Here is a 69,393-nt window from a genome sequence, read left to right as displayed (position 1 = left end):
TATGATTTACATCCTGGTTTTAGGATGGTTGCTATGTTATTGATCTGTTAGATTTTATCCTGGTTTTAGGGTGGTTGCTATGTTAGTAATCTGTTAGATTGATATCCTGGTTATAAGATGGTCGCTATGTTAGAGATCAGTTAGATCAGTATCCTGGTTATAGGATGGTTGCTATGTTATTGATCGGTTAGATCGGTATCCTGGTTATAGGATGGTTGCCATGATAGTGATCTGTTAGATCTGTATAACTATCTGTTATTGCATGCTAGCGTATGATATTTATGTGCACATGTTTTGTTGGTTGGGGGATTGGGTTGAGGCAGGTCCTGCTGTGTGCTGTAGGCCAAGATACACAGGGCGAACCGGATAGACTACAGGCCCGGGCAGGGCAAACCAGTCATGCCAAAGGCCCGGATAGGATGTAGGCCCTACGAGGCGGTCCAGGCGTGTCGAAGGCTCGGAGAGCGGTCCAGATAGGCTGAAGGCCTGCGAAGCGGTCCAGTCAGGCTGAAGGCTCATTATGCATGTTGTTTGCTTATATGTTTATATGATATGGTTATATCTGAATGGCGTTGGTATTTTGGGGGTAACTCACTAAGCCTTCGAGCTTACATTTATCGATTATTGTTTCAGGTATTTCTGATGATCGCGGGAAGGCGAAGGCGTGATCGTGCACCTCCTCATATTTTCATGATTGATTATGGGGACACTCTGATGTTTAAACTATTTTGAAAACCAACTGTAATAACTTAATGGTTTTAAATGTTTTAAAAAGTTTTAAATTGGCTTGAATTTTATGGGTGTTACAAGAATGAAGGAATTCTCAATTCCAAAAGGATGTCAATGCTTACACAACCATAAATGAGTCATGACCTATAAGCTAGAGATGATTTCTACCATCATAAAGCTCTTGTTTTATATCAATTCAATGATCATTTACTTAATCAACAAAAAGACTAACAATTACTCAACAAATACCAAGCTCATGAACAAAAGTATTGAACAATCATATGAATGAAGAACTATAAATCATAAAAATGACCTAAATAACAAACAAACTTGAATCCTTCAAAACTCACAAATATTTAGGGGTTTTTAGCCCAAGTCAACCAAAATAAAGTACCTAGCCACTCATGGCAACAAGACAATGATCATCAATGTGTTTTAACATCAAGGATTTAACAAATACTAGAATAATGAGATGATAAATGCTTCTTACTCTCCAAAATCATCTGAAGCTGCTCCAATGGCGGTATTTTGAATTTTGGGGCTGAAAGACCTAAACCTCAAGGTAAATGATGGGCCAAATGAACACAATGCCCCCGAGAAGGCAGTTGCACGGGTACTTATGCAGAGCTACGCGGGTGGAGACCTCACCCACGCATATGGTACTGAATTCTTATTGGTTGATTCAATCACTACTCCACTCCACTACACTACATTAGATTCCCTTGGTCCCCTTCACACCTTACATGATTCAAATATGGACCAATCATCTTTTAGCACCCAAATGGATAGTCCAAACCCATCTTCAAGAATCCATGACCCATCCAAGTCTTCAACACATCAAGCCCAAACACTCCACAATGGATCCGATAAAGCCCAATAGCTCCTTAAAAGTCCACAAAGCCTAGCAACTTAGCAACAAGATAATTTGTAACCGCAACGAGACTCCACAAACCTACAAAACACCATATGCAAAAGAGAAAACACCCGATACAATCCAAGATAAAAAAAAAGATAAAATATGCATTGCAAACACAACAAAAAAACTAAAAATGCTAAAATAAACTACATAAAAGAAGTAAATAAAATAAACTATCAATGATATATAATAAACTCTACTAGTTTTAGTAGCTAATTTGCAAACATGAAAATTTTGCATCGACCTATTCGGATAATCTATATAAATAGTTTGTTAATTTGCTTGCCACCTTTGTCATTCACTTATGATATATATAGAAGTCTAAAGAGAGTGTTACTCTATTATTAAAACTATAACAATAATAATAATAATCCAAATTTAATATACCGTCTAATAAACCACTTCAGTCGAAGAAAGAGCGCAACCACTGTTGCAAAGATCTTCAAATAATACTAATGGTAGACCTTTAGTAAAAATATCAACTATTTATAGCAAGATAGGATGTGCAAAGCAGAAAAATGACCTCTGACAACTAGTTTACATACAAAATGTCTATATATTTCAATATGCTTCCTCAGTTAAACCAAACATGATTACCAAATATATAGATGGAATTGAGTTGCCATTGTATACAGTGTTCTTTTAGGAGTGGGAAGAGAGAGCTCAAGTAAAAGATTGTGAAACCAACATGTTTCAGACACAACATTGACAACATTGACAACCAGTGATATATTGGTTCGACATTAGATCAACAAATCATTGCTTGGCTATTAGGGGACTCTGATATGAGATTGTCACCAATGAAATCACAACATTCAAATGTTGAGCGTTTTCTATCGAGACACAAAGTCCTATGAACACCGGTGTAAGTAGTAAGTCAGGAAGAAAGGGACCTCATAGTGATGACATAGTTAAAAGTGCCCATAAATGTAACATGTGATACGTTTGAGAGCTATCATGTGGATGCCTTGGGGCATGCATTTGGAGGCAAATTTGTTGAACTGCATGAGAAATGTCGGGGCAAATAAATATGAGATATTGTAAGACGCCAATGATACGATAGAGAGTGATATCACCGGTTTTTCAACCAAATGTCACATTTTATCCCCTTGTATCATATGTGATTCTAATTTGAAATGCTCTTTTAAACTTTTAGTCGGATTTCATACAAATGAAACATTTTCTCGAAATTTTAGATTTGTTTTTCCAGATTCTAAACATCTTGGAATTTTAGAGTATATTAGTATTTTTTTTTTCAAATTTATCAGAATATTTATTTTTATTGTGACGTAAAGTTAGCTAGTTCCAAATAAGTCTTAGACGGGGACATTTTGGTTATTTTACAAATTTTGTATGGTATTTTTGTGAATATTCGTTATTGATATGAGTCGGCAAAGAGGGTTGGGCCCATGAGGTGGATGCAAGTCCGCCAAGCGTTTGTCCAAACTCCAAACGGAGGGATGGTGGAGTAGGTATCAACAGCTAATAATATATACAATAATAATTAATAATACAAAACAACTAAACAAGAAATATATATTTTCAAAACCACCATCAATTTTCTTTAGGAGATAACTGATTAACTGGTTAATTAATGGATGTGATGCTTGTCAAAAAACGATATTTTGGCATCAGTTTTTGAGAATACGAAGGATAAATAAAATAGTTTTCAGCATGTAAGATCATATTCGTTGTTAAAAAAAACTATATTTTCAAACATTTGGTCGAGCTCAACCGGAAAATTGCCTTGAACGATCAGAATATGTAACGAATCTTTGAGTCGAACATCAGCTTAATGACCAATAAAATATACATTCATTCTCAAATAATTGAAAAGGATATTTTGAGAAAAGCAAGCAAGGTCCAGGTGACTACATTTAAATGTTTACCTTTTATTTAATCAGCTTTTGTGGAACAAATCACGTGGTGCAAGTGGCCACCCCCCACTCCGGCTTCGCTGCAATCGGAGCCATTGCCGGATTTTCCTATAAAGTGATCAACGTCCGTACGACTCTTATCCCTTCGACGGTGACAGGGGCAGTTGAAGATGTTGGATCCATTGGACCCGACCCATACCACTTAAATACAACCACTAAATGATATATACGTACAGTAAATGATTCAAAAACGTAAAATTAATATTTAAATGACAATGTCTTTTTTTTTTTTTTTTTTTTTTTTATATTTGATTATTATCAATAAAACATATTAACCTTTTTATTTTTATCGTATATTTTTGACAGTAAAATAAAAAATTGTGATCATCAAACCGTATATATATATATATATATATATATATATATATATATATATATATATATATATATATATATATATATATATATATAGTTGTGAAGATTAAAAGTTGATTAGTTTTTTTGGCATTTGTTAAAAATGACAAAAATTAATGTCATATATTTTTGTGAATTTTTTGTCCCACGAAATGTGTGTTGGATTTGAGTGACCAGTCAACTAAAATTGAAATAACCAAAAAAATAAATTGTTTTAATCTATATTCCGTATATCGAATTTATACTGTTATTTGTGTGTGTGTGTTTTTTTGAACTTCAAAGTAATATTTAAATAAGCTACCAGGAACAACAAATGTAATTACAATGCTAAGCATGTATTAAAAGCAACAATAAGATTGCAATACCAAAATATCCCGTTTATAAGACTTTCTTTTTCTTCTAATAATTTACCCAAAAAACTATCCGATTTGAACCTCATTTGCAAGTATGGAGTGATGTTTTATTTGTCTATTTGGATCTTATTGACTTTTAAAGTTGATTTTGATAATGCATTTGACTCGTTAAAATATGGATTATTGGACTCGGTGTTGGAGCAAATAGAATTTAGCAATAAATGGAAGGGTTGGCTCAAGGGTTTTCTTTCTTCCGGGAGAGCCTTTATTTTAGTCAATGGCTCCACGACAAATGAATTCGACATTAGAAGAGTGTTAGGCATTGGGACCCTTTATCTTTTTTTCTTTATTCTCGCCATGGAAGGGCTTAGTCTCACCATGTGTGAGCGTCATCTTTTTCAAGGTATATCTCTCCCCCAATAGTGGTTTTCTCTTGTCTCATCTTATGTATGCGGATGATATCACTTTTATTGGTGAATTGTCCAAGGTGAATTTTGTCAATCCAAATAGAATCTTGAAGTGCTTTTACTTAACTTATGTTTTGAAAAAGGTGATGTTAAGATTGAGCATCTTGCTAGTATTTTGTGTTGAAAGCCCGTTAAATTTCATTTTCATTTATCTTGTTGGGAAGCCTTCCCCTTAGTTACTGTTACACATGTTTTCAGGATTGATCAGCTAAAGACTTAAGGATTTTCAGAATAAGCTTTTGGGGAAAACCGTTAAGTCGCGGTGCGGGTGAGAAGGAAATCATGATGGGGTCGGGCTCAAAACCCTAGATATCAGGTCTTGAACCCCATATATTGAAGCTAACTTTTCGGGATCCCTCTCATTTCCAACCTCATTCATCCACAGAGAAACCCTAATCCTTGTGTGTTATTGGTGTGTATTCTTGGTGGTTTGAGCCTTGAGGAGTATTTGGAAGAAGTAGGTGGTGAGCTTATGGGTTGGAGTGTTGATTTCCTCATCAGATCTTGCATCTTCTAAAAGGAGTTTGGAGATGTATACAGTTCTTACCTTTATCTATTTTAGTGGTTTATTCATGCTTTGAAGCCTTTGGTTGGTCTTATGAGGAAGGTTCTTGGAGTTTGAGCAACTCCAGAACCTTAGACTAAATTCTAAGTAATTTTTGGACCTTTTGATATGATAAAGTTGGTTGCTTGATACTCATTTGCGGCCATGCATGAACCTTTGATCATTTTAGTTATTTAAAAGTTAGGGTTTTAGATCTAAGGAGGATTGGACTTGAGAAATGGATAAATTTGGAAACTTTATTCATACAAAGCTCTGGAAGAATTAGGAATGAGCTTTTAAGCTCTAGACATTAAGGATTAAGAGCTTAATAGATTAATCTGTTTAGAAGTTTGGATTAAGAGCTTAATAGATTAATTTGTTTAGACGTGACTCGCGATGCAGTTCCTTGGAAGTCACGGTGCGGGTCGCGATGGCCAACCAACTATTTTGGCATCTAGTGATCGCAACATGGTTTAAAAGTTGGCCGCGACGCGGGGGTCGTTGACCATTGACCGTTGATGTTTTGACCAATTTGACTTTTGGTTAAATTAGAGGTTTTGAGCTGTAGACGGGGGTTTAGCCTATGTTTGGTTTAGGTGGTTCATGTAATTGATATTGCAAGACTCTTAGAGGTTGGAATTGAACTCTTTGATTCAGATGAGTATTCTCATTATACTATATAGGACACTAGGTGTCGTTGTATGCTAGATTGTCTTTGTAACTTTTGCATGAAAGACTATGGTGGTACCATAACACTAGTATGAAAGACTATGATGATACCATAACACCTATACGAAATACTATGGTGGTACCATAACATTTGTATGAAAGACTATGGTGGTACCATAATAGGAAAAACTATAGTGGTTCTGCAGGAACATGAGTGAGTGTAAGATTATGATGGTATCTTAACATTCACTTATGTATGTGGTATTTTACGGAACTCACTAAGATTCGTGCTTACAGTTTAAGATTAAATGTTTCGGGTTGCTCCAGAAGCAATGGGAATGGTGCAACTTGATTGCACTACATCCACGGTCATGATTTGGAGACCTCCGCATTTTTTAATTTTACAATATTTTATTACTCTGATGTTTTGGATAATGGTTTGTCAACTTAAAGAAATGAGTACTTATGTGTGTTTAGAAACAATTATTGGGATGTCTACCTTATTTTAAAAATGAAAATTTTGGATTAAATTTGGGAAGTTACAGTTACTTTTCGTTTTTTAAAGATCCAAAGAAGATTAATGATGTTTTGGAAGGGATTAGGTGGCAATTTTTTTGGAATAGGAAAGGTAACAATAGGAAAATTCATTAGGTGGCTTGGAATACGATGACTTTAACAAAGCAAAAAGAGGGTCTTAGAACCTTAAATTTGGCTTGGTGGCGTCTTAAAATGGAGAGTTATTGTCTTTGGTCTAATTGCATCAAAGAATGGCATAATATTACTTGTATTAATGGTAAGATCATTGCCAAGGCTAGCCTTTCGGGTACTTGGCTAAAATTGCTAAATCAAATATGGATTTGGAGGATTGAAATATTAATTTGGGCGTGCTCATTGAGAGAAAGATAGGGGCTGGAAATGATGCTTACTTTTGGAAGGATAAATAACATGAAGGTTTGGTTTTAAAAGATGTATTTCCTGAATCGTATAAATTTGAGTCCAATAAATTTGCAAGGTGATTGATATGTTGTCCAACAGTGTTTCGGATGGTAACATGGTTGGTTTTAGCGTTGGACACGACAACCTAGAAGGCGGAAGGAGTCTGATTCATTGTCATACCTTAATAGCAAATCATGGACATTTCTTTTAGCTTTAAAAGATGTATTTCTTGAATTGTATAAAATTGAGTCCAATAAAATTTGCAAGGTGATTGATAGGTTGTCCAATAGTGTTTCGGATGGTAAGATAGTTGGTTTTTGGCACTAAAGATGGAATGAGTCTAATACATTGCCATACCTGAATAACAAATCATGGACATTTCTTTGAGCTTTGCTCTTATGGGTGTAGAGTGACAATAGCAATAATTACTTCTCGATTCGGTCTTTGAGGTGGTTTGTGGCGGAAAGTTAACTATTGAGTGCTTTAAATGGGTGACCTTGAAAGTTACTTGTTTTGTTTGGCATTTGATGCCTTATAGAATTTTGGTTGCATTTAATCTTGCTTTGAGAGGGGTGCCATTAGGCTCTTCTTCGTTTCTTTTTTTGTTTGAAGGCCAAGGAAGATATGGAGCATGTGTTTTTCAAGTGTCAAATTCTTATAACCGTAAGGCTTGCTTAGTAGGCCTCCTACGTATTGTCCTTTAGTCTCAATCGTTGACTCCATGAGGGCTGACAAAAGGATATAAAAATTGTTGCTTGCCTTGACTTATTCAGTGTTATGGTCATCGTGGAAAGCTATGAATGAGTAAATGAATATATATCCCATATGAAAACCATAACACCATCTTGAAGTAGAGCATTTGGATGAAAGCAATCATTCCACTGAGATACTTGTTAGTCAATTTAACATAAATTTTAAAAGGCTAATTTTATATGTACATCTCCAATTGTTTCATGTACCCCTGAATGAGTAAGTGAGTATATATATCCCATATTTAACAATTTATGTGAGTAGATCTCCATGATATTCTCCACATCAAATCAACACCAAATATAATTTCAATGGGAAAATGACTTACCAGGATAATCATATTTGTCGCTTTGTTCACATTTAGGCAATTTATTTATTTTTGTACATATTTGACTATTTAACTTATTATATGTGTTCACATATTACCATTGTCACCGGCAAGAACATGTGACAATGGTAACATTTGAATACATTAATAAGTTAAATGGTTAAATGTATACAAAAAAAAGTTGCATAAATGTGAACAAAACGAAAAGTTAATTCATCTGATAAGTCATTTTCTCCACTTTTAATAGCGATTTTATTTTTCATATTTGTTTGTTTTTTTTTTTCAAACGTTATTTTTAAAATATCAATAATTTCCTAAATATTAATTAAATATTTATAAATTCTAAACTTTACTTTTTAATTAATAAATATGTTTTTGTTTTGTGAAATATTTTATATAGTCTCTATAATTTTTTTATTTTGTTTTTAAGCATATACAATATTTTTAAATAAATAGTATCTAACAATAAAATTAAAAAAAACTAAATATGTAACAATAAGTATGAAGAGTCTTTTAAAAAAATAAAAAGAAAATATTACTTAGCAAATAAAAAAACAAAAAAAAATCTATATAATGTAAATGTTTTAAAATTATTACAACTTTTTAATACATTTTAATTAGAATTTTATAAACTTTTTATTTTTTTAATATAACGTTTTAAACTAGTATTTAACGAAAGTATTTTAAAATATTATAAAAAAAATATTAAATTGTCATACAAAATCTATGAAACACTTTAAAAATGTTATAAAAGAAAGTTTAGAAATAACTGTATGAAAGTTATAAAAAAACTGTATGAAAATGTAAAAAAAAAAAATTAAAACTTGTAAGAAAAATTTTAAAAATTAAAAAAAAAATATTTAATTTAAAAACACTTGTATTAAAATTATATGTAAGTATAAAAAAGTTAAAAAAAATTATAAGCAAAGTTTAAAACATTGTATTATAAAAACCTATAGGAAAAAATATCATAAAAATGTTGTAAGAAATTATAAAAAGTATTAAGAAATATGTAAAAAAAATTGTTCATATTTAGACAATTTTTTTTTACACATTTGACCATCTAACTTGTTAAATTGTCAAATGTATACAAAAAAAATTGCTTAAACGTGAACAATACGAAAAAATATAATACATAATTATTCCTATTTGTTTTGTTCATTACTTAATAATCCTATAAAATCTTTCTCTTTGTCTTTTGAATTAATATATATATATATATATATATATATATATATATATATATATATATATATATTATGAATTTCATTTTGCACAGGAAACTATTCTAGGAGAGTTCGAATCCGTTCCGTTCGGATATTGATCGGTCTTGGTTTTGGTTCGACTGTAATTATCTCGCAAGTCATTTTCCCTAATTTCAAATAACTTTCTGAAAATGGGAAGATCCGTTTTCGACTGGTTCGAATAAAACGTAGAAACGATATTAATTAAAAATATTGACCCAAACTGCGATAATCTAATTTAATTGTTTGATTTTATTGGTCCCACCGAGTTTTTGACACCCTTCGTCACACACCTTGCAGCACATGGCAGCTTAATTGGGCTCCTCCATTACTCCACCATTATTAATATCCCACGTTCCCTCTCCATCTCGTCTACACGTCTTCCTTTCATTTACACTGCCCCATTTCCATCTCCAATTACTCGTAACCACATCCGCCGGATTCCTAATCGCCGGCGACAATGACGTCGTACGGCACAATTCCGTCGTCATCCGACGGAGGTTCTTCAAAAGTCGAGTTCCTATCCCGCGCAAAAGAACGCATACAAACAGGCCTCGGCGTATCACGGCCATGGAAACAGATGTTCGATCTACATTCGATCAACATACCTCACGGCTTCGCTGACGCAATTTCACGGATCAAAACGAACTTCGGTTACTTTCGTATGAATTACGCGTTGATTGTGCTCGTAATTTTGTTCTTAAGCTTGTTGTGGAATCCGATCTCGTTGATCGTTTTCGTTGTGTCGATGGCGGCCTGGTTGTTCCTCTACTTCCTCCGTGACGAGCCTCTTGTGATCTTTCACTACACGATTGATGATCGTGTGGTACTGGCGGTTTTATCAGTTGTCATGGTGGTTTTGTTGCTGTTGACCGGCGCCACGATGAACATAATCTTGTCCGTTTTGATCGGACTGGCGGTTGTGGTGGTTCACGCAGCTCTCAGGAAGACGGATGATTTGTGCTTAGATGAAGACGGCGTCGAGGCAGGCGGATTTTTGGCGGCTTCTTCGCCATAGAAGATAGTTTCGAAGAAGTGGTTTGCATAATATCTGGGTTTGTTAATTTGCAGTTTTAGTGATGATATTGAGATCTTGATTTATGCGTCGCAAATGTGAATGTGATGTCACTCATTTCTGTATCCTGCGTTTTTAAATTTGATTCATTTTTAGGATGTGTTTGGTTATTAATTTTGATCAAATGCAAATGGAAGAAAAGGACGCTGTATTTTTATTATATTTTAAGATATCCATTTATGCAGTTTTAGTGATGATATTGGAAGATTTATCAAATAATGATTTTCCAATAAAAGTTGGAAATATGATTACAAATTGCAAATTTAATATGATAATGGAAAGAAATAAGTAATGATACGTATAAAATTTTAATGTTCTTTTAGGACGATGGATTGGATTAATAATGAAATAGAATATACAAGGTAATGCATTGAGCAAGTGAATGAAAATATATTGTTTTGTTTTTGTGCATAATTGGAAAGGTAAATAAAATTTAATTTTATAAATAAATAAAAAGTTATTTATAAAAATAAATTTTGTTTAGAAAACAACTTTAGATATGTTTAAATAACTGAACAGTAATACACAAAAAGTTGTAGTCTAATGGTATCATTAATTGGTAAAATGTGACATTTAATCATAGGTTGTTGGTTGAAGACCCTTATGGATGAAAGATGTAGTTTAAGAGTTGAATAAAATGTGCGTTTGTCGTTCTAAAAAAAATAAAAATAATTGAAATGTAATGATAAATTTTCATTAATAGTCAATTTTATGGGTGAAACCAATGCACCCGAATGACTAGGTAGGAATTGGCATTTGCATGATATGCAGAACATCACATGTAAAAAAACATTATAATTATATATTTTGAATTCTAAAATTATTTATATTTTGTTTATGGCAAAGTCTTATTGCATCTCGTTTAAGCTAATATGACTTACCAGACTATAACGTGGCTGAAGCTTCAATAATTTTCATAAGTCATAGGTTGTCGAAATGGTCGAATGGAAGAGCTTCTTTGATGAAAAACTTCACAAATACTTCTCATACTACATTGTTATCGTAAATAACAAAGCATCGGCTGATCTGCTTTTTGTCGAATCGAAATTGTCTTGTTTTACCACTTGCAAGCATTCTCCACGTGATGTTTTAATGTTACGTTTAGTGTTGAGTTTTCAGAACAAGAACGAACGAACTTCCATCACATTTGCATTCATATAATTTTTTGAGGTTACAATGGTAGTAACAATGAGGCACAAGCACAAGCCTGTGAGCATGGTTCTAAAAAGCACGCCATGGCGCGCCTCAAAGCGTGTCATGGCGCTAGGCGTGGTGTAGCCGTTACGAAAACGTCCAAGGCGGGTTTGTTAAGTGTAGCGCCCTAATAACGTGTTAAGGCGCGCCTTATCGCGTTATGACGTGAGTTTTTTTCAAGGCGCAGTTTTTTTTTTGGTTTTTTCTGATCGGGCATAAAACAATTGAGTTTTTGTTATCTTTTTTATATTAAATATTAATATAACACTTCTAAAAACTTAATATATTTGATACAATTCAATAATTGTATGATTTATCATTTTTAATGTATATAAAATAGTGTAGGTGTGGGTATGTGGTGTGTATGGGTGTTGGTTCAACGTAAACTTATAGGCATGAGTGTAAACATTGGCATATAGTAAACATATAAGGGTAGGGGTAGGGTGGGGTGTAATGGTGGTGTGGGTTGTTAGGGTGGGCGTCAACATCGACGTGGGTGTATGGATTTGGACGTAGGATGACGTGGTTGGGGTGAGTAGGTGGGGTGGGTGGGTACATGCGTGTAGGTGTAGGGTGGATATGATATGGGAGAGATGATGACAATTTTTTTTTGATTTGGCGAATCATGACTAAAATAACGAGGATGTGAAATGATATTTTTCTCTTTTTAATAAAATATAAAGAATTAAATCTAATTCGTTTCCTTTACCCAAAAAATGATCGATTCATTAAAACACGTAATTTAACAACAACAACAACAACAACAATAATGTTACCACAGACTCATACAAATAGGATAAGAGTGATGCAGGATGGTTGGCCGCTATAACATCTAAGTCTCAATTATGTTTTTCCATTCTTTGATTGGGGGTTTTATAGTGCAAATAAAAGTAGAAGGATCGAGTAAAGCAGGAAGCTATTAATCGTATTTTCTGAAAAACTGAGGAATATGTTGAGTTATATTGAGGACGTAGAGCACCTCTTAAGAAGGCGTCATGGCTCCTCCGGCCCATGGGCTAAACAAGTTTTTAGGGTTTTGAGGCTATTTAAGGTGCATTAATTCCAAGGGCTTGTCATTTCTCAACCTCTATTAACCCTATATCGAACTTGAAGAGACCATAGCCTCCCTTTCATGGTTTTGAGCTCCTCATTTCTCCTCTCATCCATATTATTGTGATTTTATGGCTTTTGAGTGAAGTGTTCTTGAAAGATTTGGCATTGAAGCTTGGTAACTAAAGAAATCATCCCTCATTCATCTTTTGGACCTTGATATGTCGTTGTTGTGATATGTTCTCCGGACTTAACGTCGCCTCTTGTTGTCCCAAAGGAGTTAAGCCTGAGAATCACATCACAGAGAAAAAGGTCGTCAGTCGTCGTCCAGGATGGGCTCTCAGAACGGAGCTCCGACGGTCAAGTTAATGTCTAGTTGAGAGAGTATGGGTTTAGTAGAAGAGTGAATGAGAGGTCCCCCTTCTCCTGAAGGAGAAGGGTTCTATTTATAACTATTATGGTGGGGACAAGATTCTGACGATACCTTTTGGTCCCTGCTGGACCGACAAGACGTGCAGGCGTCTCATTGGTGGATCATGCTCCACTAGTGGTTAGCTGTCGTTGGTGCTGAACTCTCAGTAGGCGTGGCCCTGAGTATTAGACCGGTCGCTCTGAGAGATGGCTGGTACTGTTTTGTCTCTGGGTGGGCTTCAATACTTGGGTGCCAAGGAATAATCATGGGATCGCGAGGGCGCGTTCAATTCTCTTGCTAGGTGTACGTCGATCCTTGACTGCCATGTTTATCAGACGTGGTCCCCATTAAGTTTGACGTATTCTTAGTGGGATACGTTAACAAGTCCCCTAGGCTAGTAGACGTCAATGTTTGCTTGGGATACCTGTGTTATTCTAGCTTAGACCTGGACACGTATTTGGTGTGGGATGGTCCCGACAGCTGCTAACATGGCAGGGCTGCCCTGTGTAGGCAGTTTTTACTGTGGAAACCATTCCATTCTCCCGCTTCACATTTTGAACTTCCCCCTATTTAGGAGCGGTTGGATTCTCCTGTATCTTTCACGCTTCTCCGTATCTTTAGCTTTTCTCCCTTGTCCATTTTCTTCTGTTGTGTTCTTATCCTTTGTTTGTTATGGAGTCCGCTCGATCATGGAATGACCCAACGCTAGTGGAGTTCGAGTCTCTTCAGTTTTGTTTTGGATTTATGCCCGATCACGAAGTGCAGTTTCCGAAGGAAAGGGCTATCTTTTACCAGCCGCCGACAGTGAATGTTGGGATACCTATTTCGATTTTCGTGGCTGGGTTCCGTCTTCCGATCTTGGATTTTTTCGATGAAGTTATGAGGGAGTATGGTTTCTCCATCCACGATCTTACGCCTAATGTTGTTAATAAAATTATCGGTTTTGAGTTAGCGTGCCCAACCTTGGGTGTGCGTCCCCATTTTCGAGCCTTCTAGGCCTTTTTCAACTCTTCCACCTAATCTGGCATCCATACTTTTTCTCAGCGTCGCAATATGCACGTGTTCATTGTTAACCAAAAGCCCCCTCGGAAGAATTTGCAATACTGGTGGTTGTGGGTTAACAACGACCTGGTTAGTCCTGGTGTAATGCCCGCAGATTCGGACTAGTTAATTTAGAGACAATAAGTGTAAAAATTGACTTTTTGATAGAAGATTATTTAGAATAAATAATCTTAACCAATTTATAGTATATGTCACAAGGGTTCCGTACATATAAATAACGCCGAAATCTGAGTTATAACAAAGAAGTTATGACATGTCGAAGTTTTATGGCAAAATCGACACAACACCGGGAATCGTAAAAAGTGAGTTTGCGATAAAATACTTTTTAGCCTTAGCGATCTAAACGAAATTCGGAGTATACGTTAAACCGAGAGCGTGCATAAAAAGAACGTCCAAATCTGACTTCGTATGAGGAAGTTATGATTTTTCCAAGACTTAGCATAGCAGTGCACAACCTGAAATTCGAATTTTAGGTCGATCGATTTTTAGCCGACACAATCTAAATGAGAATTGAAGATCTCGTTAATAAGAGCTCAACGATACATAGACAGACGAAAACGGACTTTACCTGTCCAGACCTCTTAAAGTATAACTTTAAAAATAAAGTCAAAATTAGCCGTCGGAGTCTAAATGAAAGTTGTAGATTACATCTCCACCTACGCGTGCATATAAAGAATGTCAAAAACAGAGCTCGTATGCAAAAATTACGGAATTTAGAAGTCAGAATAGGCTGAATGCGAGAGTACATGTGTACGCCCCGCGTGGATAACCCTACGCCCAGCAGTCTCGCATGCGCGGTCCAAAAGCCTCCACGTCGCCCATCCGAAGTTTGACACGTGCCCCTCGTACGCGGAGCGTAGCCCTCGTACGCGCAACGTATCTCCGAGGAACGCCCAACGTAAGGCTGAAGCTCAGCCTATAAATAGCATGCGAGGGTTGCCACAGATCTTCACACCTTAACCCTTCTCTCTCTCTCTCTCTAACTTCTCTCTAAACCTCTCCCAGGCCTTAGTACTTCCCAAGTGCTAAGAGGCAAGTCCCGGAGTGCCAGAAGGCTCCGAGAAGAAGAGCTTTCGGCTCGAAAGTTTTGCCCCCGCAGAGCCCGGTTCCTAGCCAAACCTCCCGGTAAATGAGTTATGCTTACCCTACTTTATGTATAGCTTATGTTTAAGTTAATATCGTTATTATGAACTTATAAACAATAAATATATTATAAAATATAATATACAAAGTGTTATTATAATATCTTTTAACTACTCGCGGTACGGGGAATCTGGTTTGAAGGGCCGCATAGGGTTGTTGGATTTCAGAAGTGTTATAATGCCAAAATGGTCCTGCCCTCCGGTGTTTCATGTTTGGCCCCTGTCTATACACAGTGGTTGAAAAGTATTGTTTAAAACTTATAAAACAATATCGATCGTAAATATTCGCAATAAATATTAGACTAAACTCTAGCGGTAATGATACTAGGTTTTGCCAAAGGAAAATAGAATTGTTAGAAGCGAAGCGCTACCCGAGTTTGGAATCATCACTTTAACAAATGAGTGCACATTCCCTTTCATGAACATGATTTTAATACAAGTATGGATTAAAGTATTAAATATATGTTTGTGTGTGGAATATTTGTTATTGCCTGAAATACGTGTTAAGAATATATATGATAATATATGATGATTTAGGATACAGAACAAACCTAAATTAATTGAGATGAATATTGGGTAGTATCTACTTATGAGTGCGGATGAAATATACACGGAGAGTCGAAATTTAAGATTTGTCATTGATCCGAGAGAATGGATTAGACATAGTCATTTGTCTTTAGTCCGAGAGTATGGAGACGACATAGTTATTTGTCATTAATCTGGGAGCATGGATTAGACATAGTCAATTGTCCCTAGTCTGAGAGTATGGAATGGGCATAGTTATTGATCCGAGAGCATGGATTAGACATACCGAATCCAGGAGTATGGATTAGGTAAAGAGGTTAATTTTAGACCCGAGAGTATAGATCCTGTCGTTGTGAGGATCGACGAGGTGGGGTAAAATTGCTTATATGAGGTGAAATTGTATATATTGTGAGTTCTAAAACATGTATATGATATAACATTGTGGGATTGAAATCCCTATGTACTCACCAGGTTTCCCAACCTGACTCACTCAGTTTATTTGTATCACATGTATCGATACGAAGACACATTACACTGAAAGAGTAAAGGAGATATAAATCACTAGTGTAAATGAATGTAAGACATGTTTATGCTTATGTTTCTGTATTGACAATGACATCTCAATGTTTTAATATAAAATACATTTCTTTAGAAATTCTTTGATAATATATTTATCATGTTTTTCTGGGAACAAATTCCGCATTATTGTTCTTCAAAAAAGGATACTCTGATTTTTTAAATAAGCATAAATAAAATTTTTGAAATGACCGTGAATTTGGGGATGTCACAGTTGGTATCAGAGCATTAGTTTAAGCAAACTAGGAATAAGGATTTATTTCTAAACTTAAACTTAGAATGCTAAGCGATGATCGTGATGAGCATGTCTAATATATTTTAGGAAGTACACCTGAATAGACACAAGCACTAGCTTAATTAGGGATGATGCCTAAAATGCTTTTATGTGCTAAATGATTTGTGATGCTTTATGATGCCATTATTTGATTGGATCTATGGTCTGTTGCCGACTGGATCTGGAAACTTTATGTGTTCAGATTTCTAAACGTTTAATTACGGTATTAGAACTGGCATGTAACTTTTCGGAGTGATAAGGAGATTTATACGTCTCGTAAATAAAGCTTTCCCTATCTAAATTCTCGTCACTGCACACCGAATGTATTATTTGGTGTATAGATCGACATGGTGAGAACTCGAAGCGGATTGGAAAGAGGTAACACATAGCTTGAGCCACAAGTGATTGAGCGTGCACCAGAAGTAACAGTTGCACTCGAGCCAATCACGATGGCAGGAGTACAAGCGATGATGCAAATGATGTTGGATCGTCATATGGAAGAGACAAGATGTTTACTTCAACAAAGTAAGGACGAACCTACTGTGCCATTACACCAGACACCTACTCTTGAGGCAGCCATCTCGGTTGAAGTTGGCAAGAAGAGGAAATTTGAGGGATCTTCATGGTCCAACAAGAGCAACATGTTCTCAAAGTCTGGAGGAGGAGGAGGAGGTAAAGAAAAATGGTGTGAGAAGTGCAAAAAGAAACAATCTGGAAAATATGGCAGGAAGGTGATTTGTTTCAAGTGTGGGAAAACTGGGCATTACGCCAATGAGTGTACATCTAACAAGAGGGTGTGTTACGGATGTAAGGGAGAAGGGCATATTTCTAGGGACTGCCCAAAGAAAAATGAAGCAGCAAGAGTGAATGCGCCTCCAAAACCAAAGGCGAGAGCATCTCAGATGATACTTGACAAAGCAGATGATAATGTAAGGAATCAGGAGTGAGGACTTTGTATCCGAAGATCAAGATATAAAGTAGCCATGCGGATAGTATCATGTGGTGTAGCCTATCATAAGCATAGTATATGTTGAACTTGAACATCTATGTAATCGTTTCAAGAAATAATATAAAGTTTGGTTATGTTATCTGATGTGTTAAATGACTATGTGAAATTCTTGTATGGTGACTTGGAAAACTACGAGACAATACTTGGGATGAGTATGAGTAGGTGTGATAGGTAGTAGAGGCCTATACTACCGGAAGCATATGACTCGCACTTGGATCAGGGAAAGTCACAAGGTTACCAAGACGCTAGTAATTGATTCCGTTTTGTTCATGTCTGTCGTTACCATTGTTTCAATAATTACTAAGAAGATGATTGTTATTATGACCCTAGTGGTCATATCAAATCGAGTCTGACTAATATGAGTATGTTACCTGGTTCAGAGAATTAAGATCGATGTAACATCTGACTTATGCCAGAAGAACGAAATGAAAGATAATCAAAGCGATCAGTAGAAGTATCGCGATCATTGTTAAAGTAAGAAGCTTGTAGCTAGAAGTTTTGCATGATAGAATGTGATTATATCACATTAGAACATGAAGGAAGGTATATTCCATTATGGAATTTGACTCTAAAAGACCTGAGTCTAAGCGTTGCATCATACGATGAGAGGTCATTAGAACATGACCCATTGGTCTATTATGGTAATCGAATGAAAGAACTTATCTTAAGTCTGTTAAGAAGAAGAAGGATTCTCCAATAAGGATTGATTTTGTAACTCAAAGGTTACGATTGAAAGTCCAACGCGAGATAGAGAGCGAGTGTAAGATTGAGCACCGCCTGCAGTCAAGAAGTCCAAGAGTTAGATACTCATTCGAAGGAACATAGAAGTTACGGTTATTACCTAGGATGAAGAGATAACGTATGGAGTCATTATACAAGCCATGTTTCGTTGATGATTCCGGGATGTAATCATCCTAAGGGGAGATAATTGTAACGCCCGCATATTCGGGCTAGTCAATTTAGAGACAATAAGCGTCAAAATGACTTTTTGATAGAAGAATATTTAGAATAAATCATCTTAACTAAGTTATAGTATATGTCACAAAGGTTTCGTACATATGAAGAACGCTGAAATCCGAGTTATAATGAAGAAGTTATGACATGTCGAAGTTTTACGGCAAAACCGGCACGACACCGGGAATCGTAAAAAGTGAGTTTGCGATAAAATACTTTTTAGCCTTAGCGATATAAACGAAAGTCGTAGTATACGCTAAACCGTGAGCATGCATAAAAAGAACGTCCAAATCTGAATTCGTGTGAGTAAGTTATGATTTTTCCAAGACTTAGCATAGCAGTGCACAGCCCGAAATTCGAATTTCAGATCGACCGATTTTTAGCCGACACAATCTAAATGAGAATTGAAGATCTCGTTAATAAGATCTCAAATATATAAAGACAGATGAAAACGGACGTCAGATGACAAAGTTATGAATTTTTAACGGACTTTACTTGTCCATATCTGTTAAAATATAACTTCAAAAATAAATTCAAAATTAGCCGACAGAGTCTAATGAAAGTTGTAGATTACGTCTCCACCTACGCATGGAAATAAAGAACGTCAAAAACGGAGCTCGTATGCGAAAAATACGGAATTTAGAAGTCGGAATAGGCTGAATGTGAGAGTACATGTGTACACCCCACGTAGATAACCCTACGCCCCGAGGTCTCGCATGCGCTGTCCAGAAGCCTCCACGTTGCCCCATCCGAAGTTTGACACGTTCCTCTCGTGCGCGGAGCGTAGCCCTCGTATGCGCAGCGTACCGGGTACGCGCAACGTACCTCCGAGGAACGCCCAGTGTAAGGCCGAAGCTCAGCCTATAAATAGCATGCGAGGGCTGCCACAAATCTTCACACCTTAACCCTTCTCTTTCTCTCTAACTTCTCTCTAAACCTCTCCCAACCCTTAGTACTTCCCAAGTGCTAAGAGGTGAGTCCCGGAACGCCAGAAGGCTCCGAGAAGAAGAGCTTTTGGCTCTGAATTTCTGCCTCCACAAAGCCCGGTTCCTAGCCAAACCTCCCGGTAAGCGAGTTATGCTTACCCTACTTTAACTATAGCTTATGTTTAAGTTCAATATCATTATTATGAACTTATAAACAATAAATATATTATAAAATTATGATATACAAAGTGTTATTATAATATCTTTAAACTACTCGCGGTACGGGGAATCTGGTTTGAAAGGTCGCATAGGGTTGTTGGATTTCAGAAGTGCTATAATGCCAAAATGGTCCTGCCCTCCGGTGTTTCATGTCTGGCCGCTGTTTGTACATAGTGGTTGAAAAGTATTGTTTAACACCTATAAAACACTATCGCTCGTAAAAAGTCGCAATAAATATTAGACTAAAATCTAGCGGTAATGATACTAGGTTTTGCCGAAGGAAAATAGAATTGTTAGAAGCGAAGCGCTGCCCGAGTTTGGAATTATCACTTTAACAAGTGAGTGCATAGTCCTTTTCATGAACATGATTTTAATACAAGTATTGATTAAAGTATTAAATATATGTTTGTGTGTGAAATATTTGTTATTGCCTGAAATACGTGTTGAGAGCATATTTGATAATATATGATGATTTAGGATACAGAACAAACCTAAATTAATTGAGATGAATATCAGGTGGTATCTACTTATGAGTGCGGGTGAGATATACATGGGGAGTCGAACTTTAAGATTTGTCACTGATCCGAGAGCATGGATTAGACATAGTCATTTGTCTTTAGTCCGAGAGTATGGAGAGGACATAGTTATTTATCATTAATCCGGGAGCATGGATTAGATATAGTCAATTGTCCCTAGTCCAAGAGTATGGAATGGGCATAGTTATTGATCTGAGAGCATGGATTAGACATACCAAATCCGGGAGTATGGATTAGGTAAAGATGTTAATTTTAGATCCGAGAGTATAGATCGTATCGTTATGAGGATCGACGGGGTGGGGTAAAATTGATTATATGAGGTGAAATTATATATATTATGAGTTCTAAAACATATATATATATATATATAATATATATATAATATATATATATATATATATATATATATATATATATATATATATATGATATTACATTGTGGGATTGAAATCCCTATGTACTCACCAGGTTTCCCAACCTGACCCACTCAGTTTATTTGTATCACAAGTATTGATACGAAGACACATTACACTGAGAGAGTAAAGGAGATATAACTCACTAGTGTAAATGAATATAAGGCATGTTTATGCTTATGTTTCTGTATTAACGATGACATCTCAATGTTTTATATAAAATATATTTCTTTGGAAATGCTTTGATAATATATTTATCATGTTTTTCTGGGAACAAATTCCGCATTTTTGTTCTTCAAAAAGGATACTTTGATTTTTAAATAAGCATAAATAAAATTTTTAAAATGACCGTGAATTTGGGGATGTCACACATGGTTATCCTCGCGTGCCGATCTCTTTGGAGCGGTCCCCTCGACTGTCGGGTGCCAGTTTGTCCACCGCTCAAGCGTTGAAGAGGATTTCTTTCAACAGGGAGGAATGGCCAAACTGCATATTGGCAGAGACAGGGATGAGTGCTGCTTGGCAGGCCCGAGGAATAATGCCCCGATTTTATGAGGCAAAGGATGGTAAGTATCACTTCCTTCCTCCCCCCCCCCTCTTTTTTTTGTTGCGTGATTCTTTTGATTATGAGAGCAATTGGTTTGTGTTGTTCCTCTGATCGTAGGTTTCGAAGAGATTTTGTCCCTTAAGAGGGTGTTGTGTGGTTAGTTCAAGGGCGAGCTGCAGTACCACGAAGTGCCTTTGGTGGATGCTCTTTCGGCTCCTGCTCGTGGCTCTCGGGTGGAAGAATCTGTCGTCACGTTCGCCGCCGGGGGAGGGACGTGCGCTCCTTCTTTTAGCCATAGTCTATTGTTTCCTTCTGATGGGCTACCTGTAGCTAGGGAGCCACCCGTCAGTAGGGGTGAGTGATCTCTAAACGGCTGGCTGCACTGGTGGAGTCTACCCTTTCGGATGGCAGTGGTGTCGATTTGATTGGTAAACGACTATATAAGCGACGCCACATTGATTCTTTGCTTGTGGAGTCTCCCTTGGTGATTGATATTATTGACGAGGATGTCCCTCAGCCGACAGAGGGGTGAGACCGGGAACAACGGGGTTGCCCCGTCCGCCGGGAGGGGAAGTGGATCCATCCTCTGAAGTTGGTTCATCGCTATCGGGTTCCTCTGGAATGTATCTTCCTGGCTGGAACCTTTCCCATGGGTCTCATTTGTCGGATCAGGATGACACCACGAGTGGTGTCGACATGTGTTTCCTCCGGCTACATTGGAGTCACTTGACCTTTTGTCTTATTCCCATATGGCGAACGAGCTTCAATACGCTGTAGCTCAGGTCGCTCCTTACTTAGTGGTTGCAGCTGGTCATCTTTGCTATATTGGGGCTGATTTGGCGGAGTCGGCTGCTGTCGAGGCTGAGCGCGACGAGCTAAGGGAGATGACATCATTCTTGGAAGAGGAGAGGCGTAAATTCGATGAGCGTTACGCCGTGTTATCGGGGGAGAAGTCTGCCGCCGAGGACCAGGTGTCGTTCCTGGACGGGGAGGTGGATCACTTGTCTCAGCAGGCGCAGAGCTTTAAGGTGGAAAGGCGTGCTTTGGATGAGCGTATGAAAAAAAAAGGTGGGGAGCTAGAGGCTGAGGTGTTGAAGAGGAAAGCTTTGGAAGAAGATCTGGCTTAGGTCCTTCATAAGGGTGTGGTTCGTGTGGTGGACCGTGTTGTTGAAAGCGGCGAGTTTGCCCTTGGGGTTCGGCGTGTGAAGGTCGCGTGTATGGCCGCCGGTATGGAGAGTGGCAAGGAGATGGTGCAGAAGCAGGTGGACACCGGTAAGTATGATCCGTTGGAGCCGAGTTTTGTGATGCAGTCTGCAGATGCCATGCATGCATTTGTGAAGGCCTTCGTCGAGACGGATTTCGCCTCATATCTTCGCTTGGGCGAACTGGATCTTGCCGGACTTCGCCAGTTGTGTTGTGACTTTGACTCTGATGATCATTCTATGTCATCCTCTGCCCGTGATATTTGAACTTTCTCATCTTCTGGCTAGCGTTATTTTGTTGTTGTTTAGTTTATGGCCCTATGTGGCCTTGAAATCCAGGCATGTCTAGTGGATAATTTACCAATTTAAACTTTGGTTGCATTGGTTATTTCTGGCTTATTGTGCTTTTTCCTGTCGTCCCGGGCGGTTCACAGTAAAGGTTAATGTTGGCCTTTGTGGTGCACGTGCTCTTCGTTTTTTTTTTGGCTTTGTACTGGGAGTGCCTTAAGTATGGCTCCCATTTGAATCGTGGGTTTTCCTTCGTAGGGTCGAGGCATCGACCTGCCTTTGTACATAAACTTTTAGTCGGTCCACTTTGCAAGGTTTTGCTTTAAGTCCTAGGCCTAGGAGGGTCGCACTCCAGCCTCATTCGTCTAAGTTAGGCCGAGATTGTCACCTCGAGGCCCAGGGACTTAGGTATTATGTATTTCGAGAGAAAGGTTATGATCATTTGAAGCATGTATTTAGTTGCAGTTAGGAGCCGTAACTCTTTCGATTTTACTGACATATTTTTAGGGAAAGGTTATGAGCCTTTGAAACCTATGGTCGTGTTCTTGCAACAGTTTCTCTCGAACGACATGGATGATTAGTAATTGTTGTCATTCGGTAAATGTGCGTGACCTTTATGTTGACGGAAAACTATAAAAACCTGTGAACTCACCACCATTATGTTGACATTGTCAAAATACATGTATTCTCAGGAAGATGAGTGTGGATGATAGTCGTGCCAAGGAGGAGGTCTTCAAGGAAGCTTGCTGGAGTTTACTTTCGTCTGTTTGTTATTTCTAGATACGTCCAAAACGTGTGTTTGATCTATTAAACAATGTAATCCCAAATAAATTATAATAAATAAAAATATCGTTTGTTTTATACTTCTGTGTTATGTATATATATATATATATATATATATATATATATATATATATATATATGCCTCGATCCAATATCCCTACGTTGCACAACCCGACGTTTCCACCGCCGGACGGGGGTGTGCCATTTATCCATTTAGACATCCTTTAGATCCATATCTGAGAGTTGTAAGCATGGACTTAATGAATTAAGTCGAAAAAATATCCTGAGTTTCGGAAAGACGCGGCGTGTCTATTGAGGGTGTCGAGGAGCTTTTGAGTTTTCTAGACGCGTCTCATTTTTTAGCTGAATCCTGACTATTTTGTGTTATCTTGGATGCGGGGCGCCCTGATTAGGTGCTAGCCACCATTGACTTTTGACAAATGGGTTTTTTCGACCTTTGGACCAAGTTTGACTTTGGGTCAAACTTTAGGGGTTGACTTTAGACTGAGGTTTGACCTCTTTTTAGAGTCTAGGTGATTCGTGAGATCGACCTTATAGGTTTATGACTTTATGTGAGCAATCTGGATTTATTCATCTCTGATTCATGTGAGTTTTTTCACTATATTATTTACGACATAGTTGTTATGACACGATTGCATGTTTAGCTAGACTAATAGAGTCTTGTATGTTGCTTGTATGTTTGCATGTGTGGTTGAAAAAGACCTGTTGTCTTGAAACATACCATTTCGGTTGAAATAGACTTGTTGGGTTGAAACATACTCGTTTCAGTTGAAACATACATGTTAGGTTGAAACATGCATGTTAGGTTGAAACAAATATGTTGGGTTGAAACATACCCGTTTCGGTTGAAACAGACATGTAGGGTTGAAACATACTCGTTGGGTTAAAACATACATGTTAGGTTGAAACATACTTGTTACTGTTATGTATGGTTAGTTGTCTTGTATGTGATATTCTGGGAAACTCACTAAGCTTTGACTTACAGTTGATGACTAAATGTTTTTAGGTACTTCTTCGGATTGTAGGAAGGCGAAAACGTAACTGTACACACACATCAACAATTTATGATTTGAGATTTTGCAACGATTTATTTATTACTCTGATTTTGAATTTCAGTTTATGAACAGATGGTTTTATCTTGATTACAACTTTGAGATTCCACAATGTTTTATTTATAACTCTAATTGTGCTTACCAACCAATTTTATCTTGATTACAGCAGCCCCCCACCGTAAGGATGAGAGACAACTTTTATAGGAAACCTCAGGCAAAAATGAGATAAAATGTAAATACAAATAAATAAATGAAAGTAAAAAATTTCATAATCACCCTCACATTAAAGTTTTCTTTGCATAAAGTGTCACCCTATGATAAGTTGTAATGTGGTATATGTGTGAAAGAAGAAACCAACAAACGAAAAATAAATATACACATAAAGATAGGGAAGGCCCACGATGTAGATAATGAATAAACTACTCATGTATTAGAAGCAGATATATGAAATAAGTTGAAAATAGATATTAGATAAGAAAAATGAAAAAGGAACGGTGAAAAGGTAAAATTGGTAAATTGGTGAGATGGTGATAGGTGCATAAAGATCGCTAATGAGTTGTTTTAACCACAGAAGTTCGGCAGTGGTGTAGGCTAAAGATCGATACTCCGCTTCGGTGCTTGATCGGGCAACAACTTTTGGCTTTCGGGAAGTCCAACTAATCAGATTTGATCCATGAAAGATTGCAAATCCATACTGAGAACGACTATCATCAGGATCAGAATTCCACCCAGAATCCGAGAAAGCATGTAAACTTTTAGCTTTGGTGGGTTTGAAGTGTAGACCATGATTTAGTGTTCCTTTGAGATACCTCAAAATCCGTTTGACCGCTTGCCAATGACGAGTTGTTGGTGAATGCATGAATTGACACACCCGATTAACGGAATAAGCAATGTCTGGTCTTGTAATCGTGACATATTGAAGAGATCCCATAATTTGGCGATACAACTTTGGATCCGAAAATAGATCACCATCTTTGACGAGTCTTGTATATGGGTCTGCTGGAGTGGTCATATGTGATGCTTGGGGCATGTTGCTTCTATTAAGAATGTCAGCTATGTAAGCTTGTTGAGATAGAGTGAGGCCAGTGTTGGATCTTTGGATTTGAAGCCCAAGGAAAAAATTTAGATTGCCCAGATCTTTGAGAGAGAATGTATGATGTAATGCAGTAATGAACTTTTGAAGATGAGCCTCATCAGAACTTGTCACAATTAGATCATCAACATACTAGAACATAGATAGTGACTATAGATGTCATGTGAACAAACAATGATGTGTTAGATTGGCAAGCTCGAAAACCATTTGAGACAAGATATGTTTTTAATTTTGTGAACCAGGCTCTTGGGGACTGTTTGAGTCCATACAGTGCTTTATGCAGTTGACATACATGATGAAGTCGAGTTTTGTCTTCAAACCCTTTTGTTTGCTTCATATAAACTTCTTCCGACAGATCACCATTAAGAAATGCATTATAGATATCCAATTGTCGGATAGACTAGCCTTTTGAGAGAGCAATGGATAGAACCAATCGAATTGTGGCTGGTTTGATTACAGGACTAAATGTATCAAAATAGTCAACTCCTTCTTCTTGAGTGAACCCTTGAGCAACCAGTCGAGCTTTATGTCTTTCAATTGTACCATCGGCTCGTTTCTTCAACCTGTAAATCCACTTACAACCAACAATATTAGTGTTAGTGGGATAGACAAATAGAGACCATGTGTTATTTTTCATGAGGGCATCATATTCTGCTTTCATCGCATCTTGCCAACATTTGTGCTTAATAGCTTGAGAGAAGAGCCGTGGTTCGGTATCAGATGGTTGAGAAAGAACCGTATGAAAGGATTTTGGGTTGAGAGAGTTGGTACGAGCCCTTGTGACCATCGGATGTTGTGATGTATCAGAGGGACGAAAAATAGAGGTGGGGTAGTGTGTGGCGGCAGACTCTTGAGACGGAAGAGATGTACTGGTAGATAAGGAATTTGTGTTATGTAGGTTTTGGGTAACTGAGCTTGTAGGCGAGGAAGGTGGGCTCGAAATTGGATGGGTTTGGGGTGTTATAGACGAAGTGGGCTCATTGGGTGTGGGTTGTTGGGTATCAATGCTGGCTAGGACTGATGGTGTATTTTCGTGTTGAGAAGAACTATGTGATTTGTCAACAGGGAGTAATTTTTGATAGGGAAATATAGCTTCATCAAATACAACATGAAGGGAAATGTATATCTTAGATGTGAGTTGATGATAACAAATATAACCCTTATGGGACGCATTGTAGCCTAAGAAAATGCATGGTTGAGAACGCAAATCAATTTTGTGTGAGTTGTATGGTCGTAGATATGGATAACACAAGCAACCAAAGGTTTTTAGGAATTTATAATCTGGGATTTTATGATATAACCGCTGATATGGTGACTCATAATTGAGAATGGGTGTAATGGTACGGTTGTGTAAGTATGTGGCTATTTTGCATGCATGTTCCCAGAAAATTTGAGGAAGAGAAGATTGAGCCAATAGAGTGAGTCCTTTTTCAATTATGATGCGGTTTCGACGTTCTACAGCCCCATTTTGTTCTTGGGTATGGGGGCATGAAACTCAATGAAGTATACCATGATTATTAAGAAAGGTGGATACATTTCTATATTCTCCTCCCCAATCAGTTTGCACACTTTTGATGTCACTGGAAAATTAGGTTTTTACCATGATTTTAAAGTTCAAGAAGGTAGGATATACTTGAGACTTTTGGGATAGAAAGTAAATCCATACAAATTTGGTACAATCATCAATAAATAGCACAAAGTAACGATGACCATTCAAAGATAAACAGGTGATGGCCCCCAAACATCTGAATATATTAAATCAAAAGGTCTTGTAGAGGTAACATGAGAAACTGGAAGATGCAATCTATGACTTTTTCCTAATTGACAAGACTCACAAATATTAGGAAATTTATTGGAAGAAACATGTAATTTAAATGTAGACACCAAACGACGAAGAATAGGCTCGTGAGGATGAGCTAATCTCTTGTGCCATCCATGTAAGGATATACGACTACTCTGAAGAACCATGGGAGAGTGTTGGGATTTGTGAGAGGGCAGTCGATATAAGCCTTCATGTTTGTCCCCTCGAAGAAGAGTTTGTCCCTGCAATGTCTTAACAGAACATGTTTTAGGCCAAAATTCCATGAAAACATCATTATCATCTGTTAGTTTAGAGACACTGAGAAGATTTTTGGTAAGTCCAGGGACAACAAGCACATTAGGCAATTTGAGATTAGGCAAAGAAGATGAGCCAACATGAGAAATAGACAAATGGTTACCGTTTCCCACTTGGAGCTTATCATCACCCATGTATGGATCAGCAGTGTTCAGTTTGGTGATGTCTGGAGACACATGATCTGTTTCTCCAGTGTCAAAATGCCAGGAGGGATCAATGGCTGTGGATGAATTTTAAGTCAAATTTGCTTGACGTTGATGATTCCTGGGATTTGGTTTTCTGGATGGGAAATCGGTTTGGTTTCCTATTTGCCAGCAGTCAATGGCCTCATGACTTGGTTTAGTACACAGTTGGCATACAAGTCTTCTCTTCCTGTGGTCTTGATTTCGGGAGGCATTGGAGAAGTTTGACCCAGAGCCAGTGTTTGTGTTTTGCTGGCATGGATTTGAGCGGTTGATTGTAAGAGCAACAACAGCTTGTGTAGTGGTAGCAAGGCGTAGATGTTCCTGTTCAAATCTAGATTCTTCCTGTAATAGAAAACCTGCAAGATCATCAATAGTGAGATTTTCTGTCTTCATCATGAAGGCAGTGATAAAGGGTCCATAGGACGAATCAAGGCCACCAAGTATGTACCTAATTAGATCTTCATCATGAACCGGACGAAGATTTTCAGCCAAAGAGTCAGAGATTGATCTCTTCTTTTCAATATATTTATGGGTTTTGAACACTAATCCAACATATACTCAATCATAGACATAGACCCTTTTTGAAGAGTCTATAATTGATTCTTGAGCTACATTCGATTAGCCCTGGTTTGGGATTGAAATAGAGTTTCAATCATTTGTCATGCTTGATGTGAAGAAGTTGTGCGAGCGACTAGGGCATGAGCGTTATCTGACATTATGGATTTAGCCATAGAAGGACGAATCAATCTCTTTTCTTCCAGATTGTATATTCTAGGTTTGGAGCGGTGGTGGCAGGAACAGCTGCAACAACAGGTGATGTAGTCGTAGCTGGGACGACGGCAACAACAGGTACGGCAACGGTTTGAGATGGTGGTCTAGGGTTAAGAACGTAATCGTCCAGATCAAAAGCTTCAAGTGTCGAGATGATTGTTGTGCACCATAGAGGATAGTTGGACCGATCAAGTTTGACAGTAATGGAGGGTATTTGAAAATTTAGGTTGGATGTTGTGGTGGTAGCCAAGTTGAGGAGATTTGGTGAACCTAACGCCATTAAAGAGGAAGAAGATGTAGAAAGAACTAGTGTAGCTCTGATACCATATAAAGAAATGGATTGGAGTAATTGATCGTATATTCATATGTAACTGTACATCGATTTATATACAAGAGAATGTGAATTGTGGAAAAGATACTCTCCTGTATCTGCGCTATATCTATTGACTAGAAATAGTCAATACTCACGTGTATATGACTAAGTCTACCTTTATAAAGTTAGTGTTATTAGTTGGTAAGCACACATAAGTCTAATCCTCATGATTCGAATACTCCGTAGTTTCCTATAAGAAGTCATGTCTTCGGTAACGGCTAATTTTTGCAAACCTAAACTCACACTATCTTCCGATTTACTTCGTGGTTGAGTTCTCCTCCTTACACTCTCTACTGTAATCGGCTTCATTATCCTAATAACAATTGTCAGATGTCTTCTATGGACTTGGTAAGCACAAACAATGTAAAGGATGTTAGGCCCTAGACTACGCCAATACTACTATGCTACATTGATTCTAAGCCTTTATAGTTGCCTATCAGACGTTATGTCCTTGGTAAGGGATGACTTCATCAAATCTAATATCACGTTATCTTCTCACTTCCTTCTTGAACAATCTTTAATCCTCGCACCTTCTACTGTAATCGTCTTAACTTTCTAAAAGCAACAGTTAGATGTATTCTATGGACATATGACCAAACCATCGTAGTCTTCCATTCCGTAAATTTATTGATGATCGATGACACATCCATCGAATGTCATTCTTTTTATTTTTACCTCACGTGGAGCGCACGTGATTTATTTTTTTATTATTTTTTTTTGTGCGTCCTGATTTCAACGGGAATCAAACTAGGTTTTAGGACGGATTCTCTTCCGATTGGGGTTTCCGGTTCCGACGATGGCGATTCCACATCCTTACGATCCAGTATACTACAACATTCCGTCCATTCCTCCACTGGAGTATGCCGGTTATGAAGACCCCAACGCCATTAATACACTCTTCGTTTCGGGTCTACCTGACGACATCAAGGCACGTGAGATCCACAATCTCTTCCGCCGTCGACCTGGGTTTGATTATTGCCAACTCAAGTACACGGGCCGCGGCAATCAGGTCTTGTTATGAATCAATTTCGTATTAAATCGTCAAATTTTAGGCGTATGCTTTATGTATCGTGAATTTTGGAGGGTATATGTTCTTTAGTCGCCTCTTATGAACCAGCACTTCAATTTCGCACCAACGAAAACCACATTAGTGATTGAAATTCTATGTTTATAGTGAATTGAAATATAAACAGCATCTACAAGACTTGGTGAACTGCAAGAGTAAATTAAAGTAGCCTTGTTGTTGATTCGCTTATTGGAATTTAAGCAGTATGTTTGACGACTTTGCAGGTTGTTGCATTCGCAACTTTTGTAAACCATCCATCAGCAATGGCGGCTCTTCGTGATCTGAATGTGAGTAATTTCTGCCGCTTAATAGCTCTTCTTGATTGACGATCTTCGTAATTTTGATTTTATAGCTGAAACTGACATGGTTGATTAATGATTATCAGGGTGTTAAGTTCGACCCTCAAACTGGTTCCACTCTGCATATTGAACTTGCAAGATCAAACTCCAGAAGAAAGCGGAAACCAGGTATTCAGTTGTGTGGAGTATTATATAAGAATGAATAAACAATGATTGAAATATAGCAATGAGTGATGAAGTAGTTAATTTGCAGGCCCTGAAGCTTATGTTGTTATTGATAAGAGATCCATTGCTACTAAGGATGATCAAGATTCTAGTGATGATGGTATTGATCATCGATCTCCCTATAAAGAGAATCATAAGTTATAACAATAACACATCTTAAACTTCCATTGCATCTTCAGGAGATAGTGAAACTGAAGAACCATCTGAAACCGACAAGGATAATGCAGCAAGGAGGTAGACTGCATAAGTTTGCTTTGATTATTAAGCTGATTACCAATCATTGCAATTCCATACGATTACAAAAATTAAAATAAAACTCAGAATGACTCACTCCTCTTTCTTCTTATGTCAACCAACAGTGATGAGGAGACGACTGGGGATCCTGACAATACTGTAGGTGCAGAAAATGTAAGCTTCTAGCGATTGTTTAAAGTTTCAACTGCTTCTTTCTGTGTTATTGATGTGTTGCTTGATTGTGAGTTACAGGAACAGGCAGAAACTACAGTGGATGGAGCGTGTTCGACTTTGTTTATTGCAAATTTAGGTCCCAATTGCACGGAAGATGAGCTAAAACCTGTTCTTTCCCAGTAAGTATAGCCAGACATTGAGATGTTTAGTTTTGTTAATTTGCAGTTTATGGTGATGACCTGTATTGTGCATTTTGGTTATAGGTACCCTGGATTTAACACACTCAAGGTGCGTAACAGAGGTGGGATGCCTGTTGCCTTTGCGGATTATGAGGTATGCCTGTTGCCTTTTCAGTAATTTAGTGATCAATGCAAACATATGGATTGGTGATTGATTGTTGGTTGTTGGCAGGAGGTGGAGCAAGCTACTGATGTCATGAATGCCCTTCAGGGAAGCACACTACAATCGTCTGACCGTGGAGGCATGCATATAGAGTAAGTTTGTGTCTCTATATCTTTATTTTTACAGTTTGGCAAATTTTTAAAAGTAATAATAGATGGTATGTTTGATTTGATGATTCGATGCCATTATCTACAGGTATGCAAGATCAAAAATGAGAAAACGGTGAAAGGTGAAACCCTGATCTTTAAGTGAATTGGATTCTTGTGGTTGTAGGAGTTGAGAAGAAATGGTAGGTTGGCTGTATGTGTATTTAGTGTATGTATATGCATTGCAATCACCCAGGGTCTCTTAACTGTTAACATGATATAAATAATATTTTGTTTGGAGAAAACCTTTTAAGAGTACTGCTCGTGTCTTAGTCATATTTTCACAAGAGACTCAAAAGCTATGTGTAATTTCAAGATAAATTCCAGTTCGACTCGATATAACGAACAGCTTGTATGTTTTTTTTTTTTTTTTTTGTTACAAAAGGTCGATAAGAGCCCACCTAAATTTTCATATGATTGTTTAAGGATAAAAGAAAAAAGCAAAAACAAACATGTAGTTGGCTAATTTGAGGATTTCAAAGACTGTTTCCAACATTAATTCCATTAAAGAAAGCTGCTATATCTGGAGTGAACTACAAAGGAAAAATTGGAACAAAATGGCCTACTACTCATATGACAGCTCTTGTATTGTTACTACTCCCTGCCTTGAGTCAGTCACATGTGACTGGATTCCATCATCACGTCCCCCTCCAGCATTCGTAGCACCTTCCCACATATAACATTTAAAATAAACGAATACTCTCGTTACAAGTTTACCTTTTTTCTTTATGAATTATGCATATGAAGTGAGTCGGTTTGGAAGGAATTACCTGTGACATGCGAGGTCGTAAAAGAGGATCCCTTTTGATACATAGACAAGCAGCTTCCAACATGCAACAAACTTCATGTTCTGAGTAACACTTTCCTAGCCGAGGGTCAATTAACTTACGAACCGCATTATCTTCCAACAACGGACGTGCCTACCAAACATGAAACAAAACATTAAGTCACAAACAAACCCTCAAATTAACCAAAACTCTCTCTCACTCTCACCCATTCTGTGAGGCATTGTTGGCCCTTAGGCCGGTTAATATCCACTGCTTTTCGCCCAGAAACAAGCTCCAAGAGTACTACACCGAAGGAATATACATCAGCCTTTTCAGTCACCTCCCCACTTTCCGCATACTCTGGAGCTAAATATCTAATGCCAAATATACAATTTTGTTATTCACAATAGGCTAATTCCACAACTAAATGCAAATGCTTTCTGGAAGATTTCAAAAATTAGACCAAACTTGCAATCTTGAGTGAAGGATAGGACCAACTTTGTAAATTATTGTTTCACAAATCACAATATTATGAAAATAGCATAAGGGAAACAAGAAGGCTTGCTTACCCGAATGTTCCAATTACTCTTGTTGCTTCTCCTTTGTCTCCATCAGGCTGCCACCTTGCTAAACCAAAGTCCCCAACCTTACACACAAAACGGTGGATTTTACTTTAATCCATATGATATAATAGAGGAAGGGGCTGCTTTTGACATTTAGCAAAACTAGCGGGCAAATAAAGTGAAATACCAGAGGTTCAAAATCATGGGTGATGAGGATGTTGTTGGGGCGCACATCACGATGAACAATGCAACCGACTCTGCATTCTTCATGAAGATATCGCAGTCCTCTCGCAGCTCCCACAGCTATTTTTTGGCGCGCACCCCACTCTAATCGACCTTCATGACGTCCTGCTAAATTAACAATTAAACTCCCTTTAAACTTTATACTATATGTACATAAAAGTACCAAAATAAATATATAAGACTTGCCATAAAGATGAAAATCTAATGATCTGTTGCATATATATTCGTACACAAGCAACCTTCTTCCATCTTCAACACAAAATCCAATCAACATAACAACATTTCGATGTTGTGCACAGTTGAGTACTTCAACTTCTGAGCAGAATTCTTGATCACCTTGAGAGCTTGCAAGCTTGTGTTGTTTCACAGCGACTACTTGTCCATCTGGAAGAACCCCTCTGTGAACCGACCCAAATCCACCTTCTGCTAAGAAATTCGCCTGAGAAAACCCTCCGGTGGCCACCTCCAGCTCGGAATACTTGAACCACCGTGGTGGTTTTCCGACCACCGGTGCTTTGTGTAAACATATTGAGCACAAGGGTGGTGGGCCCGAAGGCATGCTTCTTGATAGAGAGATTGCTTCCCTTACACACCCACCAAGAAAGGTTTTATTTTTTGTAATTAATTTGGATTCATCCGTATACGATGAACAGCTTGAGGTGAGGATGTCAATGATTCGTGGTTGAAACCTTAAACTAGGCGAAGATGATGATGATATATGATCATCATCGGTTTCAGAGTCTGAACTTGATTCAGTGACATCTTTTTTCTCTTTTTTAGTCAAAGATTCTACGTTTTTTACAGGGGCAGAAAATGGTGAAGTGCCCGGATCGGAACTTGAGAACGATGAAGTTCCGGGTTCGGTTGTGGTAAATATCTCGGGACTACTTGTTGGAGTGACAGATGGCCCTTTAATGGGACCCACTCCCACTGATGACTTTTTGTTTATTTCTTGCTTTTCAGATGATTTTTGGGTCTCCTTTTTAGGAGATCCGGCTAAATTCAGACGAACGACTTTGGGTTGTGATTTCTTCATTATCACAACATTGCATTGTAATTCTTCCATACATGGCTTTTGTTCATGTTTCAGCTTTCTACAAGTAATACAAAAAGATAAGTGAAAGCAAAAAATTTGAAGTAATATTGTAAATATATGTTTGAAAATTGAAATATTACTTGTCCAAAACAACCCAACTAGCATGAAACTTTTTGGCTTCTGCAGCAACTACGCCACATGGGGTTCCAGAAACTACTTTTATCTTCATATTTACCTATTAGAAAAATCGGAAATTAGTTCGTGGTGATCAAGAAGATAATGAAATCACATCAATTGGTGAATCTGGGGTACTATCGAAGCTGAACAATACCTTATTTGGATCATAAACATCATGAAGCTGAAGAATCATTTGAGAGCAAGAATCAGTAATACTAATATCGACTTTCTGTTCTGGAATTGTTCCCGAATCTGACTTCCGATGAACACTAGCACAATCTCCAGAAAATCTTGGAAAACCCCACAGTTTTTTACCTATGAAAAGGGGAGTAAGATTATGATCAATAATGTGTGTAAAGATATTATAAACATGAAGAAGAGCATATATATTAAATATTACCAGAAGTTTGTGAAGGGGTGACCACAAGCAACGTAACGAAATGCCCTGGTTGAACCACGTGAGTCAAAGCCCAAATCAAAGCAGTACTCTTTTGAATTTCTTTCGATGCCTTTACAGCAACAATCACCTTCTCCAGCTTCCCCATGTTGCTTTCTCTACTCAGTGACATAAATGAAAATGCTTTTGAATATGAGATTTCTTTAAAATCTAAAATCTAACGCTTTATAAGGAAAATTAACAAGTAACCCAATTAATTCGTATTGGGGTGTGTTCGTGACGCTCTGCTCCCACCACAAAGTTTTGATTCTATCATGGAAGGAAGTACAGTACAACCAGACGAATTTTAGGTGTGATGTAACAGTGAGTGTAAGAATACCTCCAAATGACGGCCTAATTTCCCCAATAAATCTCCGTGAAAGGCGTTCTACCAATTCGATTGAATATTCCAAACCTGGAAAAGTTTAAGCTAATGAATCCAAAAGTACCATAAATGAGGAACTCTCTAGCAGGAACGTCTCCTATTCGAAGCACATGTGCAACACAAACAAACAATTACAGTGTCTGAAACTTTGGAAGGTATCAAAACGATGAAATTCAGCTGACCTAACTAGTTATTAGCCCAAATGCACCAGATCACATCAAAAATTTGTGGTTATGATCCAGAATCCGAATTCTTCTGTTCACACACTGTTACGAAAATAGTTTTACTATCAAATCAATTACCATACGACATGACAACAGAGTTCTACAATTTTTGTGCTTATACCTTTCGCTTTAATAGCGATAAGAAATGACGATTTCATCCACTGATCCACAAAACGTCCACTATTCATCAATAATCACACTCCAAATAACGCTAGCATACTTCAAAAGTCACAGGCATAACGAAAACGATACATTCATGTCGAAGTAAATTTCTGCCGTTCAAAAGTAACAAGGTAGAGAGCGCACTTAGATTTATTATTCATCGAAACAAAATACAACAGATAGTTGAAACGATGGCTCAATGCAACATACGTACAAACAACCAATAATATGATTCATCTAACCACAACAACAGTATCACATTGCTGTTTGCATATCATCTTCAAAACCAGGAAACATGAATAGAAAGAGATTTAAGAATATAAAATGATTGCGTGAGGGTTTCGTGTTGAAAATCGTAAATAGAACATCAAATACTCGAAATCAAAATTTTCAAAAAGCAAAATGTAACAAATGAATATTATCATTACCATCTGTAACGAAGATTAAATGTGATGAGACTCAAGAATCTGAAGCGAATAGTGTCATTATCTTCTTCGTAAAGCACGTACAAACACAAGCTTGCAGGTGTGAGTTATGACTGTGTGTGATAACTTGCAGAGGTTCTTTTTTACTGTTTGAGCTCGAAGGAGAAATATTTATGGCGACTGTTGGGTTTACGAAATTGCCCCCGGTTTTGGACAAATCTTCGCATCTGACCTTTTCCATTTAGGCTAATACTTAAGTTGGTTGGAGGCTTAGTTTTATCAAAATAGGTAACTTGTTTTATACGTGGAGCTCGGTACGGTTAAAACGGGTAACTTTTTAGAATGCGTCACAAGAAGTTAGGCAGGATCGTAATATGCATATGCATATGCTTGTGTCAAATCCTATAAATGTACGTAAAAATTGCTAATGTCATAATTTCTCATGAACATTCCCCTTCTCGTTAATTTCCAATATATACACAATCACAAGAAAATATAAGAAAACACTGGCAGAATACATGTGGGCCGATAATCGAGTAAATACAAGGTCTAATAATATAATAATACATTAGCGTTCCCACAGTTTGAACACGAAGGTCTGTCTCAAACGTTTAGATTGGACCGAAAGTAAAAAGAAGCCGAATACATGTGGGCCGATAATCAAATAAATACAATACCTAACAATACGAGGGTTGCAAAAACTTAAAGTTTGTCAACAAAAAAAAAAAAAAAAAACCACCTGTCTTATTCTAAAATAATTTTTAGTAGGGGTGAACATAACTGAAAAACCGAACCATAACCAAATTAACCGATATAACTGAACCATTTTAATCAAACCATTACTAAAAAATATGGTTCAATTATAGTTTTCATCTAAAACCGAACCACTATAAACCGAACCGAACCAACAATATTAATAAATGTTTTTTTAATATAATATTATATTAAATATATTGTATGTAATTATTACGAATTGAAAATTTAAAAAGTAATTGTTTGGAATAAAATATGACAAGTAATCTTCTACCATATATATATATATATATATATATATATATATATATATATATATATATATATATATATATCTATATATAATCATTTATTTTTTATAACAATGAACTTTGAGTTTTTCAATTTTTATAGAATTTTTATTTTTATTTTTGTGTAATATTAGATCATTATGGTTAACCGATATTAACCATACCCATTAACCGACTAAAGTCATTAACTAAAACCAATATTAACTGTTACCCAATGGTTATCGAAATACATTAACCAATTGTAATGGTTATGGTTCGGTTTTGACAAATAACCGAACCAAACCACCCCAAACATACCCTTAAATTTTAGGTGCTTTAAGATTTTTAGTTTTTTCTACTATTATACATGTGACCTATTATGATAAGTTTTGAAGTTACCATCAAATGAAATTCATAACAAAAACCTTTAAATTTTCAATTATTTTATGTTTTTATTTATATAAAAATACATATTTGTATGCATTTATATACAAAAATATTGTTAAATTAAACAATATTATTTACATTTCTTGTTGAATGTTATTTTTTTATATATATGTTTTCTTTTGCCTAATTTATACGGTCTAAAATTCGTTCTTCTAAGAAGCGTAAAAATGCATATTGACGTTTTTATAAAATGATGAAAACTAACATTCTTAAAAATATTTTTAAATACCGCGAACATCTTATAGGTGATTCACATAACTATTATCAACTCCTATTATCAGCTATCTCTATAACAAAGTGCAAATCAATATATTTAAAAGATAAACTAATATTATAATTACAAGACAAAATTGCACTAATATTATAATTACAAGACAAAATTGCAAAAATGGTTCCTGTGGTATGCATTTTTTCCGAAGTTTAGTCCAAACCTCGACTTTTTGGCTTCGTGGTCCTTTTGAGGTAGTTTGGTTGTAGATTTGGTCCATCGGTAAACTGAAATGACTGTAATACCCTTGAGGTATTTATTTTCTATTTTTCTTTCATTTTTTAAATCTAATACTTATTTGTTATTTAAATAATTTAAAATATAAGAAGGGCCTCATCTCTCTCTCTCTCTCTCTCTCTCTCTCTCTCTCTCTCTCTCTCTCTCTCTCCACCGTAAAATATGTTTCTCATGAAATCCATTTCTTCTTTCATTCCTTCACCATCTTTAATGGCTTCTCCCCCAAAAATTATGTCAACAAACACATTTGAAATCAACAAAAATCGAATAAAACCATAAAAATCTACAATGAAATCAAAAACCAAATGAACGATTGTTCCTCCTAAAAACTCTTTGACTCAAGAAAGAATTACGGATGGAACTGCATATCAACCATCATTACTCCACATGTTTGTGTTCTGTGAAGAAACTCAAAAATCCACATCCAAATCGATGATGAAGAAGGAACCGCAAGTCTGAATATGATTTCTCCCATCTCGATCTGAACTAGGTCTGAATTTGGTGGTTTGATTTAGGATTAGGGAGATTGACGCCCCTTACAACAGGTGGGTGTCGTTTGGGTATCACCTGCGTTTTCATTACTTTCATCTAGAGAAAATTATAGCTCTTGTTCTTGCATTCTGGGCATGCATCGAGTTCATGATGGTTATTAGATTATGTAATAGGCTTTCAAGACTTGTACTTGTGCTTCATTTTGTTTGTAACGCTTGGTTCAGGTATAAATCATTTCTTAAATATTTAGAATTATTGTTGGTAATCGACGAGTTGGGAAGCTCCAACTCGTCGTGTTGAGAAGGGTTGTGGTCGAGGGTTTTAATGACCAAACTCGGTGAGTCGGGGTGTCCCAACTCGACGAGTTGGCGGCTGTGAAGAAATCCCTAATTATAGGGTTTTGCACCATATTTAAAGACCATAAACCCCCTTGGCGAGCCTCCTTACCAGCCTCTCTTTGTCCAGAAAACCCTAAGTTCGTATATCCTTGCAAGTTTGAGTGTGTGAGCTTGGAAAGTTGATTTTGCATATTCTTTGAAAGGAGCTTTGAAGTTGGAAGTATGTATCTTGGAAGGAGGACCTTGGATCCATAAACTCTTCTTCAATAGCAGTCTTTTTGAGGTATAAAGTCGACATCTTGCTTTGTTGTAACGCCCGCAGATTCGGGCTAGTCAATTTAGAGACGATAAGCATCAAAAATGACTTTTTAATAGAGGATTATTTAGAATAAATAATCTTAACTAAGTTGTAGTATATGTCACAAGGTTTCCGTACATATAAAGAACGCTGAAATCCGAGTTATAACGAAGAAGTTATGACATGTCGAAGTTTCGCGACAAAACCGGCACGACACCGGGAATCGTAAAAAGTGAGTTTATGATAGAGTACTTTTTAGCCTTAGGTTTCTAAATGAAAGTTGTAGATTACGTCTCCACCTTCGCGTGGATATAAAGAACGTCGAAAACAGAGCTCGTATGCAAAAGTTATGGCCTTCCGAAGATGCAGTTGTTGAGAGCATGACACGTGGCAGAAACCCTAGCCGCCTTAAGTCACGACGTGAACATGAAGTTCACGACGTGAAAGGTGATGATAATTAGGTGATGATAGATAGGTGATGATAAATAGGTGATGTGAGATGAGAGGAGATACCATAACCTTGACCGGCGATGTATTCATCTACCAGAGTATAGATGGCGGCTACTGACTATTCTAGACAGTCATGTGGAGACATCAGCAGGCTCATAACCTATAGGTGATGAATTACGAGTTCAGGCGATGTTGTAACTACGTATTCATGCGATGATACTCTAACCCCTTACTATGAATTACGAGTTCAGGCGATGTTGTAACTACGTATTCATGCGATGATACTCTAACCCCTTACTGAATTACGAGTTCAGGCGATGTTGTAACTACGTATTCATGCGATGATACTCTAACCCCTTACTATGAATTACGAGTTCAAGCGATGTTTTAACTACGTATTCATGTGATGATACCCTAACCCTTACTGGACACGTATTGAGGGAATAATCCCCGAATCAGTACTGTCTATACGATGTAGGCGATGATCCTTAGGAAAAGTCCTTAGGAACAAACATATAAGGAAATGCGATGTAAGGAGATGAGAGGTAAATACGATGTAGGAGATGACCCTTAGGATAAATCCTTAGGGAAGGTAATTAAGAATAAAGATGATAATGGGGATGGGTAATTAGGTTAATTGTTTGATGATTAAACATAATAATTATATTATTGTGGGTTGAAAACCCTATGTACTCACCAGGTTTCCCAACCTGACCCACTCAAGCTTATTTGTATCACAGGTGTCGATACGAAGCTACTTTACACTGAGAGATTAAAGGAGATGTAGATCACTAGTGTAAATAAATGTAAGGTCTGTTTATGCTTATGTTTCAGTATTGACGCTGACATCCCAAAGTTTTAAAATGAATAAAAATACATTTCTTCGGAAATGATTGGATAATATATTTATCATGTTTTTCTAGGAACAAATTCCGCAATATATTTCTTTAAAAATATACTCTGATTTTTATAAAGCATAAACAAAATCGGTCTTTTCTGACCGTGAAAATGAGGATGTCACATTTGTTATCATCTAGATCTCTTTAATGGAAGTTTTAGCATGATTTTAGGATTTTGGTTGGACTAGCCAAGATGTTGAAGGTTCCAGTGGTTATTATGTTAGATCTAACCCCTTCATGACTTCTCATGGCTGAAAGTTGCAAACTTTTCTTAGTTCCAAGTCCCATTCATGCAATAAGTCCCTCATTAAGTCCTTATTAAGCTCTAAAGTGCATTTCTAGCTTTCATGGACGTAAAGTTGGAAACTGTACGTGATTATCCAACCTTTGGACTCTAGATCTGTGTTTTGGGACTATATTGGGAAAGTTCAAGGGCTTTACGGATTAAGACTCACTCTAAAGAGCCTAGGTTTTGGGTTTGCTTCTTATTGGATGGTTGTTAAGGGTAAAGTTGGAAACTTTACCCTTCTAGACATCATTTTGGAATAGATCTGATGTTTGGAGTCTCTGGATTCGTTGGAATCAGCTTAATGCATTAAGAGGTTGGATTTATGGACAAATCGACAAGTTAATTAGTGAGCTCGACGAATTGTTGGGATTTTTCCCGATCTGTTCGGACACTGGAGGAACTCGACGAGTTGATGGACAACGCAGCGAGCTGAGTCAACTCAGGCCTTTAACTTTGACTGTTGACCTTAGTCTTTGACCAAACTTGACCTTTAAGGGGTTTTGGGGCATTTTGAGTTGTATTTAAGGAATTGTCTTTGTTATAGGCTTTGTGTAGAACGGATATTTGGAGTCTCAACCTAGTCAGCTACTGCTCACTATTGAGGTGAGTCTTCTCACCACACTCATGGGTCGAAGGCACCAAGGCTGGCCCATTAACTTATATGAGATGATTTGTATTGGAATGTGTAATGGGTTGCTATTCGATCTATGTATGGGTTTATTTGAAGACCATGGGAGGAGCCCATGGCACTTGGCAAGACCATGGTAGGAGCCCATGACACGGGATATAGGACCGTGGGGGTAGCCTATGGCATTCTATTGAAGACCATGGAGGGAGTCTATGGAAAACTTGTATGTAATGTATGAGCATGACATTATGTGATCATATGATTTGTGTGATTGGGAAACTCACTAAGCTTGTGCTTATAGTTTTATTGAATGTTTCAGGTACTTCTATTTATAAGGGCAAGGGATCAGCTTGATGACGTGGCGTGCATTCTCCAGTGTTTTTACATTTAGCTTTTGTACTCTGAATTCAAAAAAATAATATGAATATGTATTGGGATTTTTGTACTTACTATGGATGATGTTTTGTGAAATTAAAAGTTTAAAAATTTTCTAAAAAATGGGTTGTTACAAGTTGGTATCAGAGTCTTGGTTTGAGAGATTAGGACACACTTTTGGGTGTGTCAGAACTCAAACCGAGGAAATGGTAACAATTGTTTTTCAAAAAGAAACCAAAGTTAAATTTCTTGAAAACATTTTTTGTTAGAAAATGGGGAGAATGCAATGCGTGTAATCGGCTGAGCTCAAGTAAGTATTCCCAATGTTTTATTCATGCTATAGTACATATGGAAATATGGTTGTATGGATTATTTGCTAAGTCTATGCTTTCAAAGTTGTACATGTTTAGGATTGCATAGCCCTAGAATGAGGGCATATGCCTTATTCCTGTTCCTTTCTTGGTTGTGGTTTAGGGTAGAAGCTTTATTTGACAGTCTATGTGATTCTCTTTGTGTATAACTTGCATGCATAAGGCAAACTGCTATGATTAATCTGGGTTTCTGGTTTGGTGAGGGTTGAGAATCCTAGGGCGGTCTAGGATCTGAGTTAGTGATGTATTTTTTAGTTATGAATTGTGATTGGATGACTTAGAGATATCAGGTATGGCCTTGGGGAAGGTGTAGGTAGGTGTGGAAGGTAGTATTGGGCCCATACTACTGAAAGCACAGGACCTGTACCCAAAGCAGTGAAAAAACTGATAGTTCTTAGAAGTCCGGTGAGGAGGAATCTCTTTTGAATTCCTTATCTTGATTATTTGTGATATTTTCAGTTGAGGATGGTGATGATCACGCGAGGTTCAGGTTCAGGATCAGGATCAGGTTCAGGCTCGGGTGCAGAGCCCATGGATGAGAGGTTGCGCGATCTTATCGCAGCCGAGGTTACTCGTGGCATCCTTAATGCTACCCCGGTGATTTTTGCTACCATCAAGGAGGGCATCATGGTGATCATGGAGTAGAGGCTCAGGTCCTTCCTGTAACATCCATAAAATTCGTAAAAATTTAAAACTTTTTCCAACATCCAAAAACCATTATTTATTACAAAATGTTTTCAAAATAGTTTCATATCAGAGAATCCCAAAAATCAAAATCATAAAATGTGAGGAGGTGCACGATCAAGCCTTCGCCTTACCGCGACCATCCGAAGTACCTGGAACAAAATCCAAAACTCTAACCCTGAAGCTTTGTGAGTTCCCCCAAAATACCAACGCCATACAAACCAAAACAATATCATAACGAACAACATGCATATAGAGTTTTCAGCATGACTGGACCGACTCACTGTGATGGGTTTTATGTACTCTAACATCCCTATGGTGCACATACAACCTTAATGCTTTGGATATAAGTTTTCTCTAATTATACATGCAATATTGTTTTTCCAAATCTTGAAGCCTAAACTAGCATACAACTTGATATATGAATCATAAAAACTAGTTAGAAGATTACCTCTTGTTGTAGCTTGTTTGTATTTGGCCTTTAAGAGCTTAGCACCCCAAGTGTGATGCCTCAAATGTTTCACAACACACCAAGAACAAAAGGAGGCTTGTGAGAGAGAGAGAGGATAGGAATCACAAATCGGCTAGTATTCTTCTTTAGAATGCATCAATCAATTTTAGGGAGTTGGGGGGTTACTTTTATAGCCTAGGGTCTCATCCATGCAAACCCTAATTCACCATGACTCTTCACAATTCATAGGACTTTTGGGCTAAACCTTTATGGACTCTCATATAGGTTTAGTCCAACCCTAATCAACATGGATCATTGGTCCAAACTATAAGTGTTACTAATTTACCTAATCAGTCCCCGTAAATTTAATCAGTCTCTTTTTATCACTAAATTAATTCCAAATTAATATTGATCAATACTAATTAAATATTGTGATTTCTCAATTAATATATTATACTTATAATATATTAATAAATCACAAATAACCTCTTTCTCAAATATCCATCCTATCAAATTGTTCCAGTTAATTGCAACCCAAATGGACCATGCTACTTTCGGGTCAAGTACTTACCAATTATAGTTATGGGCTTAGACACCTAATCCAACAGTCTCCCACCTGGATAAGTCTAATAACTATAATTGCAAATGCAATTTCAAAATCCGATTAGCAATCGTAGCTCTCTAAAGCCGCTGTCAAATCCCGACGCACCATTTGGATAAGGGATCATATAATCCCCCGTTTTTCAAGATATCATGCGGACAAATACATGGAACATAGTCATACTTATTGTCCAGCAGTTTGTTTCCCGATTTCTGATTTGTTTGACATATAACTTAATTGAACACATCAATTGAGTCTTGACTTGGCCCGGCACATAAGTCAAAACAAAATCATCGAGGGGCCCAAGATATCGCTTTTATTCCTCTTAGGATAAAAGTAACAGATAAACTTTGACTTATATGCTTTTACTAATTACTTGTTAAATCATACACAATAGCACGTTTTATAACATCAAGTTACTGATGCGGTTTCGCATTATTAGTGTACAACCAACTCATAATCAACAACTCATATATCTTGGTTTGAAGATTATACGATATTATCGTCTCACAATCACTCGTGATAAATTCCATGAAGTGATTCATGTGAGCGTGGGTTTAATCCATGTAACGCCCGCAAATTCGGGCTAGTCAATTTAGAGACGATAAGCGTCGAAAATGACTTTTTTGATAGAAGATTATTTAGAAGGAGTAATTGTAACATCCCGAAATTTCAGAAGTTCAAGGAAGGGCCAAAAGTGTAAATAAAAGAAGGGACTCGACGAGTAGGTCCGCTTACTCGCCGAGTCGGAGCGGGATTTTGTCGCAGGTTTAAGTGGCCAACTCGCCGAGTCGGCGGCTAGGACTCGACGAGTTGGTGCTGAAGAGAGAAAACCCTAATCTTAGGGTTTGCACCCTATATAAAGAACATTTTATCCTTCCCACAACCCCCTTGCTACCCTGAGAGTTCCAGCAAACCCTAGTTCGTATGAAACACCATTAATTGAGGAGATTGGAGCATGGAAGAAGATTTTGGTGTAAGAGGCTTGAGGAATTAGAGGCTAGCATCAAGGGCCTTGTGTAGATCTGGAATCTACATTAGTTTGGGCACATCTCAGAGGTAAGAAGCCTTTATCCTAAGCTATTTCCTTTTTGGATTCATCCATGGTGATTGATTTGGGGTGCCTTAGCTTGTTTGAGATCTATTTCGGGTTTAGAGGCTAGATTTGAGGTTGCAACTTCGGATCTAGGTTATTTTTGAGCTATGAGAGCATAAAGCATCATCCTTTGGGTTTGTTTGAAAGGATCCTTGTCTCAAACCCAAGCCCTATAGTGATTTGGACCTTTTAACCCTTGGTTTCACGTAAAGTTTGCAACTTTATGTGAGGGTTAGATTGTAGAAGGGTGGATCTATCGATTGGAGCCCCTGCATGGCTCAAAAAGCCTCTGAATGGATTGAGAACTGGAGAGACTCGGCGAGTCACATGGGTGTATTCGACGAGTTGTATGAACATGTGCATGGACTCGGCGAGTTGGAAGAACAACTCGGCGAGTCTGTTGAAGATTGCATTGGACTCAGCGAGTCTGTTCTGGACTCGGAGAGTCTGGTTGCAGAACCCCAATCTTTCTGGTTAAACCTCGAAGCAGTGAGTCGGGAGATGACTCGGTGAGATGAGCAGGATGGGACTTGGAGATCGTTGGACTCGACGAGTCTGGGGGCGACTCGGCGAGTTGAGTCGTGTTATGGGAGTTTCTGAGTATAGGAACTCGACGAGTCGAAGGGTCGACTCGGCGAGTAGAATCAACGAGGAAGGTTGACTTTGACTGAGGACTTTGACTTTGACCAAGAGTTGACCAGTTTGACTTCCAAGGGTATTTTGGTAATTTTGGTATTTATGGAATTGGTTCTTTGGTAGTGTTATGTGGTGAAGTTCGTGTCGGTGGTCGGAGCAGCTTGGTCTTATCTCCTCAGTCAGCAATTGTAGGTGAGTTATCCTCACTATATCGACAGGGTCTACGGCACCAAGGCCGGCCCTTTATCGGATGGAAATTTGGGTATTGTTTGATATGTTATTGCTTTGCTAGATCCGCATCCTGGTAGTTAGGATGGTGTTATGTTAGTGACCTGGTTAAGGTCGGTATCCGGAATATAGGGTAATGTTATGCTAGTGACCGGTTAGGTCGGAATCCTGGTTAGGATGTTGATATGCTATGTGATCTGTTAGACTGTTTGTCTGGTTAAGGATCTGTTATGTGATTAATCGTTTTATGTGCACATGGTTGTTTGACGGGGGTTGGGTTGAGGCGGGTCCTGCTTTGTGCTGTAGGCCAACATACCCAGGGCGGACCGGATATTCCGAAGGCCCAGCAAGCGGTCTGGATAGGCTGAAGGCCCCAAGAGGGTGGACCAGACGTGCCGAGGCTCAGAGAGTGGATCAGGCCGACTGAAGGCCCGGTGCGGGCGGACCAGTCATACTGTAGACTCAGAGAGTGGACCGGGTGGATTGAAGGCCCGGTGCGGGCAGACCAATCACACTGTAGACTCGATGTGCATGGCTAGACTCGGAGGGTGGACCAGGTGGACTGAAGGCCCGGTGCGAGCGGACCAGTCACACAGTAGACCTGATGTGCATGGCTGTTCTATTTGTGATATGTTATGAGTATGTTTATGTGTGGTTGGTATTTTGGGGGTAACTCACTAAGCTTTCGGGCTTACAGTTTCAGTGTATTGTTTCAGTTACTTTAGGAGATCGTGGCAAGGCGAATGCGTGATCGTACCGCTCCTCATCTTTTATGATTTATGTGATGTGGTTCTGGGGGATACTCTGATGTTTAAACTATTTTGAAAACAAGGTGTATGAACTTAATGGTTTTTGAATGAATTAAAATGTTTTAATTGGCTCTAATTTTATGGGTGTGACAGTAATTTTAACTAATTGGTAGTATATGTTACAAGGATTCCGTACATATAAAGAACGCTGAAATCCGAGTTATAACGAAGAAGTTATGACCCGTCGAAGTTTCGCGACAGAACCGGCACGACACAGCGCGACGTAAATAGTGAATTTACGATAGAGTGATATTTTGCCTTAGCGATCTAACTGAAAGTCGTAGAATACGTTAAACCGAGAGCGTTCATAAAAAGAACGCCCAAATCTGACTTCGTATGAGGAAGTTATGATTTTTCGAAGTTTCGGCTTAGCAGAATGCAGCCCAAAATTCGAATAATAGATCGAGCGGTTTTTAGCCGACACAACCTAAACGAGAATCGAAGATCTCGTTAATAGTAGCGTAACGATAAAAAGACGGACGAAAACGGACGTCGGATGAAGAAGTTATGAATTTTTAACAGACTTTCCCTGTCCTGGCCTGTTAAAAATATAATATTAAAAATAAAGTCAAATTAGCCGATGGAGTCTAAACGAAAGTTGTAGAGCATAATTTTACCTACACGTGGATATAAAGAACGTCAAAAATGGAGTTCGTATGCGAAAGATATGAATTTCTGAAGTTCGGAGCACAAACTTCGAGAATTTGACTGCATTCACGTCGTGAACACAGTGTTCACGACGCGTTTCGAGCCTAGAAGACACACGACAATCCTAGGGGATGACCAGGATTAAAGTCACGACATGAACATACATGGTTCACGACGTGAGAGTCAAATTTTCACCATATAAATAGAACTCGAGGGCTGCCGATTTCTTTTGCTAATTTACCATTCTCCATCCCTTTTTCTTTCTTCTACTTGGCAAGAAATACCCCCGAAGCCCCGGTATCAATCCCGACACCCGAAGCAAGTCCCGACGCCCCAAAGATCCCGAGAAAAAGAGTTTTCGAGCCGAAACTCTGGCCGCGTGAAGCCCGGTTTTTTAGAAAACATCCCGGTTTCATCAAAGAATATTGTTTTAAGGGACGAAGTGCTGTCCAATCGTCGTCTTATCAAGTGAGTGCATAATTATAGCAAAACAACTTTTTCAATCCCTGCAGCCTCACGAATTGAAACTTTTGTTTTCTATAATTAACATTGCTAACTTGCAACACTAACAATAATTATCATGCTCCCACTAACATGATGATTATTAGCATAACACTTATGACTAAGAAGAGGAGTCATGAAGTATATCCTCTGAAATAACACTTAAGGTTGGTTAATATATTATAAGTTCTAATATATTAATAAGGTTATTTAATTAGTATTGATCAAGAATTAATTTGGAATTAATTAAGTGATCAAAAGGAGACTAATTAAATATATGGGTTGATTGTGTAAATCATTCATTCTTATATATGTGGGCTTGTGATCCAAGATTCCTTATGTTGGACTAAGTCCATGGGGTGACCCATGGATACTCCATGGAGGTTAAAATCCATGGAGCATAAGGAATGGGTAAAGTTATGAGTTACATGGTGTAACCCTAATAGCCACCATATAAAAGAATCCCATGGCTCAAGAAATCGTGCACTAATGTGTGAATATGAGGGATAGACGATTTCAAGGAGTGTTCCATTTCTCTCAAGTCATTCCATGTGCATTTGGTGTTGTGTGAACCATTTGAGGTGTCACACTTGGGGCACTAGGCACTCAAGCTTCATGGAGACAAGCTACATCAAACAAAGGTATGTATTATATCCATTTGATTACCCAAGTATCAAGTATTGTATGCTAGATAGGGTAATACCTTGGAAAGTTCATAATTGCATGTATAATAGAGAAAACATAGATCCAAGGTATTTAGGGTTGCATGTACACTTAGGAGTGTTAGAATGTGCAAAACCCATCAATAGCCTCCTTTGCTGCCTCGCTTGCTGCTATATACTCTGATTCACAAGTGGAATCAGCCACTGTCTCTTGCTTGGAACTTTTCCAAGTAATTGCCCCTCCGTTTAGAGTAAAGACCCAGCCCGACTGAGAGCGAAAATTATCCCTGTCAGTCTGAAAGCTAGCATCACTGTACCCTACAACTCTCAAGTCCTCACTGTTACCGAGGGTAAGGACCCAGTCCTTAGTCCTCCATAGGTACTTGAGGATATTCTTTACCGCAGTCCAGTGTGCCTTGCCAGGGTTCCCCTGATACCTGCTAACCATGCTCAAAGAAAAGGCTACATCAGGTCGAGTACACGTCATAGCATACATGATCGATCCTACAGTTGAAGCATAAGGTATTCGACTCATTTCTGCTATCTCAGCCTCAGTACTAGGGCTTTGTGTCTTACTCAATCTGGCGTTACTCTGGATGGGTAACTCTCCTTTCTTGGAGTTATGCATGTTGAACCTTTTCAACACTTTGTCCACATAGGTGCTTTGACTAAGTCCAATTAGTCTTTTACTCATGTTTCTCAAAATCCTTATCCCTAGGATATAGGCAGCTTCTCCAAGGTCCTTCATAGCGAAACACTTCCCAAGCCAGGACTTTACTTCCTGCAGGGTTGGGATGTCATTTCCTATGAGTAGTATGTCATCCACATACAGTACCATAAAGCTGACTATACTCCCACTAGCCTTGATATAGACACAAGATTCATCTTCACTCCTTGAAAAGCCAAATTCTTTGACTTTCTCATCAAAGCAAAGATTCCATCTGCGAGGTGCCTGTTTTAATCCATAAATGGATTTCTTGAGCTTACACACTCTACTGGGGTACTTTGTGCTGACAAAACCCTCTGGCTGAACCATGTAAACATCTTCAGCCAACTTTCCATTAAGGAAAGCGGTTTTGACATCCATTTGCCATATTTCATAATCATGAAATGCAACAATGGCTAACAGAACCCTAATAGACTTAATCTTGGCCACTGGTGAAAAGGTCTCATCATAATCAACTCCCGGAGTTTGAGAATAACCCTTTGCAACCAGTCGTGCCTTATAAGTGTGTACATTACCATCCATGTCGGTCTTCTTGTTGAAGATCCATTTGCACCCAACTATCTTACGATCAGGTACATTGTCAACCAAGTTCCAAACTTGATTGTCATACATGGACTGTATCTCGCTATCCATAGCCTCTTTCCATTTAGCAGCCTCAGGGCCTGCCATGGCTTCCATGTAGCTGTTAGGCTCATCCAGATTTACCAGTGTGTTATCACTGATAAGTGTCTCACCTTCTGCAGTAATATGAAAACCACAATAATGCTCAGGTGCATTCCTAACTTTGGTGGAACGCCTCAGAGGTATAGATTCTTCAGTCGGCTCAACATGAGTTTCCGCCTCAGGTTGACGGCTAGGGTTTGAGGTTCCTTCACCACTTGACTCTTGAATTTCCTCAAGGTCAATTTGCCTCCCACTGTCTCCTTGGCTCATGAATTCTCTCTCTCGAAAGAATCCTCTTCTTGCTACAAAGACCACATTATCACTGGGTCTGTAGAAGATGTAACCAAAGGATTTCTGTGGGTAGCCGATGAAAATACACCTTTCGCTTCGGGGTTCGATCTTATCGTGAGTCTCGCGTCTCACGAAAGCCTTGCAACCCCAAATCTTGATGTGGTCTAGATTGGGAACTTTTCCAGTCCACACCTCGTGAGGTGTTTTGGCAGCCTTCTTTGTAAGGACTAGATTAAGGATATGGGCGGCAGTCTCTAAGGCATACCCCCAAAATGGGATTGGTAGCGAAGCTCGACTCATCATGGAACGAACCATGTCCAACAAGGTCCGATTGCGCCTCTCAGCTACATCATTCAACTGTGGTGTCCTAGGAGGTGTCAATTGTGAGATAATCCCACATTCCTTAAGATAGTCAAGGAACTCAGTACTAAGATACTCACCACCACGATCGGATCGAAGCATCTTAATGTTCATGACCAACTGATTCTCCACTTCTTGCTTAAACTCTTTGAATTTCTCAAAGGTTTCTGACTTATGCTTGATTAGGTAGACATATCCATATCTACTAAAATCATCAGTAAAAGTCACATAGAACCGATTAGCATCTCTTGTGGCGGTTCTGAAGGGTCCACACACATCCGTGTGTATGAGGTCCAACAAACCTTCACCCCTAGCACAAGTGCCAGTAAAAGGTGAATTTGTCATTTTACCAAGCAAACAAGATTCACAACTATCATCTGACTTTAGGTCAAATGACTCCAAGACTCCATCCTTTTGGAGTTGGCCTATGCGTTTATTGCTTACATGTCCAAGACGACAATGCCATAAGGATGCTTTATCTAAGCTAGTGGAAGAGTTAATACACAATACATTATTTCCTAGATTATCTACAACAGATACAGTTTCATACACGCCATCACAAGGTAATGCTTTAAAATAAAGAACATTATTAAAGAAAGCATCAATACTACCATTATTATTATCAAAATAACAGGTAAAACCTTGTTTATACAATGCATGAAAGGAAATAACATTTCTTGCCATTTCTGGCGAATAATAACATTTATTCAAATCTAATGTAAACCCACTATTTAGCACTAAGGAATAAACTCCTATCTTGGTGACAGGTGAAGCTTTCCTGTTTCCCATGATCAAGTTTATCTTTCCCTGCTCCACATTCTCACTTCTTTTTAGTCCCTGCAAATCACAACATTGTGAATACCACAACCTGTATCAAGGACCCAAGACTTAGAATGAGGTGAGTTATTAGACAATATAGTGTATATACCTGCATGGTTGGGTTTTACTTTCCCATCCTTCAAATCTTGCTGGTACTTTGGGCAGTTTCGCTTCCAGTGCGACTTTTCATGGCAATAGAAGCATTCAGCCTCATTAGGGTTAGCAGAAGGAGTGACGAAACCTTTCTTGGTTTTGCTTGAAGAGGAGCCTTCAAGGGTCTTACCCTTGGTACCCTTAGAAGGGTTCTTTCTCTTCCTCCCTTTGCCATGCCCGATTGCCAAGACATTGGCCGCAGTTGGAGTAGGAGTAGGAGTAGTAACAACCGACTTACCCTTTAGACCACTTTCGGCGGTCTTCAAGAGTCCTTGAAGTTTGCTGAGGGTGACTTCTTCCTTGTTCGTGTGATATGTCATGCGGAATTGATCATAACACGATGGCAAGGAGTGCAAAATGATGTCTATTGCTAACTCCTCAGGGAAGTTCACATTCAGCTTCAGTAAACGGTCCACATACCTTTGCATTTTCTGCATGTGGCCCGTGATGGGTTCACCATCCTTCATTCGGGTTGTTATCATGGAGGAGATTATTTCATATCGCTCTTGACGAGCACTTTGATGGTAGCGGTCCATCAAGTCCTGGTGCATCTCAAAAGGATAATAGTCCTCATAGGACTGTTGGAGCTCGGCTGTCATGGTGGCCATCATGATGCATGCCACTTTTGTAGCATCTCTTTCATGTACCTCATATTCAGCAAGCTCTTCAGGAGTAGCAGTTGGCTCGGGTACCTTCAGCTCCTTGTCGAGAACATATTCTTTGTTCTCATACCGAGTGACCATCCTGATGTTTCTGATCCAATCTGTAAAGTTGGACCCATCAAAGATGACTCTCCCACAAAGATTCATGAGAGAGAAGGAGCTAGTAGGGTTTGAGCCAGAAGCATTGTTATTAGAAGACATCTGAAAAGAAGAGGGAATAGATTAGATTAGATATAGAGATAGTCCTTAACAAAACACCCAAATGTAATATTAAGGCTAGGACCCAACACAATATTTTATAACTTAGAAGAGGGATGCCGTAATCTAAGCTATAAGATATTTGAAGGTAGGTGAATGACGATTCACCAATTTCCACCATGAAAAATGAAATATTTAATTAGGTTTTAATTGGTTTAGAAACTCCTAGATTCTTTGAGATTCATTGAACTTTCTTCAATGGCATGTTTCAATCTCGAGTGTTCCCTTCAAGTTTTGTAACTGGGATGCCGAGGATCACAAAACAAGGTGTGAAGTAACCATACAAATTACTTGGTACCCTTAATGTATTACCCCTCAATCGATGTGCCGGTTAACCACACACGCTCCATCGATACTATGATAAACATTAAGTCACCCTTTACCTACCTTGTTAAGTTCAAGTTAGTGTGCCGGTTAACCACACACGCTCCACTAACGACTTAAACAAAGTGTAAAGTGTAATTTCATGGATTAGCACCTTATTCACATTTTCCTAAAATAACTAAGATTGGGAATTCAATAAAGTTTAGTTACTTTACTATTATCATTATACTTTTAATGAGAATTTATAAGTCCTTGTCCTACCCGTTCGGCTAACGACCCTCCACCGCTTAAGGAAGCGGTGGGTGAGAGTGGACACTCATTAAGTTGCCATTTTATAGGCAACAACCTTATACCCCCCTTATAGACCGGCTTCGTGAATGAGGAGTACTAGCGGTAAGACGACTTGATCTTATACATATATAAATATTATTAAACTTATAATATTATAAAGTATAAGGGTTGAATTTTAACTTTTAAAATTCTAGGGGTTGGAACTAAAGTTTTTAATATGACTTTACATGTTCCAAAACTTGAGGGCAAGTTTTGTAAACTTTCAAAACTTTTCATTTCTCATAACTTATGAGTTAATGGTTATTAAAAATGAAGACTCTTTATTTTTTGTAACCTATGTGTTCTTTTAATGGTTATTTATAAATGTGACTTTTGGTTATCCATAACTTATGAACTAGTTATGGACTCCATTAAAACACATAAAGATCAAGAATTAATCTAATCAATTATAAGCACATAATTTCTATGATCTTCTAAACTCATATGTTTATGAATGTTCATATCAAAAATTTCAAGAATCGTAAGTACATATACAAAACTTGAAATTTTGATACGAGCTTTTGAACAAAACTTCGATTTTCAAGTTTTTTTTTTTTTTTTTTTTTTTTTTTTTTTTTGCATCAAGTATCAAATAAACAAACCAGGCTCTGATACCACTGATGGGTTTTCAGCATTCTAACACTCCTATGGTGTACATGCAACCCTAGAAACCTTGGATCTATGTTTGACTAAGATACATGCAAATAATTATTTTTCCAAGGTTCTTATCCTAACTAGCATGGCATGGGGTACTTGAATCAAATAAAACTAGTAGAATTACTTACCTTGTAGTAGTAGTTGATTGCTTGGAGTTTGAGAGCCTAGCACCAATAATGTGGATGCCTCAAATGGAAGTCACAAATCACCACAAACTTGAAAACTTGAGAGAATAGTCACAAACTTCTTGAAATCGGCCCTCTTAGTTTACACACATCAACTAGTGTAATTTCAAGAACCAAAGCCTCCTTTATATAGTGTGGTGGATTAGGGTTACATCCATGTAAACCCTAATACCCATGTCTTTTTATTTCTATGAGATCCATGGGTTAAAGCTCCATGGAGTATCCATGGACTTTCCATGCAAGCCTAGCCCATTCCAAATAAGCATTAGCCCACACTATATAAATACAAGAGCCCATATTTAATTAGTCATACTTTTGATCTCTAAATTAATTCTAAATTAATTATAGATCAACACTAATTAAATAATATGATTTTATATTAATATATTAGAAATAATATATTAATAAATCATAACTTATACTATTCTCAAAAGATTATCCGTAAATTGTTCGGGTGAAGTGCAACCCAAATGGACCATGTCGGGTCGGGTCAAGTACATACCAAATATAGTTATGGACTTAGACACTATCTCCAACAGTTAGAACCTTGGAAACACCTTAAAAGCACACCTCTTCATGAGTGTACGGCCGTACACTCATTGGCCGCACACCCATGGCCGTACACACCCTTAGGGTGGCCGTACACCTCCCTCACTCAATCACATGTGATTTTAGCACTTAGTTCAAGTGTTTCCAAGTCCTTAGAGTGGTTTTCTATCATGTCTAGTCGTGAAATGCCCTAATTTGAATCATATATGTGTTATTACATGATAATTAGGATCCAATTGTGTTCGAGGCTTCACTTGACACTCAGCATCTCATATCGATCTTTCATACAAACCACTCGCTCGAGGTGAGTTCATACCCCTACATTTTCCGAGTTTTTAATGTTTTCGGGGGGGGGGGGGGATACAAGCCAAACATAAATGATTTTATGAGATTTATACAAAAAGGATTTCAATAAAATGGATACAATCGATACAAACATACAGTTCCTATGCTTTTATAAAAGATTTAGATATTTTATCCCTTCTGTATTATGCTCAGCATAAGGGACGTTTTCAACTTACAAGCTTAACCTCATAGTTTTCAGATTCATACAAGGTTATACATATACAAACACACAAACTATAGTAGGTATAGTTTGTGAATTCATACAAGGATATACATATACAAACACACAAACTATAGTAGGTATAGTTTGGGAATTCATACAACAGTTTGCAAACTTATCATTTATTTACCAAAAGGGTTTTTCTGTATTATTACTTGTAAAGTCGTTAATCTAATTGGAGACACGTTCTTGGGCGCTTACAAACTTAACTAAGTGGAGGACTACCCCTTATGATCAGAGTCTCCTCGAGGGAGAGCGTGATTTTTGTGTATAGATCTATACGGGACTGACTATCCCACACCTTACTGCTAGCTACAGTAGGACCGGCAGGTCTACGGGTGACAAATCATAAAGGATACTGGTGCCCGATTCACGCCATATCAAGTTAATGTATGGTCATAAAGCTCGCAATGTAGATAACAACGATATATTTACGTAGTAATATACTATACATACTGGTAGTAACCAGGGTTTTCAAACAGAACAGTTCATACAGAGATCTTACATACAAAGTTCATCATACAATACATCTAGTAGTAATTCAATCATACAAACATTTTTACTATATTATCTCACTTTTACTAAAGAAAATATTGGATTTTCTTGGAATCATACAAACATTTTTACAGAGTCATCAACATATTTTCAATACATAAACAACGCTTATGAATTCACCAGCTTTATGCTGATACTCTTTGAAACTGCTTGTATTCTCAGGAAATCAGTAGACAGGTACCTCCTGGAGTTTTGAGGGGTCGAAGCAATTAAAGTCATGTCTTTTTGTCTTACTTACACTTTTGATGTATTCAAACAAGACTTAAACAGATGTAAACCTTTTTCATATGTGTATTCAATGTAATGGTTGTGTTTACTATGATTGCTATGATACAGTTGTTGTGATACTATACATGACGTCATCCACCCCCGAACGTTTCCGCCGTTCCGGTTTGGGGGTGTAACAGCATACCCCCAAAATGAGTTTGGTAGTGAAGCTCGACTCATCATGGAACAAACCATATCCAACAAGGTCCAATTACGCCCCTCAACCACACCATTCAACTGCGGTGTCCTGGGAGGTGTCAATTGTGAGACAATCCCACATTCCTTAAGATAGTCAAGGAACTCTATACTAAGATACTCACCACCTCGATTGGATCGAAGCATCTTAATGTTCCTGCCCAACTGATTCTCCACTTCCTGTTTAAACTCTTTGAACTTTTCAAAGGTTTCTGACTTATGCTTGATTAAGTAGACATATCCATATCTACTAAAATCATCAGTAAAAGCCACATAGAAGCGGTTAACATCCCTTGTGGCGTTCTGAAGGGTCCACACACATCAGTATGTATGAGATCCAACAAACCCTCACCCCTAGCACAAGAACCAGTGAAGGATGACTTTGTCATTTTCCCAAGCAAACAAGATTCACAACTATCATCCGACTTTAGGTCAAATGACTCCAAGACTCCATCCTTTTGGAGTTGGCCTATGCGTTTCTTGGTTACATGTCCAAGACGACGATGCCATAATGATGCTTTATCTAAGCTAATGGAAGAATCGATACACAACACATTATTTCCTAGGTTATCTACAACCGACACAGTTTCATACACACCATCACAAGGTAATGCTTTAAAATAAAGAACAATATTAAAGAAAGCATTAATACCACCACATTCATTATCAAACGAAAAGGTAAAACCTTGTTTGTACAAACCATGAAAGGAAATAATATTCCTCGCCATTTCAGACGAGTAACAACATTTATTCAAATCTAATGTAAACCCACTACTTAGCAACAAAGAGTAAACTCCAATCTTGGTGACAGGTGAAGCTTTCCTATTCCCCATGATTAAGTTTATCTTCCCATGCTCCATATTCTCACTTTTTCTTAGTCCCTGCAAATCAGTACATATGTGAATACCACAACCTGTATCAAGGACCCAAGAATTAGAATAGGGTTAGTTATTAGACAACATAGTGTAAATACCTGCATGGTTGGGTTTTACTTTCCCATCCTTAACATCTTGCAGGTACTTCGAGCAGTTTCACTTCAAGTGCGACTTTTCATGGCAATAGAAGCATTCAGCCTCTTTAGGGTTAGCAGAAGGAGTGACAGAACCTTTCTTGGTTCCACTTGAAGAGGAGACATCAAGGGACTTTCCCTTGGTACCCTTCGAAGGGCTCTTCCTCTTCTTTCCTTTGCCTTGCCCGATTGCCAAGACAGGTGCTGCAGTAGGAGTAGAAGTGGTAACAACCGATTTACCCTTAAGACCACTTTCGGCGGTCTTCAAGAGTCCTTGAAGTTTGCTGAGTGTAACTTCCTCCTTGTTCATGTGGTATGTCATTCAGAATTGATCATAACACGAAGGTAAGGAGTGCAAAATGATATCAGTTGCCAACTCCTCTGGGTAGTTCACATTTAGTTTCAGCAAACGGTCCACATACCTTTGCATTTTCTGCATGTGTCCCGTGATGGGTTCACCATACTTCATACGGGTTGTTATCATGGAGGAGATGATTTCATACCGCTCTTGACGAGCACTCTAATGGTAGCGGTCCATCAAGTCCTGGTGCATCTCAAAAGGGTAATAGTCCTCATAGGACTTTTGGAGCTCGGCTGTCATTATGTTGATGTGTGTGAAACTAACTAGTTTTATCTTACTTTTCTCTTACGAATTAGACACACAAAGGCAGTGGACCTATCAATTGTGGTATAGTTAAATAAGTAGGGTATCGAACTCAGGGAACGAAAATTAAACTAATTACTAATATTATCTAAAACAAATAATAAAATAGGAGGGGTTTTCTCTAGTTTTGCAAGACTAGAAACTTAACTAAAACTTAACTAATCAACTAATGGCTGAACACACGTAAAAACCAACTAAATTCAATGATCAAAAGGGTTTCTGTTTAGGTTCAACTCATTTACTCCTATGGTTGATTTTTATGGTAATGTAATGGATTAATTGTTATTTGGCTACCGAGTGAGGTGATTAGATTCACATTCGTTATTACCAATCCTTAGAAAATAGATTAATTTAAGCAGTGATCAAGTGGTTAAACTAATAAATTCCCTAGTTTAATTATTCGGGTTAAATAAGACTTGTAATTAGCTAATTAAATTGGTGATTCAATTAACCTCTTGTTGATGGTGTATCACACAAGCTCACACATTAACTTACCCATTCTCTAGTTAATCCTAGTTTCATGTTCACTAATCCTAGGCATATAGCAATGTGTTCACATAAATCATATGAGATAAGCAATTAGGAGATGTTCATGCAGCTTAGTTACTTAGCAATTAACAGAAAATAGTTATGGTTAATGCATAAGGGTCTTTAACAAGCTTAAATTAACAAGATTCACCAATAACAATTAATCAAAATAGTAAATTAATCCATAGGAGCAAACTTGTCTACCCTAAACAGAAACTAACGAAATTATTTCATAATTGTAGTAGATAACAAACTAAAAACGAATTCAAACAAGCTAGGCATAGTTCTATTCAAAGGTGAAGTGGAAAATTAAACCTAAGTTGCCTTAGTCTTCTTAGAATTGAGGATTAGGGTTCTTCTCACGTTCTTCAGATCTCCAGCAGTCTCCTTAGTCGCCAAGTAAGCTTCCCAAAAGCCAGAGAGAGAATCAATTCGGGTTTGTGGCTTCTATTTATAGATTTCGCAAAACAGGGGCTACTCGTCGAGTAGAAAACTGACTCGTCGAGTCCCCTTGAGGAATCTGTATACGGCAAGGACTTTACGTGTTGCTTCGAGAATCTTCGTATGTACTCGTCGAGTAGCCGTCCCTACTCGCCGAGTAGCTTCAGGATTTAACACTTTTCTTCTTTCTTCAGTTCCCTCGCTTTCGATCGTACCTCCTGCTTCCTTTTACCTCCGAGCTTTTCTTTTGAGCTGAAAATACAATTTGAACACTATTAAGTACCTTTTGTCCATAATATGTAAATAATTAGCTAATAAATAATGAAAATCTATACTAAATATATAGCTAAATATGCACATATCAAAATACCCCACACTTGACTTTTGCTTGCTCCCAAGCAAAACTGAATTTTTGTACACTAATATTACATAAGACAATCCCAATCAAACCTAGCCATTATGCCAAGACCGCAACGCATGCATTTGTGTCTAAAGTTTTTCCTAAGGACCCCCCTCAATTCTAAATACTCACAATCCTCATAAACACTCGCTCACTTCTTTTGAACCCGCAGAAAACCTCCTAACCTCAAGGTATTTTTGGTTGAGCAACCCAAACATACTTAACTAGAAAATTACAAATTTTTGATACCACTATGGAGCTATTTTTGGAATTCTTCGCTCTTTGATAACTTGATCTTTATTTCTTTGAATTCACCAACTTTTGGTTTTTGGTATCTTCACTTTTGATCCTTCGGAATTTTGATCTTTTGATCTTTACTTTAATTGCTCCAAAATTCTTCAAACTTTTCTTGTAATTCTCTCTTTTTTTTCTTTTCACATGTAACTCACTCTCTCTTTTTTTCTTTCACTCAAAACCCTACATGCTTAAGCAGGGGCGCTCAACTTCAACCTTTATTGGTTAAAGATAAAAAAATTTCGGGATACATTTCAAGTACACAATGCTAAACGTGTTGCATCCCTCAAACTAAGCGAGGTTATGTTTTTGTCCCATGATTTCACTAGAACAAAGGGGGCCACAAATGCATTATAACGTGTATAGGCTCAACTAAACATTTGGGTCTTCATGCAATCATCAAACATAACACTTAGCATGATTCCTAATTGCTTTTTACCAAAATTTTCCAACTTAAATCCTAGCAATTTTAATGCAAAAATTTCAAAAATTATTCAAAATTTAACTAAAATTTTAACTAATGTAACCAACCCCCTACCCCACACTTAATTTATGCAATGTCCCCATTGCATGTTATGCATGATAAAGAACAATAAAGTAAAGAGGGAATTGGAACAAACTCCCCTGGGATAGTAGTGGCGAGGTTGATCTTCTTTAAGCTCCATCTTCAATTGACTTTAGACATGGGAACAGCTCATCCATGTCTTGGGTGTCAATCTCGTGTGGTACAGCTCCAAATATGCAGGAAAATAGTCTTGAAAAATCTTCGGGAATTAGCCTTTAAAGAATATGAGTAAACCCGTATCATATGTGGTCAGAATCCAAGGTGTGATAGTGGAATATTGAGAGACTCGCCGAGTAATTATGGCTGCTCGACGAGCAGAATGGCGTTAAGCAGAAAAATGTGGATTCCTAAGCGGACTCGTCGAGCCCAAGTTATGTACTCGGCGAGTACATCGTTGAGTGATAAATAAACCTTCTGCTTTTAAATCCGTTTCTGATGTGGTTGGGTATGATAATGTAGTATCTTTCCTTCATCTCTGCTTCATAAGCAACACTCTTAAACCTTTTTTGACAACGAACTCGACCTTAAACTCAAAATTTGCACATTCTCATCTAGACCCGACCCTTACTCTTAGCCTTGCATTTTGAGACTCTTGACTCTTGCATGCTTCCTAGCCTCAATCTGAAAAATAAGAGCAACCACAAGTGATAAAAAAAACAAATTCCTACTTAATCGTCCTACAAAGCAAATAAAAATTCAAACATACAAACCAAATAAAAATTGTCTTCAAACAACCAAATAAAAAAACATAAAAACATCAATCTTCATCTTCCTCCTCATTTTCTCCTGCCCCACTCCCACTTGCTTGGTTCCTCCTTGCTTGCACTCGTTCCTCCCAGCTTGGCACATAAGGGAATCCGGGTCCGGGCCTTGGCGCGATGTTCATTTGTTCAAATAGATAAACAAATGACTCGTTGTTATAATTCATACTTCTACCAAGGTCGTCTTGGTACCTTCTTGCTTCAACATTGTACCAATCCATGGGTAACTCATCATCCACCGGAATGACCGGTGGGTCTTCCCGAACTTGCTCCCGCCTTTTCCTTACCCTTCTTCTCGGCTCCTCCAGCACTAACACCTCATCCGCATGAGGGATACTAAAATGTCCTCCACCAAAATCATCCACGATTCTTGCCCTCCTAAATAATGTAGTGCTGAAAGGAGGAGTAGGAATCATGGTCAACATCCGAGCGGCCCCTTGTTCCAAAATACCATATGTCCTTGCTAATCTTGTGACAAACATGCCCCCATTAATCTTGGAGGTGATTCGTTCCTTGACTACACCCTCTGCTAAATACTTTGCCAAACAATAAGGCAAGTTGCAGAAAATATCGGGAGTGATAATACTCCACATGTAGAAAATGTCAAGGGTGGGCACCTTATCATCATCCTTGCACATATTAATGGTACTTGCGACAAGACGATGAATTAGGCAATGGATTGGGGAACGAATACTCCCCTCTTGATCTGATGATGGAATATAGACCCGGTTGGCGATTGTGTTCCACCAGGTCGAGGCAACCACTTCCTCGGGCAGGTCTTTGTGACAATGTTCTAAAAATGTTTCAAAATTTTCAGTCATTATCACTTCTTGATCATAAATCCGCATCCTCCATGCAAGCTCTGCAATGCTGCATTGGCGCAGCTCCCCTCCAAGACAGAAAGATAGAATGTTTGGGTTGTAAAAGTCATTACCACCTCGGAAGGAGATGGTAGCAAAGAACTCCCAGCACAACTCTTGATAAACGGGCTCTTGAATCTTAAAGAGTCGGCTCCAGCCATCGCAAATTATTGATATCCCATCTTTGTTGAAAGATTTGACCAAATAAGGGGTCAACTCTTCCTCCAACCCAACTTGACCAATCCAATGCCAGTCAATGCCATTAGGGACATATATTTCCTTGTGCTTTAACGCTTTCAGTTTGTTTTGTGCTCGAGCAAGGGAAGATTTTGACGTAATTCTTGGAAAGTTTAACCATGGAAGATCCCCATAGCCACCTCCCCTGGAACTCTGCCCTCTTCTAGACATTCTTCCTGCAAAACGCAACTAAACAAACCAAAAACAAAACATAAAAAGATTAAAAACATAAAAATTTATGGCTTCTGCAACCTGGACTCGCCGAGTCCACGAACCGACTCGGCGAGCAGGACGAACTGTGCGAGTCCAGTTCTGTTTGATGGAATTATCCGGCCAAATCTATAAATTACTCCAGGGGATTGCTTCGGTATGTTCCAGGAGCATAAATATGTAAGAAATTTTGTCTAAAACGTCCTAATTTAACAAGAACTCAAAACCCTAAAATCCAAGTTTAGTCAAAATCGGAATTTTGCAGAAATTAAGGGTATAACTTCACCAAATATTGAAACTTTTAACAGATTAAGAGTGAAAATAGTTACATTTGAGTTGGAATTGCAAGAAAATGAAAGAAATCAAGATGAGAGCTTGAGAGGATCTTGCTCGTCGTGTAGGGCGGCTGCTATGTGAAAGGTTTGAAGTGTTTTACAATTAGGGTTAAAAACCCCCTTTTACTGAATGTGAAAAAAAATTAAATTTTTTTTTCGGGTAAATACGTGGACTCGCCGAGTAGGTGTACCTACTCGCCGAGTAGTTTCGCGATTCCGTGTTTAATTGAGATTTCTTAAATGGATACGCCGAGCAGGTTTAGAGACTCGGCGAGTCTTTTATTCAGAAAGCTAAAAACATCAAGTTTTTAAATTGTATGCCACACCCCACACTTGAACATTGCTTGCCCTCAAGCAATCATCAGAAGCTCAGAAGAAGAATGATAAAAGCAGATCCTAAGAAAAACTTAAAATAAAAATGAAAAATAAAGGAAAAAGAAAGCAAACTCTAAACGCGGGTTGCCTCCCGGAAGCGCTTCTTTTTAAGGAGTCATTAGCTGGACTCCTTCCCGCTCTAAGTTTCTGTAGTTCCTCCTAGAAGCAGCCCTTCTTCAAGACCTTCATCTCTTCGAATTCCTTCTTCATATCTCTTTACTCTATGTCCATTCACCTTGAAAGGAGTTTTGTCTCTCGATATAAGTTCAACAGCTCCATGTGGAAAAACTTGCTTCACTATAAATGGACCATCCCATCGTGTCTTCAGCTTGCCCGGGAAAAGTTTGAACCTTGAATTGAAGAGTAACACTTTTTGTCCTTCATGAAAGTCCTTAATACCCTTTAATCTTTTGTCATGCCAACTCTTTGTCTTTTCTTTGTATATCAAGGAACTAGTGTAGACCTCATTTCTAAGCTCTTCAAGGGCATTCATTTGCATCAACCGGTTGGTTCGAAGTTCAGCCAAATCAAAATTGCACATCTTTAGAGCCCAAAAAGCTTTATGCTTAATTTCTACCGGTAAGTGGCAATTCTTTCCATAAACTAGCCTATATGGTGTAGTACCAATAGGTGTCTTGAAAGCTGTTCGAAAGGCCCAAAGTGCATCATCTAATTTATCCGACCATTCCTTTCGATTTCCTCCAACCGATCTCTCTAAAATCCTCTTTAACGCCCTACTCGTCACTTCAGTTTGGCCACTAGTTTGTGGATGATAAGATGTGGAGAACCTATGATGTACCCCATATTTTTTCAACACTTTGGCTAATTGATCATTTGAAAAGTGAGTGCCCCGGTCACTAATAAGAGCTTTAGGTACTCCAAATCTCTAAAATAACTTCTTTAGAAATCACACCACCACCCGAGCATCGTTAGTTGGTAATGCTTGTGCCTCCGCCCATTTAGACACGTAATCGACCGCCACCAAGATGTATTTATTCCCTTTGGACATTGGGAAAGGTCCCATAAAATCAATACCCCACACATCAAATATCTCACAAATTTGAATACTATGTTGGGGCATCTCATTTTGAGATGATATATTTCCCGCTCGTTGGCACAAATCACATTCTTTGACGAATTTAGCAGCATCTTTAAAAATTGTGGGCCAATAAAACCCAATATAAAAAATCTTGCTAGCTGTGTAGTGTGCTCCATGATGTCCTCCGGCGGGCCCGCTAGGACAGTGTGCCAAGATTTCTCGACTTTCATTCTCGAATACACATCTTCTTATCATTCCGTCTGCGCAGCTTCGGAAGAGATACGACTCATCCCAAAAGTAGTACTTAATTTCTGAAAAGAATTTCTTCTTTTGTTGGCGGGTCAAGTCTTTTGGAATGTAATTGGTTGCTAAGTAGTTAGCTACATCCGCAAACCATGGCATTTATCCGGATACTACTAAAAGATATTCATCGGGAAAATCGTCTCCAATCTTGTTTTCTTCCAACTCCTCCAAATGTGGGTTCTCTAATCTTGACAAATGGTCGGCAGCTATGTTTTCCATTCCCTTTTTATCGCGTATTTCAATGTCAAACTCTTGCAAAAGTAAGACCCAACGTATCAATCGGGGCTTAGCATCTTGTTTAGTAAAAATATACTTTAGGGCTGAATGATCGGTAAAAACTATGGTCTTGGACAATACCAAATAAGGGCGGAACTTATCAAAAGCGTATACCACAGCAAGTAGCTCCTTCTTGGTAGTAGTGTAGTTCTCTTGAGTTGGGTTCAAGGTTTTTCTTGCATAGTAGATCGGCTGAAAATGCTTGTCAACTCTTTGTCCCAAAACAGCTCCCACCGCATAGTCACTAGCATCACACATTAGCTCGAAAGGAAGATTCCAATTTGGTGCTATCATGATAGGAGTAGTGGTTAATCTTTCCTTTAACAAATGAAATGCTTCATGACATTCCTTGGAAAAATCAAATGGGGCATCCTTTAAGAGTAATTGAGTCAACGGCCTAGTAATCTTCGAAAAATCTTTAATGAAGCGCCGATAAAATCCCGCATGGCCAAGAAAACTCCTTACCCCTTTCACATTAGTTGGAGGGGGTAGCTTAGCTATTGTGTCCACTTTTGCTCTATCCACTTCTATCCCTTTCCTTGAAACTTTGTGACCCAATACTATTCCTTCTTTCACCATGAAGTGGCAATTTTCCCAATTAAGGACAAGGTTTGTCTTCTCACATCTAGCTAGCATCAAGTCCAAATTGGATAAGCAATCTTCAAAAGATGACCTGAACACCGAGAAATCATCCATGAAGACCTCCATAAACTTCTTGATCATATCATGAAAAATGGCCATCATGCACCTTTGGAAAGTAGTTGGTGCATTGCATAACCTAAAGGGCATGCGTCTATATGCAAATGTTCCACTTGGGAATGTAAACGTGGTCTTCTCTTGGTCTTGTGGGTCTATTGGAATTTGAAAATACCCCGAAAACCCATCAAGAAAGCAATAATATAAATGGACGGAGAGTCTTTCAAGCATTTGATCGATGAATGGTAATGGAAAGTGATCCTTGCACGTGGCGTCATTCAATTTCCCGTAGTCAATGCAAACGCGCCACCCGGTTACTGTTCTTGTTGGAATTAACTCGTTATTTTCATTGGCCACCACCGTCATTCCTCCTTTCTTTGGTACCACTTGCACCGGACTCACCCATGGGCTATCGGAGATTGAGTAAATGATTCCGGCATCTAGTAGTTTAACCACCTCCTTCTTCACAACCTCTTGCATGTTCGGGTTAAGTCTTCGTTGGCGTTGTACTACAGGTTTAGCTCCATCTTCTAAGTTAATCTTATGAGAACAATAAGCTGGACTAATTCCTTTAATGCCAGTGATATTCCAAGCTATAGCACCTTGCCTCTTCCTCAATACACCCACAAGACTTTCCTTCTCATGTTTGGCCAAATCAGCAACTATAATTACAGGTTTTTGTTGGCCATCTTCAAGAAACGCGTACTCCAAGTGATCCGGTAGTGCCTTAAGTTCAGTTTTAGTGTTCTGAATGTTGAACACGTCGAGTCAGTGAGGGGACTCGTCGAGCCCTTCGTAAGATCCGCGACTGATCGAGATTCTTCGGCTGGACTCGTCGAGTCTGTCGAGGCGACTCAGCGAGTCAGGTGTTCTGCACTTCTGATTAGATCGTCATACTCAGCTTCCTCGAGCAGTCTTTCTAATTCCAACAGGTCTCTTTCCGCATCAAATTCTTCTTCATATGTGACGGTGGACTTGTTCGGCTCATTTTCGTTCCATTCCTCCATCAATTCTTCCAACATGTCAACCGAAAATGTTGTGTCATCGCTATTCCTTGGATGTTTCATGGCTTGATCAACTCCAAAAGTGACTGATTCGTCTCCTACCCGAAGGGTAAGTTTAGAATCTCACATGTCAACTATAGCACTTGCAGTGTTAAGAAAAGGTCTTCCAAGTATTATTGGGGCTTGAGGATCCGCTTCCATGTCTAAAACTATAAAGTCCGCGGGAAATACGAACTTATCAACCTTCACCAATAGATCTTCACATATTCCTCTCGGAAATGTGACCGTTTTATTTGCTAGGTGAATTGCCATTCGAATTGGCCTTGGCTCCGGAAGATCTAATTTCTTGAAAAATGAGTATGGCATGAGATTTACACTTGCCCCTGAATCGGCCAATGCATAAATGGTAGCTAAGTTTCCAAATTGGCAAGGCAATGTTAAGCTTCCCGGATCACCTTTCTTCTTAGGTAGTATATTCAACATGGCAGTTGAACAATTCTCGTTTAGGACCACTTTCTTCACTTCTTCCATCTTCTTTCTATTAGTTAGAAGCTCCTTGAGGAATTTGGCATATTTCGGCATTTGTGCAACCGCTTCTATGAATGGCATATTAATTTGGAGAGCCTTTATGTGTTCCAGAAACTTCTGGTAGTCAACTTCATTTTTTTCTTGTCTAGCTCGAGCCGGAAAGGGAAGTGGAGGCTGATATGGCTTAACAGGAGGCTGGCTTTTCTGTTCAGGTGGGGGACTCGTCGAGTCCGTAACGTCGACTCGGCGAGTCGAGTCGGGATTCTTCGATTCTTCATGTTCTTCTTTATCCTCTTACACCAGTTTAGGATCTTCTTGCTGAATAGGGGTCAGAGGAGTTATAATCTTCCCACTCCTAGTTGTCACAATATTTATATGTGCACCTTTCGGGTTACTTTCGGTATTACTAGGAAGTCCACCCGGTCTTCTCTCATTCACTTGTTGTGCAAGTTGCCCAGCTGCTTTTCTATGTTGAGAATAGATGCTTGCTGATTCCTAAGCAAGGCTTGTTGATCTTTCATCATAAGTTGGTGTTCTCTCAACATATTTTGTTGATCTTTGAGTGTAGCATCGGCATCATTGTGTCTTTTTTCGGATGCGGCCACGAATCTTGTAAGCATGTCTTCCAAATCTGATTTCTTTTCATGCACCGGTTCCTCCTTTTGAAAAAAGCCTCTCTCCTTTTGCTTATACTTTTCTTCCCTTGTCTTTTTGTACTCATCATAAGGTAGCCATTCCTTCTTTGGTTTTCGCCAGTTGTCATCAAACCGATTGAAAGGATCCCTTTCTAAACTTTCATACTAGACAATAAAGTTACTCCAAAACATGCTACATGCATATTTATAAAACATTATCTTACATTGATAAAGTGATTACAAAAGATTGGATACAAACCGACTATGTTTTAATATTTTACATCACTACCCAGGATATTGTAAATTTATACAAACATGATCCCTAAATACAAAAGTAATATTACAACTATTCTAAACCTTTCAACAGTATATGACTACACTGGTTACTTATCTCCTGCAAAATTTGTTAAACATTGAGAGGGTAAGCGGTGTCGCTTAGTGAGTTCAATAATAGATACAATATAACGTTATGCCATATATATACTTCAATATGACAGAGGCAAAGAGGATCAAGGAACAACAAAGGCATAATGCTAAAAGCTTTCCATATCAATCAATGAGACATAACAATTTCCATACTTGATATAAAATCAATAAAGTTTCAGCACAAATGGCACAGAAAATACTCAGGAATATTATTTTGCTACAATATTTAGGCTTTCAGCCTTATCTTAGCATACTACCGAAGCCAAAGTGATGCCTATGTCATACACTTCATGGTCAACGGTTCATACCAATACCCAAGTGATGCCTATGTCATACACTTCAAGTCAGAGGTACAGCCTTGCTATAAAAATAGCGGAAACAACAACTCGAGATGATAACATGGAAAAGCACATAGCACATATAACACATAACATACAATTGTTCATATGTATTAAACTCACCTTGAATTAACCGGGGGTCAAAATAATAATTTGTGCAGCATTCCGGCTCTAAATATGACTTTCGTCGTTGAAAACCGGGAGTTTTCTTGAAAACCGGGCTCTGCGAAGGTAGAGCTTCGAAACCGAAAAGATAAATTTTTCGGGCTTCTCGGGAATCTCGGGGCGTGTTTCGGGCTTTGGAATAAGTACCGGGGCTTCGAGGGAAGTCGAATGTAAGAAAATGTTGAAAAATGGTGAAAAATGGCAATTTTCAAACATCTAACCGGGAGGTCTCGCACCCCTTATATAGGTGCGAGCCTCGGATCCGAAGCGAGGGGGTGAGGACACGCGTATGCGAGGTTCGGACCAGGTGGCAGCAAGGCGAGGCTCGGTTCGGACAGACGTGCGCTTCTGATTGGGACTCCTCCTCAGTCGAATCAGGAGGTTACACGCGGGTCGGATCACGTGGGTGCATGCGAGGATCACGTGACGATTTCGGACACCTGTGCGACACGCGTCGCTTCTCGGACGTGCCACGCAGCAGCTTCGGACACGTGGCCAACTCCGAGCGAGGGTGACGTGGCAATCACTATTCATGCGAAATTTCTCGAAAAATGTGCCCAATCTTGTAAAATCCATAACTTTCTCATACGGACTCCGTTTTTGACGTTCTTTATATGCACGCGTAGAGAAAATTATGCTCTACAACTTTCGTTTAGACTTTGTCGGAAAATTTTGACTTTATTTTTATATTATTATTTTTAACAGACCGGAACTGGTAAATCCGTTCAAAATTCATAACTTCTTCATCTGACGTCCGTTTTCGTCAGACTTTTTACCGTTGTACTACTAATGACGAGACCTTCGATTCTCGTTTGGGTTGTGTCGGATAAAACTCACTCGATTTAAAATTCGAGTTTTTAGCTGTCTACTGCTAAGCTGAAACTTAGAAAATAATAACTTTCTCATACGAAGTCAGATTTTGGCGTTCTTTTTATCGAACTTCTCGGTTTAAAGAATACTACGAATTTCATTTAGATCACTAAGGCTAAAAAGTAGTTTATCAAAAACTCACTTTTTACGTCATTCGGCACCGTGCCGGTTTTATCGCGGATCTTCGATTGGTCATAACTTGTTCGTTATAACTCGGATTTCGACGAGGTTTTCGCCTACATGTTTCTAACGAGATTATCTACAACTTTCAATAATAAAATTTTACTTATTTCAAATTTTATATTTTCGCTAAATTTTACTATTTAGCTTTTATCTGGAATCTCATAAGATTTCCAATAATTTATGAGTGATTCTAAACATAGTTTTACCTTATTTCTAGTAAAAACTATCTGTTAGAACTCAACACTCAATTTCACATAATATTTCATAACATT

At 38.2% G+C, this 69,393-nt stretch overlaps 3 protein-coding genes, 1 long non-coding RNA gene and 1 pseudogene across 7 annotated transcripts; 2 read left to right on the top strand and 3 right to left on the bottom strand.

Annotated features, from left to right (window-relative positions):
* Nucleotides 1–9,578: 9,578 nt before the first annotated feature.
* Nucleotides 9,579–10,400, top strand: LOC145144835 (PRA1 family protein F3 pseudogene; annotated as a pseudogene).
* A 16,911-nt stretch (nucleotides 10,401–27,311) lies between these two features.
* LOC145144814 (uncharacterized) lies at nucleotides 27,312–29,038 on the bottom strand. 3 transcript variants are annotated; one of them, XR_013725832.1, is made up of 3 exons: nucleotides 28,330–29,030; nucleotides 27,800–28,237; nucleotides 27,312–27,632 (listed from the first exon to the last, which is right to left on the bottom strand). It is a non-coding gene; the product is annotated as an uncharacterized LOC145144814 (long non-coding RNA). The 3 variants fall into 3 exon arrangements; XR_013725826.1 differs by having other exon boundaries at nucleotides 27,312–27,623; nucleotides 28,330–29,029; XR_013725820.1 differs by having other exon boundaries at nucleotides 27,312–28,237; nucleotides 28,330–29,038.
* A 704-nt stretch (nucleotides 29,039–29,742) lies between these two features.
* Nucleotides 29,743–31,913, top strand: LOC145144798 (RNA-binding (RRM/RBD/RNP motifs) family protein). The gene is made up of 10 exons (XM_079074892.1): nucleotides 29,743–30,034; nucleotides 30,316–30,378; nucleotides 30,477–30,558; nucleotides 30,644–30,715; nucleotides 30,795–30,849; nucleotides 30,975–31,023; nucleotides 31,102–31,202; nucleotides 31,287–31,356; nucleotides 31,435–31,517; nucleotides 31,621–31,913. Exons 1-10 carry the CDS (start codon nucleotides 29,822–29,824, stop codon nucleotides 31,649–31,651), a joined length of 819 nt encoding a protein of 272 aa, XP_078931018.1. The 5' UTR covers nucleotides 29,743–29,821; the 3' UTR covers nucleotides 31,652–31,913.
* A 100-nt stretch (nucleotides 31,914–32,013) lies between these two features.
* LOC145144772 (inactive protein kinase SELMODRAFT_444075-like) lies at nucleotides 32,014–35,105 on the bottom strand. Of its 2 annotated transcripts, none has more exons than XM_079074890.1 (9): nucleotides 34,758–35,105; nucleotides 34,512–34,672; nucleotides 34,321–34,415; nucleotides 33,331–34,238; nucleotides 33,089–33,252; nucleotides 32,908–32,984; nucleotides 32,565–32,712; nucleotides 32,342–32,491; nucleotides 32,014–32,237 (listed from the first exon to the last, which is right to left on the bottom strand). In XM_079074890.1, exons 1-9 carry the CDS (start codon nucleotides 34,924–34,926, stop codon nucleotides 32,187–32,189), a joined length of 1,923 nt encoding a protein of 640 aa, XP_078931016.1. In that variant the 5' UTR covers nucleotides 34,927–35,105; the 3' UTR covers nucleotides 32,014–32,186. The 2 variants fall into 2 exon arrangements, with proteins under 2 accessions (XP_078931016.1, XP_078931017.1); XM_079074891.1 differs by having other exon boundaries at nucleotides 33,089–33,249; nucleotides 34,758–35,104.
* Nucleotides 35,106–66,099: 30,994 nt separating this feature from the next.
* LOC145114881 (uncharacterized) lies at nucleotides 66,100–66,585 on the bottom strand. Its single transcript, XM_079050996.1, has one exon. The coding sequence runs from the start codon at nucleotides 66,583–66,585 to the stop codon at nucleotides 66,100–66,102; it is 486 nt and encodes a 161-aa protein (XP_078907122.1).
* Between the last annotated feature and the right edge of the window lie 2,808 nt (nucleotides 66,586–69,393).

The sequence above is a fragment of the Lactuca virosa genome, chromosome 1 (genome assembly GCF_052849685.1).
Source record: "Lactuca virosa cultivar CGN04683 chromosome 1, Lactuca_virosa_CGN04683_v6, whole genome shotgun sequence".
Classification (NCBI taxonomy): Eukaryota; Viridiplantae; Streptophyta; class Magnoliopsida; order Asterales; family Asteraceae; genus Lactuca; species Lactuca virosa.
Note: the sequence above shows the minus strand (reverse complement) of the source record. Positions and strands in the feature narration are given on the sequence as shown.

What these genes read in the sequence shown, in the direction of transcription:
- LOC145144798 (XM_079074892.1), top strand. Translation starts at nt 29,822, where the DNA reads ATGGCGATTCCACATCCTTACGATCCAGTATACTACAACATTCCGTCC. An exon ending in TTGCCTTTGCGGATTATGAG is followed by an intron (nt 31,357 to 31,434) that starts GTATGCCTGTTG and finishes GGTTGTTGGCAG; the next exon opens with GAGGTGGAGCAAGCTACTGA. An exon ending in CGTGGAGGCATGCATATAGA is followed by an intron (nt 31,518 to 31,620) that starts GTAAGTTTGTGT and finishes CATTATCTACAG; the next exon opens with GTATGCAAGATCAAAAATGA.
- LOC145144772 (XM_079074890.1), bottom strand. Translation starts at nt 34,926, where the DNA reads ATGTCACTGAGTAGAGAAAGCAACATGGGGAAGCTGGAGAAGGTGATT. An exon ending in AGTTGGGTTGTTTTGGACAA is followed by an intron (nt 34,239 to 34,320) that starts GTAATATTTCAA and finishes TATTACTTGTAG; the next exon opens with AAAGCTGAAACATGAACAAA. An exon ending in ATTAGATTTTCATCTTTATG is followed by an intron (nt 33,253 to 33,330) that starts GCAAGTCTTATA and finishes TTGTTAATTTAG; the next exon opens with CAGGACGTCATGAAGGTCGA.
- LOC145114881 (XM_079050996.1), bottom strand. Translation starts at nt 66,585, where the DNA reads ATGCCATTCATAGAAGCGGTTGCACAAATGCCGAAATATGCCAAATTC.